Source organism: Trichosurus vulpecula, chromosome 8 (assembly GCF_011100635.1).
Source record: "Trichosurus vulpecula isolate mTriVul1 chromosome 8, mTriVul1.pri, whole genome shotgun sequence".
Taxonomy (NCBI): Eukaryota; Metazoa; Chordata; class Mammalia; order Diprotodontia; family Phalangeridae; genus Trichosurus; species Trichosurus vulpecula.
Window position 1 is genome coordinate 45,697,175 of NC_050580.1, and position 72,089 is coordinate 45,769,263.

A 72,089-nucleotide genomic window follows, 5' to 3' on the forward strand; every position below is an offset into this window, starting at 1 on the left:
GCTGAATATAATTCAAGCTCACTGCCATCAAGAACAGACAACCTCAACCAAAAAGAAAATGTAGAACAAATGCAAAGGATGAGATCAAGCATGACAAATGAAATTCTCATGAATCTTCTGCATTCTCCATCTCCGTCATCCCTGCTCCCTATAAGTAGCATTCATGGAATTACAGGGTGCAGGTACCGGGATGGTGGCCAGAGCACTGAAACTGGATATTGCTCAATAAGCTCTGTTGTCCTCTGCAATTTGAGATAACGAAAAACCTGTGTTGTTTCCTCGTAGGACTATAAACTCTTCATTGGCTATTTACCTCCACTCCCACTTAAAAAAAAAAACAAGTCAGGTGTTTTAAACTTGAGATTTTGACCTGATACCTGTTCTAGCTGTGGCCAGATTGCTGCAATGGAGCCCTGGGAATTCACCACTCTCACCCTGGTAGTTTGTGTCTCTTTCTTGGTCATTTTATCACTGTGGAGAAAAGATTATAAAGGAAGGAAGCTGCCTCCTGGGCCAGCCCCTCTCCCCATCATTGGGAATATGCTACAGATAGACATGAATGACCTCTCCATGTCTCTCTGCAAGGTAAGGGGACTGAATCTTGTGGATGGACTCCATCAAGTGGAATGTCCCTTACAAAACCCTCTAGTAATGACATCTCATGGCTGATCCTAGGATGATTGGGGATTAGAAACGAAGATCCCCCAAAAAGGTTTTCATGACATAATAAGAGATGGTGTTGGCATGATAGCTGAAGCACTAGAGCCAAAGTCAGGATGATGTTGCCTTAAAGACCAAGTCAGACATTTCTTAAAGAGAATGAGTTGTAGATAAAACTGAATACTGACTATATATGTATGTCTTCATGTATGTGTACATGCATGTATGTGCATGTGTGTACATGTGTATACACATGGATGTGTGTGCATGTATGTGTGTGCATAGTTATATGTATTCATGGTTACATTTAAGACTTTGCAAGCATCTACAGGCTATCTCCAGGAATGAGAGGGTATTCAATAGATAAGCTTAACTTTGAAAAATTTTGTTTCCAGACATAAAAATAGCATAGGAGACATGATGGAAATACGGATTAGCATTAGCAAGCATATTAACTTCACTGGGAAATGTTAAATATAAACGTAAATTTTATTTTTGCACTTAAGACAATAGAACTTGGCATGCTCGTTCTACTGTAGTTTCTGCTATGAGGCTGTGTTGCTATTTCTCGGTGATTGTTTTAGTTGATGGGCCAGGAGTGAAAAAGGATGACTTATGAACTATGGAAAATCTAGCCCTATTGCCTCCACTACTCATCTTAAGCCATTATATCTGAAGCTTTGACCAAAAAGTCAAGGAAATCCAGTACTCTTACCTTTGAAATCAATGAATGATGGAATCTCAGAGTTGGGGATGCTTAATCTCTGAGGCCAATCTATTGTTATCATATAGTCATTATAGTCATAGTAAGAAGGATTTTATAGACCAGGGGTCCTTAACCTGCTGTCTATGGACTTTTGTAGGTTAATTGATAGATTTCCAGGGATCCATGAAATTGAAAAGAAAAAAAAAACACATCATTTTCATAATCCTTTAATTGTAATTTGCTATTTCCATCTACTATAAATTTAAAAAATACATTATTTTGAGAAAGGGTTGGTAGGTTTCATCAGATTGTCAATGGGGTTCATGACACACAAAAAAGGTTGAATTCACCTATTAAACCTGTGTTAGCACTAGATTTGGAGTTAGAAAATTTGGATTCATATCCTAGATCTGATATTTAAAATCTGTGTGACCTAAGGCAAATAACTGAAAGTCTTTATGATTCAATTTCCTCATTTCCAGAATTAGGGTGCTGGACAAGAGGATCTCAAATTTAATTCAAGATACCAAATGAAGAGGATACTCAGTACTGCCTGGGGGATGGCACATTCTTATTTTAGACAGATCTAATTATTAAGAATTCTTTCCTATATATCCAGCTGAAAACTACTTTCAACCTCCAATCCAATGCTTTTCATTCCATTTTCTGTGGCACAGAAAAATAAATCTAATCCCTATTGCATTTGATAGCCTTTCAAATAACTGGTTATCACATTCCTCTTAAAAATTATTTCAGGCTAAAAATCCTTATTACCTTAATGTTTCAATAGCTTAGCATTTAAGTCTCCTCCTCAATTTAGCTAATTTCTCAACACATGCCAATTTATGAACATTCACCCTTAATTATGATACTCAGAACTGAACACAATAATCCAAATGTAGTCTTACCAGAACAGACCACAGCAGGATAGTCACCTTCTTTATGCAGGATATTTCACTTCTATAAGGTAATCTAATGGTCAATTATGATTGAAGGTTCCTAGCATTGTTCCAGGAGTCAGAAAGACCTGAATTCAAATCCCACCTCTGATACTTATTGGCCACGTGGCCCTGGACAATAACATATCTCTCAGTAAACCAGGAAACACTTTAAGATGGTAACTTGCAGAAAAGGCACCAGCCTGCAACGGTAAAGGGAGTTTCCTTACTAGGAGTTTCTGTAGCAGTGAAATCTCAAATTTTCCTTTCCTCCCTTAAAAAATAAAATAAACGGCAAGTACAGTGATGTTAATGTTTCTTCAATATACCAATGAAATTATGTTCTCAATGATGTAGGTATTTCCCTCAATAGTGTAGATTGCAACTCAGAAATGTCTTCTCATTCCATGCAAAGTTTGTCCATGTCCTCCAATTAATCAGCCATAGTCTCTCTACTGATATTGGCAGCCTGGTTTTTTAAGGGCTTTTAACCTGGGCTCGCCTGACCTCTTGATTTCAGCAGATTCAACTTGGATCAGAAAAATATTTCAGTAACTATAGTTTAATATAATTGGCTTGTTTTATAATACCACATATTTTATTTTATTAATTTTAAAACATTTACCTCAGTAAAAGGGACCATGGGCCTACTTCACCAGACTGCCAAGGTGATCCATGACACAGAGAAGGTTAAGAACTGCTGCTCTCAGATTACTTACATTTCACAGCTATTAGTGGAATACATTGGATATCTATATATTTTCATGTTCTCTTGCTACATGACTGAACTACTTTTTTCTCATCATATGTGTCCTAAATAATACTCCTTGACATTTTTATGATTAAATAATCACTGGAAATATCCTGAACCCCACTTTTGTCCAACATGCCATTTCTACTTTAACCTTTGACTCATTGACAACTTTGATTCTTCCAAGGTTGTGGTACTGAAATATTTGTATGAAAACATACATTACCCCAAGGAGAATATTTATCTTTAAACATATTTTGCCAAATACAAAATTTTATTTTTGGCAAAGCCTTGTATAACCAGGCCCCCTTCTACTTTACCAGTCTTCATATACCTAATCTCCCACCTATTTCCTCCATTAAGTACTCAGTGAGTCAGCGACGTTGATCTTCTTGCTGTTCTTTGTGTAAGACTTCCCTTTCTATACCCCAGATATCTTCACTGACTAGTCTCCATACCTAGAAAACTCTCCTTCCTCATCTCTACTTCATGGCTTTCTTGAAGAACTATCTAAAATTCCATCTTCTTTGAGAAGCATTTCCCTTAATCCTTCCACCTTAAAGCTAGTGCCATGTATTTATTTCTAATTTATCATATGTATATGTAGATGCATATATATGTGTATCTTGTTTTTTCCAATGTTGTTTTCATTTTCTGCCCCTCCCCCAATTAGTTTGTGAGTTCCTTGAAAGCAGGGACTGTCTTTTGCCTTTTTTTGTAATTTCCAGCACTTATGGCAATGGTTAGTACATAGTGACACTTAATAAAGTCTTATTGGAGGGCAATGTCAAAGACTCACTGAGTATTTAATGGAGGAAATATACATAGACTCCAGTAGTGTAACAATTATACAAATATCTCACATTGAGGACCAATAAAAATTTAATATTTGTGGATGGTCATTATTATTTTTAGCATCCTTTCCCCCATTTTCCATTACGACCCTTACCATTACTAGTGAAACAAAAGTAGGCTATGTGTGACTGAAGTCCATTTTGATGCCTTTCTTCTTAAAGGATATCAAAGTCAAAGAATTTATTTCCAAGTACTCAACTTCCCGGTAATGAACTTCTCTGTGCTTAACTGAGTTGGTCCATTAACATCGAAATCAATCTGTTGCTGTACAGATACACAGGGCTTGTTCTGAATATCAGAACCTTTAAAGCTTACACTCCATGCAAGTCTGTGAGATCCCAGGATTACCTCCACATCACCATGAGATACCAGAATAGGACTCAGTGGAACATCTGCCTATAATGGTCAGATAAGAATTTTTGAGGTTAAATGTATTACACTTCATAAATATTAGTTTCTATTTTCTGATTTCACCCATTTCTGAGCGAGACATGATTTTTGTGGAGCTAAACTAAACAGAGCATCTGATGTAAAATAAAGAGTTTAGCTAGAAATTTCCATGGAGTATATATGTTATCCCTATTATAATATCCTAAATGTCTTCAGAGCAAGAACTAAGTAATCCAATATTTCAAGAGATCTGTGATCTCATTGTGGGGGATTGCCTCTACCCATACAGATTACCATTCATCAAGGCCTTAAAAAATACTTTAGTGTGCTGTTGCACGCTTAACAATTATTTACCTAGTTTCCAATCTTTTGGAGGTGAGTTTCTCTGAATTCACCTAAACTGATCTTGAGTGAAGGGATAAATGAATGAATGAGTGAAAAGAGGAAAACACATTAAGGACTTATTATGTTCCCAGAACTGTGCTAAGAGTTGGGAATTCAAACAAAAACAAGTAAGATAGTCCCTGCCATCGATGAGTTTACATTCATATGTGGGGAGGAGAAAACTCAAAAGGCAATTTAGTGAAGCAGAGGGGAGAAATTCTATGGCATAGTTTTGAGATTATAGAAAAGTGACATGGAAGCCTGTTTCCAAATAAGATAAGTTGAAAGGTCATCTGTCAATGCCCAGAGACCCATGGGCAGAGTTCAGGGAGGATGATAAGGAGGATGATCAAAGTTCATGGGGCACAATTTGGAAAGTGAAATGTAGACTTAGTTCCAGGAATAAGAGAGAATACTCACCTTTCAGAGCCAAAATGGTCCCATATTTTGGTTCAATTTAACAATTATTAAGTTTCTATGGTGTACATATGGTAAGGTAAGATAAGAGAGACAAATAAAAAAGACAACTATCCTTCTCCTCAAGGAGTTTGAATCCTAAGGAATGAGGGGCGTGTAACACAGTCATGTAAAAACAAAATATGCATAAATTAATTAGAGATGGAAGAGAGAGAGATAATGGGGGAGGAAGAGGAGAGAGAGAGAAAAGTAAAAATATCATTTTGGCACCTATATGGAAGATGGATTGGAAAAGGAGAGATTTGAGACAGGGAGACTAATCAAAAGACTATTACAATAGTACAGGGAAGTGGTTATGAGGATAACTGAAGAGAGTCAAGAGTGATTCCAATGCTGTGAACCTAGTTGACTGGGAGAATGGTGATACTAACCACAGAAAAGAAGTTGGAGGAGGGCTATGTTTAGGGTTAGATAACCACTTTTAGGAAATGTCACAGTAGGAATCCCTTTAGCATGTAGTTTGGATCGGGTAGACAATGAGCTAGTTTCCAACTCTCAAATTTTCTGATTCTTGGGGAAAATGTTAATCTCATTTAGCCATGTTAAATTTGAGATGACTATAAGATATCCTGGTACAAGTGTCTGCCAGGCAGTTAGCAATATAACATTGAAGTTCAGGAGATAGGTTTATGATGGATATGTATCTATTTTTGAGTTATATACTTGGAGACAATAACTAAATCCTTGGAAGCTGGTAAGATTGCTCAGACAAAGAGCACAGAGAGCAGGGTAGAAAGCCCAGCATGGCAAAGGGAGAGAACCAGATTAACTCAGAGAGTGTCAAGGAAGCCAAAAGAGGAGTGTGTGTTTTGAAGAGGGAGTGTCTCATTGTTTCAAAAACTTCTAGACCAGAAACTGAGCAGGATTAAGCCTGAGAAAATTCTATAGAAGCAATCTCAGCTTGAGGTAACTAGTGATACAGTGAATAGAGTACTGAGCCAGAAGTAAGGAAGACTTGAGTCAAATACTGACAGCCATTTACTAACAGCTGAACCCTGGTTAAGTCACTTAATCTGTGTTTATCTCAGTTTTCTCAACTGTAAAATGGGAATTATAACCATAGCACCTACCTTGCAGGGTTCTTGTGAGGATTTCCTTTCCAGTTGTGAGAAAACATTTGTAAAAAGCACGTGATATAGTGCCTTACATGAGCAGGTACTATATAAATATTTTTTCCCTTCACACCCTTCAAAGGTTTACACTCTAGAGGCATAACTTTCAATACACCAGGATCAGCATCATGACTTAATAACTCATCTCTGTAGGGTGTTAATGTAGGTCTTTTATACAGGAAGTGCTACACAAAAATATTTTCACTAGAATTGAATCTACTCTAATGCCTTCATTTTACAGAGGAGGAAAGGTCACATGAATTCAACCAAACCACATGGCTGTTTAGCAACAGAGCTTGGACTACAACAAGGGTCCCATGCCTCCTAAGCCAGTGCTCTTTCTACTTGATGTAATTTCCTAAATGAAAAAAACACATTTATTTAACACTTATTATGTTCCAAGGACAGTTAAATATATGGAAATAAGAACAGAGGATCAGGAAATTTCTTTCAAAGAGATCACTTTATATTTGGAATAGTCAATGCATATAGGAAGGTTCAATTGTAGGGCAAACATAGCCATGTCTCTTGCATTAATTAGCACTTGTACAAGCCCAGATATACCCATTTTCAAGTTGAGCACTGTTCCATGAGTTGATTCTTGTATCTCTTTTCCCAGCTCTCTGAAAAGTATGGTCCAGTGTTCACTGTGTATTTTGGGTCTCAGCCAGTGGTGATTCTACATGGCTACAAGGCACTGAAGGAAGCTCTGATTGATCAGGGAGACATTTTTGGAGGCAGGGGGAAAATGCCAATATTTGATGACATTTACAAAGGACATGGTAAGTTTCAGATTCTTCCAGGTAAAGTAGTAGAGGTGGAAAGGTAAAAGGAAATGGAAGGACAACTTACAATGATATTTAAACTACCTAGAAATGGAAGCTAGTGAAAAAATAAAAATTCTACTTTAAGCAAAATAGAACTGTTACCCTTATGCTTGCTTCATTCTTTTCCCAGGAATCATTTTCAGTCATGGAGAAAAGTGGAAACAAATCCGTCGATTTTCTCTGGTGACTCTGAGAAACTTTGGGATGGGGAAGAGGAGCATTGAGGAGCGTGTCCAGGAAGAAGCTCAGTTCCTTTTGGAGGAACTAAGGAAAACAAATAGTTGGTTATCATTGAATATTTCTTGGATACATGGGTCCTGTAAAATAATATATCACCAGTTCTAAATCTCTCTGGGTTGGGAGTTACTTTATTTACCACTGTTCAAATCTGTGACTAGGTGGAACCGTTATGGACAGAAGTGTGGCAGCAAATAAGATTTCTCCCTATTCTTCTCATGTTTCACAAACTGTTTCTGTCCTAAATATAGAGAAGAGAAATAGTCCAGCAGAGATGCTGTAGATCAGCATTGAGGGAACTCAACTCCATGTTCAGATTAGAAGCCTTTTCCTTGCTATCCTAATGCTGGATGATTCAAAATATTAGCATTAAACTTGTTCTTCACTTTATTAGATTTCTTTATCATCAGGTCAACCCTTTGACCCAACCTTCATCCTTGGATGTGCCCCTTGTAATATTATTAGTTCCATCATCTTCCATCAGCGTTTTAATTATGACAATGAGAAATTCCTTTCTATGATGAGGTTATTAAGTGAAAACGTGATTCTACTGAACTCACCAGTGATTCAGGTAAGGCCAGAGTCATCCTGTGGTTTTATGCATGGTCATCACGTTTTTGCAACACAAAGGTGAAGAAGGCTCTTCAATAATGCCTATTATCAGAAAACATTCACACAAGCATAATAAGGTCATGGTGTGAGATCATTGTCTCTTCCACAAAGTCTTATGCGGGATTTTATTAGTGGGCTCTAGAAATAGTCATATTGTCCACAAAATTATAAGCATTAGTGGTAAAGGCAGCTTTCAGTAAAGAAGCTGAAATTGCAGTGGTGGTGGTGGTGGTGGTAGCGGGAATCGGATCTCATGTTTATATAGTAGTTTAAGGGTTATAAAGCAAATTAAATAAAACCATGTTTTAGCCAATGGAAGCATAATTATATGTGCAGTATTCTTTGTCACATGTGAGATAATCCCCATGAAAAATTATGCTAGATTTAGGACCATATATTCTCTGCTTTTACATCTCCTTAAAAGTCCTAGCTTACAAGTCTTGAATGACATATTTCATTTTACTAGTTGTCCTGAGAACACAATATAAAACAAAATATTTAATGACATAAAAGGTGATAAATCTAGCAGAAGAATATTCATTGCTTATACCCGAGGCACACTAAAAACATCTATCATTGGTGGAAAGAATAATTAATAACAATGATGCATAAGAAGCAGAAATGTAAGGAATGTTTATGACCAGAAAACAATTGGAGGAAGTTCACATGTAGGGAATATGGGCAGCCAGGGAACATGTAAGTAACAAGCCTTTAATATTTCAAAATTATTTATGTCTCCTGGAAATGCCATCTCAGTATTCTTATTGGGCATGCTACTCAATGGGCCCTGTTTACTGAACACATTTTTCCACCAGTCTCATTGTTGAGTCTGGGTACACAGTACCTGGTACATGGCACACGGTTGCTGATTGATTTTTTTGTATAATATTTTCTGGGCATTGCTCTGATAGCTCAGTCACTTGGTGGCTATTTCAGTTTCTGTCTGCCAAGGTGTAGTGACTAGAAAGCCTCTCCTTGAAATGGGCAACAGGCAGCATTTTATTTCATAGGCAAAATTAGAAGCCACCACCCCACTAAGGGCTACAAAAAATTCTAGGTAGAGTGTCTCCAACCTAAAATTTGTATTGCTTATGCCAGAGTCAGAATCATAATTCAATGTTTCTTTATAGTTTTCTCACTTAGGGTTAGAAATTACTGAGACTCTTGAATTTGAGCAATAACAGAAGTTAAACAAAAGTCATTGTATTCCATCTACCAATCCTTTATTGTGTGTGTTTTAATATGTGTGTGTGCATGTGTGTGTGTGTATGAAAATCTGGCTGCCTCTTCATATAACCATTTTGCTGATAAAGAAATTGAGACTGATACAGGTAATAGAAGAGAAGTTTGCCCGAGGACAAACAAATATCAGAGACAGGGTTGCCTAGAGGGCTCTAGATTTCCAGTCTCAATGATTTTTCTATTATACCACATTGCATCGCAATGTCCCATCATGTTTATGGCTTTGACAAATTTATCTCAAAGTAGGATACCATTCCAGCAATTCTATTTACAGAGAAGCAGCCGCTAATAGGAAACAAATATTTATTTTATTTTAAAATTGTCTAGTTCATAAGAGAGGTCAGGAAGAGGCCCCTTCTAAGGGGACAAACCTTTCCTTCCCCAAAGGATAAACTTTGCCCATTTTATGTAACCTTAGGCAGTCAGGGCCAGAAATCGATTTGTTGTCCTGATAAGCTGAGATTGAATCTTGCCACTCAATATCTGTGTGACCCTGAACAAAGCACTTGGCATCGCTTTCTCTGTTTCTTCATCTGTAAAATGAAGATAATAATAGCACCCACCTCACAGGTTTATTGTCAACATCAAATGGAAAAATATCCATCAAGTGCTTTGAAAACCTTAAAATGTTCCATATATGTTAACTATAAGGTTAGCTGATGCTAACCCAGATCTGTAATTTCATTGGTTTAGGGAAATCTGAAAGAATAAACAACCATCTCAGCAACTCCTCTACATTTTATAGTCTTAGAGAACTATGTGGAGTCACTGAGAAGTTAAGGAACATGGCCAGGGTCACACCTCCAACACAGTCCAATGCAGAAACTGGAATTTAACCCAGATGTTCCTGATTATCAGAATGGCTGTCTACCAATTATGTTTTACTTTGTTATAATTGTAATTTACTATTCTTATAATCTATCACCTAAATATGTTCTGTTTTTTTGTTTCATTTTGTTTTTCTAGCTAATTTGAGCTTGTAAAACCTAGCTGTCCCTTCAGCCCCTTCAAAGCCAGAATTCTGTTAATATATAGGAAGCCCGTTTGGTGAGACAAAGTCTGAGCCTATAGGAAAGAGTAGATGACAGTGAACCTATCCCTCCACATGCAGCCAAATTCACCAGGAAGAGGCTGCAGTGAATTTCTTCCATCCATGCTCAACCTGTGGCAAAATACTACTCACCCATCCTGGAAGCATAATATCAGGGATATAGAGCAGGATAGGGAAAATTACAGAATCTATGATTTCACTATGATTCACCTCTAAATGAGGAAATTCATCCTACCAAAGCAGGTCAGAAACTGTTTAGCAAATGATAATCTTAAAGAGATACCTAGAACAGTGGTGTCAAACTCAAATAGCAATGGGCAACCACTAATTAATACATAAAGATCCCTGCTGGCTGCACATTCAGTTAGAAATCCATATACACATTCAATCATATTTTATTAATTTTATTAAATATTTCCCAATTGCATTTTAATCTGGATGAGCCACTGGACATTTTTTACCCTTCTGACCTAGAACACTGGGAGATTAAGTGACTTGATCAGTTTCACTAAGCTAGTATGTATCAACGGTAACTCTTGAACCCAGGTTTCCTGGCTTTGAGGTCAGCTATAAAGACACTACTCTGACATGCTATTTTTAAAATCATTATATAGATTTTAATTACTTTTTTCTTTATATGTAAAACGATGCTGAGCAGAAGACTGGATAACATCTTGTACATTTCTACACCACTGCTTAAAATGTCTGGTGTCACTTCCCTAAATCATAATAAATGCTTCCTTTTTCCCAATCTCCATGGGAAGCATTCCTCTCTAAATATTTCTAGCTACAAGACTCAATAGCTTTCTAAGCAATTATTGTTCACTAAACTACAGTGTCATTAAAGGGGACAAGCCTTTTTACTTTCCAAAGAAACAAATATAATTTTAAACAATGGTAAAATTATGACTACGTAGGAGGTTTTTCCTCAACATTAGCAAACTCACATATGACACTTTCATCTCTCCCTCCCTTTTTATAGCTTTATAATAATATCCCTTGGCTTTTCTACTACTTTCCTGGACCTCACAAGAAATATTTTTCAAATATCAAGACACTTAAAGAGTTTATTTTGGATGGTACAAAGAAACACCAAGAGACCCTGGATCCTAACCATCTTAAAAATTACATTGACTGCTTTCTCTACAAAATGAAGCAGGTAATGTATGTACATGTGGGAAATGGCTCGTGGGAAATGGTTATTTCTGCTCTTTTACCAATATATATTATTGAAAATCTTTGTTTTCTCATCACAGTTATTCTAGAAATTCTTTTCCCTCCCTAGTTAAGCTTTTACGTGGAAAAAGGAAAAAGTGTCAACCAAATTAAGTGATCCTGTCTGACAAAACATTCTACCCTTTGTCTCCAATAAGTGGGGTGGAAAATGGTTCATTAGCAATACTTAGAATGATTGGTAACTTTGTAGTTGTGTATCATTCAGCCTCTTTTTAGTGATCTTTTCATTTAATTTACTGTAGTAATTGTCTCTTGTTATTCATTCTCTATAAGATCATACAAATCTTCTCAATGTTCCTTTACTACCCTATTATATTTTACTATATTTGGACAACAAAATTTATTAATTTATTCTATCATTTCTCAATTGATGGAATTCATCTTTCTACTTCTCTGCTCTCACAACAAAATGCTCTAATGACTAGAGAGATAATAGATAAATCATATACACATATGTATAGATTCTATACAAATACACATATCTAATATTCAAATATATGTGGATACATGTGTCTATATGTACATGCATGCATACATACTTACTTACATAGTCTTTTATGTCTTTGAAATATATTCACGACAGTGGAATTCCTGTAATAAAGGAAATGAACAGTTTAGCAACTTGTATAATTACAAATTGAATTTCAGGATGATTACAACAATACACCATCTACCAAAAGGATATTAATGTTCATGTCTTTGAGGTGAGTTAAGGGACTGACAAGAGTGGTGGTAGTATGAGGGTAGAGAAGTAGGAATATTCAAGATATTTTATTAAGATAAAATTGACAGACTTTGGCAAGAGATTATACATGGGGATGGGATTATGGAGAGTGAGAAATTGAGGATAATTTGGAGGATAGTGGTACCATTCACAGGAATAGAGAAGTTTGTAAAGGTCCTCCCTTGGCAGGGAGGGGAGGAAAGATAATGAGTTCAGTTTTGGATATATTTGGTTTACGTCTACAGGACATATAATACAAAATGTTCAAAAGGCAGTTGGAGATGTGAAAATGGAAATCCAAGGGAGATTTAAGGGCTGAGATAAGTAGATCTGATCATCAGCAAAGACATGACGAATGAAGTTGTGAGAGCTTATGAAATCACCAAATGAAATAATATACAGAAAAAAGAGAAGAAAAGGGAGTTGGAGAACAGAGGAGAGAGAAAGGGAGGGGAGGGAAGGGGAGGAGAGGTAGCAGGACAGAGCTCTGTGTAATCAAGATTACTCCACATAAGGGAGATGAAGACGCAGCAAAGGAGTCTGAGAGGTGGTCAGATAAGTAGAGGAGAATCCAAGGAGAGTGCTTATTAAAACCTAGAGAAAAAAAGAGTATCAAGGAGAAGATGGCAAAGAACAATACCAAAGGCTGCAGAGAGGTTAGGAAAGATGAATTTTGAGAAAAAGCCGTTAGACTGTGTGATCACCAGTAACTTTGGGAATGCAGTAGCTTCTGTGGGAAGAGTTTCAGTTCATAAAGGTCAGAAGCCATAGGATTAGCCATTCACTGGTCACATGTCTTTTCTACTCATTGTTATTTAGCTGTTTTTCAGTTATGTCTGACTCTTTGTGACCATTTTGGAGAGTGCTTCTCAAAGAGAGTGGAATGGTTTGTTGTTTCCTTTTCTAGTTCATTTTGCAAATGAGGAGATTGGAGCAAACAGGGTTGGGGGACTTGCCCAGGGTCACACAGCTGATAAGTGTCTGAGGCCAAATTTAAAATCAGGTAGGTGATTCATTCTGACTCCAGGCTGGGCACTCTATCTTCTGCACCACCTAGAGGCCCTTCATTGCAGTACACTATAGATAAATGGTGTCAAACTAAAATAGAAATGGGAGCTGTTAAACCATACATAAAGATCCCAGCAATAATATGTGGACTTAGAAAACTATATATCAACATAATGTATATTCTACTTTATTTTTATTTATTTTGTTAAATATATCCCACTTACATTTTAATCTTGTGTGGATCTGCACTAGGAAGTGTTATGACTGCACACAGTCTGTGGGCTGCATGTTTAAACCTCTGCTATAAATCGCCAGAAAAGAAACAACTTTCTCTTAATTTATTAATGAACCACGTAATTGCTAAATCTAAGGGTCTTTTCTCAAACTTCATCTTTCTTCACCTCTCTGCAACCTTTGACGCAGTTTACCCTCTTTTACTTGATACTATCTTCTCTCTTGGTTTATGACATTACTTTCCCCAGTAATTCTCCTCCCCATTACCATGACTCAGTTTTCTTTGCTGGATCTTAATCCAGGTCATGCAGACTAACCTAGGGTATTCCTCAGGGCTCTGTCTTGGGCTTTCTTCTCTTTTCTCTCTATACTGTTTTATTTGGTGATCTCATCACCGGTCATGGATTCAATCATCTCTCTGCTGATGACTTTCATATTTATCTCACCTTAACTTCTGAGATGATCTGCAGCATCACATCTCCGACTTCCTACTGGACATTTTGAAATGGATGTCACATAAGCATCTTAAATTCAACACATCCAATCCTGAAATCATTATTTAAAAAATCTTCCCTTATTAGTAATCTCCAAGTTACTATCAAGAGTACTATCATCTTCCCAGACATGCATGCTTACAATTTGATGTCATCCTCAAGTACTCACCCTCACCCCTCATACCTATTCAGTTGTTAAGTCCTATCAATTTTACATTCATAGCACACCCCAGATATATCCCCTTCTCTCTTCTGATGATGCCATCAATCTTCTGCAGGCCCTCAACAACTCATAGCTGCACTATTAGAGTAGCCTATTGGATAGTCTCCCTGCCTCAAGTCTCTTCCCCCTCCAATCCACCTGTTTCACAAATAACACACAGGAAGCATTGGAGTTTTTGGACTCTAGCCTCTAACCAGTTCACTTTTGATCTGGTCAGAGAGGAAGGACAGGAAGACAGCTTCAGAGGGACTAAATAATAAGCTTTATCTTATTCTAGTCTAGTCTTCTCAAAGGGAGTTGGTAATAATGGGAGCACCAACTCCTACAGCATTGACTAAGAACCGCTCTATCAGGGGCCAGTGTGAAAGGGGCCAACTACCCCTATGTCTTGATGGGGTCGATTGAGACAGGCACAGCTTTCTAGCTTGTGTATTCGCCTAAATCCACTCAAACCTCAATGGGGGCCGGTTGAGGCAGGTACATGCATTCCTCTATGCATTACCCAAATCCCAAATGAATTCCCCCATGGGTTCCCCACTCACTGACCAGTGCCCACCTGTTTTATATGACAACAGACAAAGAAGGCACATTGCCAGCAATAGCCTCACAGGTTAATTTTAGCAATACTGTCATTCAGCGCAAGCATAGTAAATATCACATTCTGTGATCCTTTATGTCACTGAGCAGTCTCGGTGAGACTGTCTATCACTATGATTCTAGGAGTTACTATCTAGAATCCTTGAGGTTACTCTGGGAGTTATTATCTAACACCTGGAAACTAGAGATTGCCATGGCCATGGATCCTGGGAAACTAAACTCTAAGAAGGACAACAAAATCCTCCTTACTTACACCATCTTCCACTCAGCTGTCAAAATGAACTTCCTAAAGTTCAGGTCAGACCATGTCACTCTTCTATTCAATAAACCCCAATAGCTCTTCATTTCTTCCAAAATCAATTATAAAGTCTTTTATTGGACACTCAAAGGCCTTTATAGCCTGCCTCTCCTCCAAGATTTCATGTTTTCTTGAACCCCCAAAATACCCAAATCTATACACAGTGTGATCCAGTGACATTGGGGTTCTTGATCTTTCTCAAACATACAAATAGCAGAAACATCACCTCCAACTATAGATTCAGTTCATTTTCATTGGTTGTCCTTTATGCCTAGAGTATTCTCCCTCATTATCTCTTCTTCCTGGCTTCCCTGGCTTCCATCAAGTTCTAGATAGAATTCCACATTCTACAGGATGTTCTTTCACCCCCCAATATCTCTGAATTCTATGGCCTTCCCTCGGTTGATTGTTTCACATATATACACATATGTATATACACATACATGTATGTACATACACACATATATGTATATGTATATATGTACACATATACATGTATATAATTTGCTTGCACAGAATTTTTTCATGTTATCTCTCCCATTAGAATGTGAACTTCTTGAAAACAAGGATTGTCTTTTAGACAATATTTGATCTCCCTAGTGTTTAGCACAGTGTCTGACACATTTATAGCCACTTAATAAATGTATATTGGATTACTTACAAGCTAGATGGGGAGCTCATGGAGCAGATTGCAGACCTGGCATAAAATTTATAAATTTAATGAACTATATGCTTGCTAAAAATAAGATTTGTATGGCACCTAAAGAGTTGATGGTATCTTAAGTTGCATGAAGAGAGACATAACATTACAGACTAAAAAGCTAATGATTCAGAGCAAAAAGCATTTATTATGTGCTTCTTAGGAACTCAAAATGGAGGCTCCAAGAGGCACTCACCAATCAGAAGATGGGACTCTGCGACCTGGGTTGCCTTCCAGGGTGAGAAGAATATAGAGGACAAGGGACCTGTAAGAGTGGGAAGGCTGCTAGGGCATGGAGGAGGACAGTCGGGAGTAGATCTAGGTAGAGTACAGAGAGAGTGTGTATGGGGACAATCTGATCACTTCCTCAAAATGATGACTTAAGAAAAAAATAACTAATCAGAAGTTAGGAATGCAGAGGAAGAGATATCTTCCAGGATCTAAGAAGACAACAGAGGTAGTGGCATCTCCTAGAGTGAGAAGGCTGGTTCTACATAGTAGAATGTCCAGAGATTCAAGATTAGAGCCTGAGAAAGGATTGAGGGGGTGACATGTGGTTGTCCTGTTGTAGTGTGCTCTTTCCCGCTCATAACATATCTACATTATTGTGTTCATTTGGCAGCAAATTTGAGGAAGGATACTAACTAGCTATGGAGTGTTCAGAAGAGGGTATCCAGGATGGTAAAGGGCTGGCATTATGTCATACGGGAATTGGTTGAAGGAATTAATAACGTTTCACCTGGAGAAAGAAAATTTAAATGGAAGAGGTGGTAACTTCAAGTATTTGAAAGGATAACAAGTAGAAGAAAAATTAGGCTTCCTCTTCTTATCCTCATAGACAGAATTAGGAGTAATGGTCAAAAGTTGCAGACAGAATGACAGACTTGGTAAAATGAAAAACCTTTTAAGAACTAGAGTCGACCAAAAGGAGACTAGAATGTCTCAGGAAGTAATAGGTTTTCTCTTCGTTAAAGATCTATAAACAAAGGCTCATTAACCATTTTTCAGGGATGAGATAGAGAGGAGTCCCCTTGACTCTGGAATTGCTACTCTAGACTAACATGTCTTCATTAATGAATAAGTAAACACAATCTCAACTAACCTAATATTTTTAGACACCTCCAGCTGCTTCACATCCAATTCAGTCATCTTTTGGACCATCTTGTCATCTGTGCTGCTACGTCATAAACACTCCCACTGTATTGGGAATCAAGAGGAGCTCTTAGCACTTATTCAACCAAGTGCCCTTGAAGAGTTTGGCCTTTGTTTCCTTGATTAAATTAGGAGTCCTTGATGACCTCCTTGCCTCAAGGGAAAGCCCAGTTTATATGGATTTGAGTGAAATGTTTGTGACATCAGAGGCTTCTAGACCACGTGAGTTTAAGTAGCATTTTTGTGACGATTTTAGGTCACATGGGTGAGTCACATGTGTGACTCACCTTTGACCCTGAACGAGATATATAAACCCAGAGGTGTCTCTTTTGGAACTCTGAGCCACAGCAGGAATAGGAAAGCCATTGTTACGAGCTCCCCAGCTTTGAAGAAAATCCAGATGTTGATGCTTCTCTAGTAACTGTATATTGTGATTTTGTCAGATAGAAATCTATCTGTTGATTCATGTTTATTTGCTCTGTTTGTATTTGCTCTGAAGTTCAGGGTGCTGGCTTTCCCCCCTGAGATGAGTGAATGATATTTGTATGTTGGATTAAAGTAAGACTGTTAACCCCTTAATGTTGCTTACCTAAGTAAAGCAGATCAAAAGAACCTGGGCTTGCAGCATTCTTGTCATTGGGCTCATGCTGGTTTTTCACCCCCACAGCAGCTTCTAGCCAAATTGTTGAAACACCCACCCAACCTTCCTCCTCTTGCTTTACTAGGTTCCAGATATAGGCTCTCTGACAGCGCTGTAAGATGATACTTAATATATACTGGGTGAGCTTCAAGAAAATATTGACAGACCAAGGCAGTTCCTAGGCCAAAGTCCCACAAACCCACCTAAAATACCAAAAAAAGATTCTGTTCCCATTTCTCCACAGGTATCTTAGTAGGCATTATTGTGCCAGATCCTTTCCAACATCACAGTAAAGTAAGAGCAGGTTTGGGTGTAGAAGATAGAGAAATAAGTCTAAAAACTGTTTGACAAGAGCAGAATTCTGTCCTGACTAGCAAGAAGCATTAGTTAGGCTCTCATCCTCTAGAAAAGAGAAAATGCCTTAAGTAGCTGGGCAAGGGAGAAGGGAATCAAAGGCAAGCTTTCTTCCTCCCAACTGTTGTCTATGACTGGCTTTATGGCCATTACTTCTGTGAACATGGGCTCTGTAATTACTATACTGTATGTTAGAACTTCCCTTCTTCACAGGGAAGCAGAACAGTTGCAGTTATGCAACAACCAGGAAATAGGAAGATTTATGAGGCTCAGAGATGCTGACGTACCAGTGATCCTTTGCAAGTGAACCCTAGCCAAACTTGGAGATACCTATAGCTGCTAGAACCCAAATAGCTCAAAGACAACTTTGAGCCACAGCTGGACACTCAAGACCTTGTTCAGGATTTTATAAACATTCTGGCTTATTGTGTCTACAGACATTCCCCACCTTTAACCCCACCTACTCCATGCCCCCAAACCTCTAGAAACCATAAATGTCTCTTTTCCCACTCCCCCCCTTTGAGCAACTGAGAACTAACTCTCTGTCTCTGTCTCTGCATGTGTCTCAATCTCTCTGTGTCTCTCTGTGCCTCAGTCTCTTCATCTCTGTCTGTGTCTCTGTGTCTCTGGGTCTGTCTCTATGTGTATCTGTGTGTCTCTCTCTCTGCCTCTCTGTGTGTCTGTCTCTGTGTCTCTGTCTCTCCTCTTTCTTTATTCTCTCTCTCTCTCTCTCTCTCTCTCTCTCTCTCTCTCTCTCTCTCTCTCTCTCTCTCTCTCTCTGTCTCTCTCTCTCTTTCCCTCCTTCCTTCCCTCTCCCTCCTCCCCTCCCCTGCAAAGTTTCTTCTTACAAGTTCATCTTCTCAGACAATAAATGATTTGTTATTTGACTCTGTTTAATTTAGAGTCCCTCTTTTTGGGCCCAGAGGTCTTTTTTAACACTTCTTATTGTAATTCTTCTTTTGTTTATTCATTCATTCCTTTATGTATGTTTTCATTCATTAATTTGTTCATTTGTTTATTTCTGCCTGAACAATCTGTAGGACCAAAAAAATCCAGACTCTGTGTTTGACCTGGAAAATCTGGCAACAGCAGGAATGGATTTATTTGATGCTGGAACGGAAACAACCAGTACCACTTTAAGATATGGCCTACTTCTCCTCCTGAAGCACCCAGAAGTACAAGGTAATGAGAAAATCCTCAATGCTCTGACAGGAAAACCTAAGATTCCAGCCTAAATTGCCTTACCCAGATTTACACAGAAACTGGACCAACACTTTAGCATTGTGGTAGAATGACTCAAACGAGACTGCAGCTTAGAGGACAGAGTCCTGTAATAGTGGAAAACAGAAAAAAGAATGAGTTGAGTAGATGAGGAAAGGACAAATAAGAAAGGATGGGCACAGGACTTAGGGCACAGCAGCTGACCCTTTCACTTACTACAACCACCACATTTTCCACCAAAGCAAATATTCTAATTCTCCAGGACCACACAAAATGTTGGATTGTTCCTGGAGCAGATGTTTCTACTAACCTCCTGCCACTTACACTGCAATTGGGCCCTTTTAAATGTTGTCCATTCAAAACTGAAAAAGTAGAACAGAACATGCCTGGAATGTGTTTCATCCAGAGGAATTAAGGACAGTGAATGCTTTCTTTTTGTACCCAATCAGTTCCTCAATGAGCACTTAATACCATGTGTCAGGCATTGTGCTAGGTTCTGGAGATATGAAAACAAAGAATGAAATAATCTCTTCTTTCAGAGATCTTACATAGTAATGAGGGTGTCAAGTGAACATATGAGTATATTTGGCTTTGTTGTTTAGTCCTTTTCAGTCACGTCCAGCTCTTCATGACCCTTTCTGGATTTTCTTAGCAAAGATGCTAAGGTGGTTTGCCATTTCCTTCTCCAGCTCATTTTAACAATGAGGAAACTGAATCAAACAGGGTTAGGTGACTGGCTCAGGGTCACAAACCTATTAATTGTCTATGGATAGATTTAAACTCAGGCCTTTCTGATTCTAGGTCTCACAGTCCATCCCCTCCACCACATGGGTGCCCCATATTAGTATGCAGAGAGTAATTTTAAAGGGTAATAGCTACTGTCCTTAATCTCTCCTCCCTTTTCTGGCTAAGCTCTTTGAAAAGGCCAACTACCAAAGGTCCCCCTACCTTCTTTCTGTTTTTTTGCTCTTCTTAATTCTTTGCAGGCTATCTTCTGAAATATTCATCCAATCAAAACTACTCACCGCAAATCTAATTGCTTTTTTCAATCCTCATTCTTATTGAGAAGAAAAAAGGCCATTCAATTTTGCAATTAAGAGAATTTATTTGTTTGCATCATCTGACACCACCAATTTACCTTCTCCTCGATACTCTCTTTTCTCTATATTTTTTCCCGACATTGCTGACTGCTAGTTCTCCAACTGTCAGACTTTGTTGGAACTCCATCAGGGTCTCACGCACTATCCATGAGCACCAACCAGAGCAAAGCTCTGTCCTGAGCCTTTTTCTCTTTTCCCTCTTTAGGGTTGCATTTGGTAATCTCATCAGTTCCCATGGTTTCAATTATCATCTTTATGCAGATGACTCTAATATGTACTTGTCCAAACCTAACCTTTCTATCTCCAGTCTTACAACTCCAATTGCCTATTAAACATTTCAAACTGTATGACCCATAGACATCTTAAACTCAACATGTCCAAAAACTAAAATCATCATCTTTCTCCAACAAATCCTCCCCTTCATAACTTCTCTATAACTGTCAAGAGTACTACTATCCTCCCAGTCACCCTGGCTCACAATGTGAGTGTTATCTGCAATTCTGTGCTCTCTCTTACCCCTGTATCTAATCAATTGTCAAGTACTATTATTTTATCTTTGTAAAATCTCTCATATACACCCCTTCCCTCCGCTGATACCGACATTGTTTTATTTCAGGGTTTCATCACTTTAAGATGCCACTATTTCAATATTCTGTAATTTGCTTCCCTGACTCAAGTCTCCATACCAATCCACCCACTCTTCTGTTGTCCAACTGATCTTTTGACAGTACAAGTCTGACCATGTCACCTCCTTATACAACAAACTCCATCAGCTCCCTTTTTCCTCCGAGATCAAATATAAAAATCATGTTGGGCTTTTTAAAGCTACTCATGAACTTAAAACTTACTAGTCTTTTTTCACTTTACTTCCCTCCTATGATCCAATGACACTGGCCTCTTTGTTATTCCATGAACAAGAAAATTCATCTATTGATTCTAGGCTTTTTCATGGGATTTCCCCTCATTCCTGAAACCCTCTTCCTCTTCATTTCTGCTTCCTAGTTTTCCTGGCATACTTCAAATCAGCTAAAATCTCATCTTCTATAAGAAGGTTTTCCCAGCTCTCCTTAATCTTAGTGCCATCCCTCTGAGGATATGTGAGCCCCTGCATTTATCCTGTATATATCTTGCTCATACAGAGTTGTTTGCATGTTGCTGCCACCATTATGCCATGAGCTCCTTGAGAGCAGAGATTGTATTTGACATTTCTTTGTCACCCTAGCACTTACCACAGTGCCTGGGACATAGTATTTACTTAATAAATGCTAGTTGACTCACTGGCTAACTGCCTAAGTGTAAATAGAAAGCAGAAATTGGGAAGTTCAGGAAAGGCATCATGTAAAATTTGAACTCATCTTGAAAGAAGACATATTTTATGAAGCAGAGGAAAACAGAGAATACATTACAAGTATGGGGATGGTAAAAAATAAGGCAAAGTGATAAGAGATGGAGCACCATTCAAAAAAAAAAGAGAACACCAATTTAGTTGGATTTCAGAATTACGGAATGAGGCTGAAGAGATAAGAGGTTTTTTGTGAAGGGCTTTAAAAGCTGAACAGAGGAGTTTCTATTTTATCCTTTCTAGTGCAGACCCATAATTCCTCACAGGATGGACCATTTAAGGACATTTCAGAGAGCAGAATAGTGAGGAATAAAGGATACTCTCATCCTTCCTGGAATTGCTGATCCCAACATGCTGTTAGTTTACAAGGAATCATGCAGATGATAGAAAAGCTGTAGCCTTTAACTCAGATGGCTCATTGATTATAAGTCTGTAATGTGATACATTCATAAGACAGAAAAAAACTTAGAGACTTCACAATCACAGAACCAAGTAAGACATGTAATTGGCCTGTACTATGACTAACTAAAAGTTAACCTTGCCAATGACATAGTCACTATTGGATGAATTGTTCTTTCTAAGGGTGGGAAAGTCAGTCCCTTACCTTTTTGGGGGGGTGTTTGGAGGGGTTCTCTTGTATGATGTGATGAAAAAGACCTGGATTTGGAGTCTGAAGGCCTGAGTTTCAGTCATTTTTATCTTTTCTTGTCTTTAATTTCCCTATTTCACAGAAAGAATTTAGACAAATGACATCTAAGTCTTCTCTCCAGCTGTAAATTATACAATTCACTGAGTATGAGGAAGATCTTTCTCCTGGTCTTCTAGGAATTTTGTTTAGTTTACTTTCTGTTAACTGTATCGCTTTTACCTCGTTCAGTGTTCCCAGTTTTTTAGTCAACACAACATTGGTCATTGTTTATGTCAACACAGATAAAATTCATGAAGAAATTGATCGAGTAATTGGACAACATAGAATTCCTTCCATTAAAGACAAACTGGAGATGCCCTATACAGAGGCTGTGGTATATGAGATACAAAGATATATTGATCTTGTCCCTTTAAGTTTGCCCCATGAAGCAACTTGTGACACCCAACTCTATCAATACTTCATACCTAAGGTAAGAAGGCAGAACATAACAGAAATGTTCTAGTTGAGTCAGAATCCACAACCAACTCAATGCAAAATTTTAGGAAGGGTCATAAAAGAGTGAACCCAGCATATATGCTCTAGGGAGTCTGTGATCTGTTGTTAATGATTTGGGGCACTCAGAAATTAAGCAACATCTCCTGGGTTACACAGCTAACATACGCCAGAGAGAAACTTTAACTCAATTTCAATTTCTTAGCCACTGCATCATTTTGCTCTTTGTTGGTTGGAATACATGAGGAAAATAGTTATATAAACTTAATAGCTATAACAGAAAATTTCTCCAACTGAAATGGACTTTTCATTTGAGACAGAATCTATTTGGAGCTCATCCCTGGCTAAATCTTGTCCATGACCTTCTCATTTATATATCTACCCTATCACCAAACTGAGTAATATTTTTCAGTAAATGTGAAATAAATATACATTCCTTTAGAGCTCCTTGTATTTCAAACTATCGATGAAGAAATAATGAAATCCATTATTTTCTCTATACTCTTTAACACCTACAGAGAGGTGGATAATAGGGCATAGTAGATGGACAGTCTACCTTGGAGTCAGCAATATCTTTATTCAAGTCTGCCACTGATTCATAAAGGTTGTGTGGCCATTGGAAAATCAATTAACTCATCTCCCAGGCAATCCTCTGGTCTTACAAAGTACAGCTGATTTGATGATGACTATTAGTAAATGGAGTTTCTGCAACAAGGGCTCCCTACACAGATGAAATCACAGATCAGGACTCCTACCCCCATCACCAAAAAACAAATCTCTTGTACTCTACCAATCATTTAACTTTGAAACAGCAATTTGCCACTCTCGCTGTCTTCTCCAGCTGTAACTAGCTATACTCTTCATTTTTGGCACAGGTCTGCCAAAAATTATTTTTATCAATTGAAATTAAGTATTTTACATAGAGGCAAAAGATGGAAAAGTTAACCCAGGTCCCTACAAATTGCTCTTTCACAAGCCACTTGATTGCTACACTTGGAGAATTTCCTCTTAGAAAAATAAAACAATCAGTGCTGTGTAAGGATCCACAGTTTAAGAAACAGTTGAGTTAGCAGTTTGCTTCATCAAATATAATTGTCATTTAACTTTCAGCAGACCTTCCAAGAACTATTTTTTCCTAACACCATTCAATAACACTGACCAGTGCCTCCACAAAATTTCATTTCTAGCCAGTCAAAATGAACTTCAAGAAATACTTCTCCTAACTGAAATCCTCAGAATTCTTCCTTTTTGTACTCTGATAATTACTCTAATCAAGTCAGTGCATGGGGGTAGGGAGTGGGTAAATAATGTACTCTGGAGTACATTATTTTTTGTCCTATGTCTGGCTACTGCCTTCAATCCATTTTCTGAGACTTTACTTCTAATTCTTATCCTACTGCACACTTTCCTAAAAGAACCAAAAAGTAACTAGGCAATGCTAAATGTTGATGATGGGGTGCATGGAGGGGAGAGGAATGGTGGTGTTAGGGGGATGATACTCTTCTTACATACACTGAAGGGGGCTCTCACTGAAAAGTTTCATGACTAAATGCATAGTACTAAATTTCAAGTAAAGATTGGCAATTGGTTTTTATTGTAATAAGGGCTGAATTGGATATAACCTGCCAATGTAGTGGCATTATATGTTCAACATGTTTTATGGGCAATAGAGGAGGGGAATGTATATGTCATGTATGGTAATTTCCATTAATTAGATACCTTGATGTTCACCTTGGTGAAGGTTACAGTGATTTACAACATGGTCATGACCGCCCACACCAGATTGTGTAGCTAAAGATATGGGTTCCACTACCCGTTTTACCATTGGCTCAAGGAAGTTTTGAAGCTTTGAACCAATCCTGCCTGCATAGAGAATGACTGTGAATCACCTATAATAAGCTCATCTTTGGTATGGAATTCTATTAGTTAACAGAGAGGGGGAATGTGACCCTTCAGGAATCCATCTTAGCTCCACTGAAGGCACCCTACTACTGAGGAGTTTATTTGGTTTGGACTTTTGCTGGAGAATATTTTTGGGGGCAAGAATGATTCCACCATGTGATATGAAAAGGTAGTAACCACTACCAAAAATCAAATAGTCCATGGCTAAGAACACCATTCATGATGACTTTAGTATTTGGAACAAAATAAAATTTTGGATATTATGGAAAACTTAACATTTTGGCCCAGATGGCAGCAGATATATGGAATACATGTCAAGTAACATCTGATTTTAGTGTGTTCATTGAAATATTTTCAATAGAAAAATGTGAACTTAAGATATTTACTTAGAAAACATAAACAGTAATAACAAGACTTTTGAGCTGCTGTGCATATATTTCTTGTCCCTGAAAGGAAATCTGAAGAATACCAACAACAGTATACTGATGATATAACATGGTCAGTATATACAGGCTTATGAGCCAACAACTGAAGGGCCTTCAATTAACCAAGATGTAATGGGAGATATATTTCTTACTATATAGCCTTCATTTTAGTATTCACGTGGACCAAGATTTTGAGTGCAAGTTACCCAAGTTGGTGCTTAACCAAGCAAGAGTCCAGATAAATAATACTGTCACATTTTCCTCAAGGACACTTCAAAGCATAGGTGTTTTGGACTTTATCCTTCACCTTCAGTGCACAAAGTATGCAAAGTCCTGAGCAGAAACCTTGACTGAGCCAGCTTATGCCCTTTCTAGCGGAGAGACATAATTCTTAACAGGATGGAGTCAAAAGATTTACTCCACATGTGTCAAGTTTTGTATGAGAGTTATGACTAGGTATTTATCTATGTATTGGAGTTTTGTGAATGGAAAAGATACATTAACTTAAAGTCACTTCTTAAGGGATCAGATGTCGAAAGAGAAATCTAACACGTCATTATGGCCTTTGCTTAGAAGAGCACAGAGAACAACAGTTAACAGTTAACACTTGTGTTTGTGGTCAGAAAATTCAGTCGGTTGGTAATGTCCTCTTATGCTAAGAAAATACAACAAATTAGACTGCTGGGGAAAAACAGTATTCCTCACTGTGGTAAGACTAGATAATCAGCTAATCTAAGATATCTAATATCTGATCGGAAAAACAACTGACCTGGAAAATATATCCAGGAGAGATAATCTAAGAATTATTGGTCTACCAGAAAGTCATGATAAAAAAGAGCTTGGACAGTATCTTCCAAGGAATCATCAAGGAAAACTGCCCAAAGGTCCTAGAAACAGAGGGTAAAATAATCATCAAAAGAATCCATCAATCACCTCCAGAAAGAGATTCCAAATTGAAAACTCCAAGGAATACTATAGCCAAATTCCAGAATTATCAGGTCAAGGAGAAAATATTGCAAGCAGACAGAAAGAAACAATTCAAATATCATGGAAATATAGTCAGGATCACACTGGACCTTGAAGCTTCTACATTAAAAGATCAGAGGGATTGGAATACGATATTCTGAAAGGAAATGGAGTAAAGAATTTATGCTCAGAAAAGAGATAAATAGAATCAGAAGATAAAATGCAGAAAAATTGAAAAGGTTATTTACTAATTTTCGTCTCTATTTTAATGACTCCTAGATTTATATAGCCAGTCCTCATGTATTTCCTGAGCTCCATCACACATCTCCAACTGCCAATTGTCTATTTCAAACTGAATATTCCATAAACATCTCAAATACACTAACACCAAAACTGAGGTCATGTCTACTATATAATGAAAATAGACAAAATGGTAGAAGAGTTTGTAAAATTGGGCCACTGAGCTCTACCTTTCATCTTTAATGGCATTTATTCTTCCTGGATGGAAAACCTCATTGCATGATCTCCCTTTTGGACCTCCTAGACAACTAGGATGAGTGTGGCAGATGTGCCCTCACATGATGTGCAATGCTATGTTTATTGTACAATATTAAAATCTGTGGTGAGGTATTAAAATTTTCTATCTCTTCAATGAATGTTTAAAAACTTTGGTTAGTCAATATTCAGTCACTAAGCATTTAATCAGCATCTACTACATGTAAAGCACTGTGCTTAGCATTAGACCAAGATATTAATCCACTAACTATTGTTATTTCTTTATTCTAGGGCACAACTGTGTTCCCATTACTTTCTTCTGTCTTGTTTGACCCAAAAGAATTTCCCAACCCACATCAGTTTGACCCAGGGCACTTCCTGAATGAGGATGGCAGTTTTAAGAAGAGTGACTACTTCATGGCTTTTTCTATAGGTAAATTTTCTTTCTTACCTCTTTTCTTACCTCTAAATTTGAAAAGAATCTGTCTCTACAACAACTTCTCCATTTGCCTGCTCCTCAATGTATTCTGAATAGACATTTTGGCTTTCTTTCTATATCTGTCACTGATGCTCACAAGATATTTTTTATTTCTGTGATGAATATAAATGGGTATTACCTCAGAACACTTCAGCAAGCTAGTTTAGCCCTGAAGAGTACTTACTGCTTCCTTTCTTTTGCCTTTATATATAGCTTAGTTCTTAGAACAGGGATACCACAGAATAGGTACTGAATAAATGCTTATTGAGGAACTAATTGTCTCACACCACACTGTGGGAATTGGAGCACAGGGGTAGAAAATAGGGAGAGTAGTATAACAATATATAATATTTACTCCTACACTTAATGATCATAATTGAGTTGAGTTTATGTGAGATACGTTTCTTTATATTTTCTCTCATTACACCCATCTTAACATGCTTATCAGGTGCTCATCCTAGATCATTCTCCTGTTCATTCATTCATTCAAATAACAAAAATATTACAAAGCACTTCATATAATATACGCAAGATCCATGTGGAGAGGGCTTATGATGGAAGGAAAGAGAGCTTTAATGACAATGTGCCTCTGATACATCCCGATTGTGTGACTCTGGCTAAGTCATTTAGACTTTAAGTCCTGATGTTTAAAACTATAAGGTGCAAAACAGTTACTTATTTGTACTAGTAGAAGAAATTTCCTTATTGGGGAAATCCTCATACTAATAAAATCATGAATGAGGACCAAAAAATTAAAAGTACAAGGCATTGTGCTTGACAAAGAAAGATATTCAAAGACTAATGAGACATAGTCTATAACTGCTAAGAAGCGATAAAGTAAGTAGAGGAAAGAGCACGTGAGAATAAAAAATACTAAAAAAAGAACATCATGGATGCATTAAGACTGTACTAATAATAGCTAATAATGTGATGATTATATAGTGCTTTAAAGCTGGAAAATGCTCTATCTCATTTGACCTTCACAACAACCCTGGAAAGATAGATGCTATAATTATCCCCATTTTACAGATGGGAAAACTGAGGCTGAAAGTGGTTAAGTGACTATGTGCAGAATCACACAGTTAGTATGTGTTGAAGGTCAGATTTGAAATCAGTTTTTCCAGGTTCCAAGTCCAGCACACTAGTTCACTGTGCCACCTAGCTTCCTAAATAGGTACTAACAAGGTACAGTTCTACTGGGGGGAAGGGGAGGTGCCTCAGATAAGATTTTCTGGGAATGGTGGTATCAAAATGGATTTTGACATAAAGGACACTGAAGAGAATCTTGTCTTCTTTCAGGAAAACGAGCCTGTTTAGGAGAGGGCCTGGCTAAGATGGAATTGTTTTTATTCCTGGTCACCATTCTGCAAAACTTTACCCTCAAGAGTACCATTGATCCAAAGGAAATCAACATCAAGCCACATTCTAGTGGACTTCTCACAATTCCTCCAAAGTTCCAGCTCTGCGTTATTCCCCGCTAAGGATGAAAAAGTCACCCTTCAAATCCACCTTATTCTTTTCTCACCAAGATCCTAAATTTTATCTCTTGAAATTAACCAACCAAATCGAGGGGAAATATAATAGTTATCATTGTCTTTTAATAGGTTCCAATTCTTATACACATGTACAAGGAAACTTCTTGTATACCTTCATGTCTGGGGATAGCATTATAGAATGGCATAAAGGCACCTAATCAGCTTCAGGCTTTAAATCATGCTGCATATTTAGTTCAATAAAGGCTGGTCCACTTGTTCACATTGGAGCTCACTGTGTGCCATGATTCATTTTTTTTCCTTAAGAATGCTACCTTGATGATAAAAAGAGAAGATAGTTTGAGGCTGAAGAGATATGTCATGAAAAATTCTTAGATAAGTATCAGTTATTGTTCAGGAGGAAGTTAGTTTTTCAAAACGATAATAGTAATAACTACACGTCACTTGACTCAATATAAAGACTATGCAAAGAGGATTATCATGCCAAAAAATAGTCCAAGCAATAGTCCTGAGGGTAGGAAGTATAAAATTGAATTTTTACAAGAAAACTGTTGAGTAAAATCTTATCTCCTTTTAGCAAAATAGGCCTTTGTGAGGGAGAGCTTGGCTAAAGTGGAAATGTTTTTATCCCCAGTCACCATTCTGCAAAACTTTCCCCTCAAGTCTATTTTTGACCTAAAGAAAATCAATACTGAGCTCTACTGGGATTATCAATGTTCCCAGACTACAAGGGAATTTAGAAAGTATAACATTGGATTCCATCGAAACCCTCACATGTCAAGAGTGAGTCTTGCCACCCAGAACTTATGCCTACTCAGCCATCGTGGTCTTTGGAATTGTCTTTGCACCTTGTATAGCTGAGAAGAGCAAAGTCTGCCAGGGTTAGTCATCACAGAATCCATATATCTGTGGTTGTGTATAATGTTCTCCTGGTTCTGCTCTGCTTGCTCACAACTAAATTGTGTAGATTTTTCCAGGTTATTATGAAGTCCGTATCATCCCCATTGCTTGTAGCACAATAGTATTCCATTGCCTTCATACACCACAACTTGTTCAGCCATTCCCCATTTGATGGGCATCCCCTTGATTCCCAATTCTTTGCTACTACAAAAAGAGCCACTATAAATATTTTTGTATATATGGGTCCTTTTCAAACTTGTGTGATCTCTTTGGGAGACAACCCTAGAAGTGGTATTGCTGGATCAAAGACTATGAACATTTTTATAGCCTTTGGGCATAGTTCCAAATTGCTCTCCAGAATGGCTGGATCGGTTCACAACTCCACCAGCAAGGTAACAATGTTCTGATTTTCCAATATCCTCTCATTTCCCATATCCTCAGCATTTATCATTTTCTTGTTTTGTTATTTTAGCCAATCTGACAGCAGAGATGTGGTACCTAAGAGTTGTTTTGATTTGCATTTCTCTAATCAGCAGTGATTTAGAACATTTTTTCATACACCTATGGATATCTTTTATTTCTTCCTCTGAAAACTGCCTGTTCATATCCTTTGACCATTTCGCAATTGGGAAATGACTTGTATTCCTATAAATTTGGTTCAGTTCCCTGTATATTGTAGAGATGAGGCCTTTGTCAGAGACACTGGTTATAAAGATTTTCTCCCAATTTTCTGCTTCCCTCCTAATCTTTGTTGCATTGGCTTTTTTTTATACAAGAACATTTCAATTTAACATAATCAAAATTATCTATTTTGTATTTTGTAATGCTCTCTATCTCTTGTTGTGTCATGAATTCTTTCTTTTACACAAATCTGATAGGCAAACTATTCCTTGCTCTCCCAAATTGCTTATAGTATCAGCCTTCATTCCTAAATCATGAACCCATTTTGACTTTATTTTGGTATACAGTGTAAGATATTGGTCTATGCCCAGTTTCTGCCCTACCATTTTCCAATTTTCCCAGCAGTTTTTGTGAAATAGTGAATTCTTAGCCCAGAAGCTGGATTCTTTGGGTTTATCAAAGAGTAGATTGCTATAGTTGTTGACTTCTGCATCTTGTTTTATTTAAAGTATATTTCAACCTGTAGAGTGATCACAAGAAAAGGAAGAAATGGTTCAAATGGTGAGCACCTTAAAGATTTGATTTAATAAATTAAAGAGTTTTACGTGTGTTTGAATTAGCCAGATATTATTGTTGTTTTTAATTATAAAGTTAGTAACCACCAACAAAAATAAGTATTCACATACACAAATTTTTTTAAAAGTTATTATACATAGTAAGGTAGAGAGGCAATTTGGAAAACTGGTTTTATAGTCACAGTGACCTGGGTTCAAGTTCATTTGACCTTGGCCAAGAGCATCATGTTCCAAAAAATTCTTACTGTTCGATGCATATTTGTTTGTTTTCTGTGCACTTCTTTACATATGTCTATCTAATCCAGTTTCTTCAGCAGTCTCTTCAACTCCACAACCTTGTTCTTCTTTTGTTCAAATAACTAAAGTTCCTTAGTTGCAATGTCCCAATCATTACTTTCTATACTATTTTTCAAAATCAGTAACTATTCCCTCATAAATTTAAGCACTACATAATTAGTTGTGCACATGTTTAAAACTATTTATGAAATAAATACCCGACCTGAAAGTCAGCATTTTTAAATGACAATGAATAGTCTCAGAGTTGTTCTTACTGTATTTATTAAAACTTCTAACAACATGAAAAAAAGAATGGTTGGACCTATTCTTAATTTATCTTGTAATATTATTTGCTACTTGATTCCTTTCTTATATTACTTGAGCGTATATTATCCTTCCTACTGCATTTGGAGGAAATTCTGTCTTTGTTTCTGATGGTACTGTTTTCATTATCCTAGCCATTGTTCTAGTTTTCTTGATTTCTGCCTCCAGGTCTATTAATGTGTACCATTTTTTCATTGTGTAGGTTCTCTGGTTTACTTCTGTTTATTATTTAACTGTCAATTTCTAGTAGTCTCACTTCTTTTTAACCTCTCCATTGGTTTTTGAAATGGACCTTGAGATGGTCCATGGCATCCTTTACCTCTGCCACCTCCAATTCATTACTTTTTTGTAAATTCAGGTAGACAAAAGGAAAATTTAGTAGTTAAATAAAATACCTAAAATCTGTATATCCATTAAACAAGACTGTCTTGTTTGGTTTTGTTTTGTTTTTAAGATGTGGCTATGGAAATTGCAGAGGGATAATACTGCACCCTCAGAAGTATAATCCAAGAAGAGAGATTATATACTCTGTCCATGCATATATTTCACCCTGTTGAATAAATTCTCACTTCAATCTGTAGCAGTAATATAAGGGTTTTCTCCTCTGAAAATTGTTCCCCAAAGTGACCTCAGTCAACTATCATTTAAATGTATCCTAAATTTTGTAAAGACCAAAAACATTATAAGAAATTATGATTCTTCGCATTATAGAATAACCAATGGGGATACTGTTTTCTCTGTTCAATTACAAATTCAGTGGAGTCAAGCTGATGAAATCTTATTTTGTCTTTGCAGCAGGGTTGTATAGTATCAGGTCATGGAATGTGACAGCTTGCCAAGAACTGAAAAGGAGTATTGCTGAGGTACTAACAAGATGCTGTCTATTGGGATGGAGGGGAGGTATCTCAGATAAGATTTCCTACAAATTATGGTATTGAAATGGATTTTTACATGAAGGCTACTGAAGTGAATTTTATTTTCTTTCAGGAAAATGGGCCTGATTAGGAGAGGGCCTGGCTAAGGTGGAATTGTTTATATTCCTGGTTGCCATTCTGCAAAACATTACCATCAAGAGTACCATTGATCTAAAGGAAATCAACATCAACCACCCTTTGTGCTCTAGGATACATGTCTGACTAGATTATGTATCCTAGAGCACACATTAACCAGAGTGTAACCAGAATGGCCTTTGTTTTCTTTGGGTGGCTCAGTTTAACTCATTGGGCCTTGCTGGGCTTGCTGCTCCTCTTCTGGGGCAGGAAGCCCACAGACCATGCCAGGAAGCAGAGAACTTCCTGTGTGATGAGTCATGAGGCTGGCTGAGGGGAGGTGTTAACTCCAGAGCCATGCCCTATTGGGTGCTAACCTAGTCTACGCTAGGGGGAGGGACCAACTCAAGAACCAATTGGCCCTGGTCATTCAGGTAGTGCTTCATGATGTCAAAAACTCTATAAGAGGGGAGAGGACAGCTTGAAGAGTTCTCTTTCCTTTTCCGGTGGGCCCGGCAGCGGTGGGGAATGTGACTCTGGGCCAGCCCTTGCTCTTGGGCCGAGCCCAGATGTTGGTAACTATGAATTGTATTGGGTCTGTCTGTTGACATTTGTAATTTGTTTTTATTTTGGTTTTGAGGTTCGGGATGCTGGTTCTTTTTCCCTGAACTAAATGAATGTTCTGAACCTCAGGGTGCTGTTTTTTTCCCTTGAAGTATGTCTCTTGATGCTTGTGTTTATGCTCCCCTGAACTAACTGAATGCTAACTGAATGCTGGCGTTTTTCCCCTGAACTAAATGAATGTTGTCTGTATGCTAACTGAATGCTGGATTAAAGTAAGCTGGTCAACCCCTTCACCATGCTTTCCTTGTTTAAGCAGATAAAAAGACCCTGTGCTTTCCCGGCATCCCGGCAGCCTCCTGGGAGCCGGCAGCCTCCTGGGTGCTGGCTGTGGGAGGAGGGATCTTATGCCCCCACAGAAGCTGCTAGCTGGGTCGTTAAAACAACGACTAAGCATGAAGTCAGAAACTATGGTGCAACATATAAACTTATAAAAATAGAGGCAAGAGAGATTACATGTGAAAGCCAGGAAGATAGAATATAGCATACTTGCCTATCACCAAATGAATACGAATAGCAAAAAGGAATGAAAGTCAAGTATGACTCCACGTCTGTAGTTCAACGTTAATGGAAGCGCCCTCAAAAGAAGGCCACCACTTTGTGGACCTCTACAGAAATAGGCAAGTTTGGAGGAAAGCAGCACTTTTAGACTGAAAATAAATTAGTTCTATTGTGGACATTTTAAGTTTGCAGTGCCAAAAGAATATCAAGGTAAACAAATCCATTTCTAAGAAGTTGGCAATATGGGCCTGGAGTTCAAAACTGATAGGGGCTGGCTATATTGATGTAGGAATCTTGTGCTTACAGATGATCATTGAAACCATGAGTACCAAGATCACCTAGCTAAAGACTGTAATGGCAGCCCAGGAGATCTCCAAGGTAGTGGAGAGAAAAGAGGGCCCAAGAAAGAGCCTTGAGGAATACCAACATTTACTGGGCAGAAGATATGTAAAATATATAATGATTCAGTAAGGCAGGTTGAGAAAAAAGAGCCATATATGTAGGAGGAGAATCAGAAGAGATTATTGGCATAGAAACCAAGAGAAAGGTCTTTAGATATTTTTTGATCTCCTATTTTTCTAGTGTTTCCCCTCTCCCATGATTTTTAGAATTTTGACTCTAGTGTAGTCCTTTGGCCAGTTCTGATTTTTAAAAGGTTATTTCATGACATAATATTTCTACCTCTTTTTACAATATATTTATTCCCTTTTCCTCTTATTTCTCCAATAGTTCTCATTTTGTTCAGGTTTTTTTTTGTATCATTTCTTAGCTCCTTTTTTAAAAGTCTTGTCTTAACTTTTCTAAAAAGTCCTGTTAGGCTTGCATGCAAGCTATGTGGTGTTGTTTTTTCTTTCAGTCTTTCCTTGTAGATGTTTTCAAGTCATCAACTTCTTCTCTATTTGTGTTTTATGATTCCCTGTCACCACATTAGTTCTTTATCTTTGGGTTCCTTTTGGATCCTTTTGGGTTCTGTTTGCTCATTCTTCAAGCGACTTCTTGGTTATAGACTTTATAAGAGTGCTAGGCTGTGCTCACTGCTGGGAGGAGGGAGAATTCTGCTCTGAGTTTCTATTCTTTTCTGTTGCTGCTTTCACAGCTCAGTCTGAAGGCCTAAAAATTTCCAGTGCTCCCAAAGTGGTATGATCCAGAGAGACATCTGTTCACTACCCTCCTTTTCTGACCTCTACAAATTATCATCTCAGGACTTGGTCAGTTGATTTGTGTGTGCTTGAGAGTTTCAGTAGGCTGCTGCTTGAATTAGTCACTATTAGCCCACTGGCTGGTTGTCCAGCTTTGAGGTGAATGAACTGATGGTTCCCCACAGGTTTAGGACACATGCTCTGGCCATACCATTGAAATTCCAAAGCTAGACTTAAGGCCAGAACAAAATTCCTGCTCTGCTCCTGGGAGCACAGTCATGTAGCTTTGTTTCCAGAGCTTGTTCTTGCTCAATACACAGATAAGGCCCATGCTCATAATCACTCTCTCCACTCAGGATCTTTTACCTGAAACTGGGTAGTGGGAGACAGAGCTGCTAGATGGCATGTGTTCCTGCACCTTGTGCTAATTCGGGCATGCCCTGGAATATCTTTCTCTCCTGCTGCTTCCTGCCCTGGTGCCCTATCTTGGCCATCCTTCCATACTTGGCTTCTGGGAAACAGATCACAAGCCTGTCACAGAGGCATAATATGATAACCAAAGGGAACTTTCATTTTCCAGACATCTTCTGGAGAACTCTCTGCAAAAAGCAAAAGAACTTGACTTGTCCTAGTGGTAATTTCATTTTCCCAGAGGTGGAAGGATCAACGATAAAATTTTGTATTGTAATATGCTTCTTCTTAACAAGAAGAAAATGACAGCTGAGGTAGAATTGACAGGGAGCCTGAGGTGAAGTGACTACTTCTCTGTTAAAGAGGAAAAGGGAAGCCAGATAGACTGCCATGTACACCAGACTTTGGGAAAACAGATCTCAAAGGGTCCAGAGTGAAGAAAGTATGGGTTCCACAGACCAATATTCTACAGAGGATGTAAGCCCAGGAGGGATGGGAGATATTCACAAAGAAAAGTGAAGAAACAATATTCCATTGAGAAGCAAAGTTGGGACTTGTCTGAAGAGACCAGTGTTGATGCACAGGGAACTCAACCACTAAAACAGATTTTAGAAAGAAACACCCAGAAAATTCTATGATTTTATCAATCAAGGAACTCCCACAAACAGTGGAAAGGGTAAGCCGGTCATACCTTTGCAGGACAGTAAGCTCTTGGGTAAGTAGTTCTGAGAAAATAGTTGAACCTGGTAAGTCTCCACAGAGGCTCTCCAAAGAAAGAATCATTTAAATGAAACCTACTTAAGGTCAGTGAATTCCTCTCCAAACAAACAATAAGGAGTGCAGTGATAGAAACAAACAAGAAAGTTTCAAAAGGGGAAGATTTGGGAGTAAAGATATTGAGTTCAAACTTGGACATGTTGATATTGAGGGGTCATTCAATCTGCAATGTACATGAGGCAATCAGTGTTGTGGGACAGAATCCTCAAAATAGAGACAAGGGCTGGATAGATACAACTAAAAAAATGCATATATGTACATGTGTGAATATATGTACATACATGTAAATATTTGTATGTGTGTCTCATCTGCATAAAAATGATTGTTAACCTCTGAGAGCTGATGAAGTTGCTAAGACAGAGGCAGTATAGAGGGAGAAGTGAAGAAAATCTTGGGAAACAACACAGTTAGGGGGTGTGATGTCAGTTGTAAACCAGTAAGGGAGACAAAGGATCAGTCAGATGGGTAAAGAACTAAGACAGGGTAGTGTCACCCAGAGAAGACAGAGTATACAGGAGATGAGCATCATCCTCAGTAGTGAAAGCAGCAGATAGATAAAGAATTAGGACTATTAAAAGATCATCAAATTAGTTTAACACAATTAGTGACTTTTGAGAGACCAATTTGAGCTGACTGATGGGATCAAAAGCTAGATTCCAAAGGATTGAGGAGTGAAAGAAGTGGAAGCATTGACTTTTGGAAGATTTTTCATCTGATTGCTATTAAACACCATGAGAAGTGTCTCAGTTCTTGAGGAAAGTTGTGTGATGCAGTCACTGGGTCCAGTGTCACAAGGTCTGGGTTGATATCCCACCTCTGCACCTTACTACTCATGGGATTTTGGACCCATCTCTTTACTTCTTTTAGTCCTAGTTTCTTTTTATTATTGTTGTTTTAATTTTTCATTTTTTTTATTTTTAACATTAAAAAGTTGCTCCAAATTCTCTCCCTACTTTCAGCCCCTTTCCCTATCCATTGAGAAAGCAAGAAATATAGTATCAGTTATGCCTATGAAATCATTCAAAACATATTTCAATATTTTGATATGTAATAAAAGCAAGAAGAATAAAGAAAATGAAAACATTATACTTCAATTTGCACTCAGAGCTTATCAGTTCCCTCTCAAGGTAGATAGGATTTTTCATTATGAATCCTTCAGAATTTTCTTAGATCATCGTATTCATCAGAGTAGCTAAGTCTTTCACGGTTGATGATCATTACAATATTGCTGTGACTACGTACAATGATATCCTGTTTCCGCTTATTTCACTTTGCATGAATTAATATGTCTTCCCCTGTTGTTTTTTGCTGTTGTTGTGACTTCTGTTGTTGTTCATCCTTCATTCTATAACAGGACTAATGAATGACTTCATGAATTGATATCTTGACTTGCACATGAATTGGATTTGAGGCATGGGTATGCAAAGTCAACAGGCTCACTCCTCCAATCAGTCCTATGGCAAGAAAAATGTCAAGAAAATAGTCAAATAGCTCCATTTAAAAGACAATGGGCTTTTAAAAATTCTGTTTTTTCAGAGGTATGTTTCAAGAAATCAAAACTGAAAACTGCACAGCACTAAAGTAAATTGTCCCAGATGTTTGAGAAAAAAAATATGAAGAGAAAAAGAAGCAGGAGGAAGAGGAGAAGAAGGAGGAGGAGGAGGAGGAGGAGGATGAGGAGGAGGAGAAGAAGAAGAAGAAGAAGAAGAAGAAGAAGAAGAAGAAGAAGAAGAAGAAGAAGAAGAAGAAGAAGAAGAAGAAGAAGAAGAAGGAATGCATGAGCCAATCTTAGCAAGAAATATGAATCTATAACATCTCTAAGTCTTTTAACAGATATTGTGGATTTCAATACCATGGTGAGCCCAAGCCTCTTCACTCTTGGCAAGGAGAGTGTGTGCTGGTGAATTCATGAAAGAATGCCCTTAATTGTCTTCTTCAGTTTTCTTAGAGCTAGGGAATATCCTGCTATCCACTTACTTCTCCATCCCATTGATCTTATCAATGCCATTTGGAAAATGGAAGTGCGTTAGAAGTGTGAAGAAAGGAAGTGTGGTTGCAGAGATAAACAAGCTAGGCTTTGCTGAGAAGTAGAATACAGAGAACTGAGGACTTGAAAATGACCACTCAGGCTGGATATCACCCTCTGTCTGAGACCATGACCCATCACCATCTAGACCTGGCGTCAGCCAAGTTCTGGATACTGAAGAAAGAACCAACACCTTGAATGGGGGGACCCCATGAGGGAGGGACAACTCTACATCCAATACCAGCATGAAGTTTCAGAAGCCAAGACCTTCGTCCCTTGCCCCAAAAGATTTTGGGTCCCATTTGTTTAAGGGCAGAAATGATGGAGTGCTTTGGTGCTTGTACTCAGACCCCAACTTCAAGATTACATTTCTGCCCAGCCCAAGGACACTATGCCTAGCAATTACTCATGAGTGAGCCAAAAAGTCTGGGTAATACAACACTCTGGTGAAAGACCAAGGACTGCCAAAATTATTGCACAAGGCACCAATAACATTATTTCTCTCATATATGAAGGGAGCTACAGTTGCTGCCTTGGGACCCTCAAACTGCTGGGTCTGTAAGCAACATCCTCAGGCTCAGAAAGGATTGTCAACTGCCCAGAAAATTGGCAACAATAAGACTCTGCCTTCACCTTATTATAGCTTTATGTATGCTACCATGCCATTATTAATATAATCCATATACGACACCATAATAGATAGCTCTTATTTTCTTTCTGGAGCTCCATTTTATAATATTACATATAATCTTAGTAAACATTATAATCCCGTATTTATAAGTATATATACGCAAGCAATGATATGCCCCTTCACTTATACATGTGCTACTTTTGATAAGGTCACTGCTTTTTCAGAAATTTTAACTCATATTGCATGTAATCATTGTACTACTAATAGAGTACCTTTTAATAAGACAAGTGTTTTATGTATTTACCTAATAATTGCTCATTTTGGTTTCCCAACATTACTATTTTGTATGAAGGAGGAGTATCTATGGTTCTAAATACTTCACGTTGTGTGTATGTAAACCAATCTAGGAAAATGGACATTGAATTCAGCACCTCCATGAGACTGCTTGATGCATGCAAGATAACAGATTCCAATTATTCCCAACACAATCCTGGTGATATCAATTACATCTTCTTTGACTGGTTTCATCCCTATTGGTATATTAATTCTTATATTTTAAATTTTGGTTTATGTATTCTTAATTATATAACTTCCTTTGTTTGGATGAGCTCAGCGGAAGGTAGGGCGTAATGTGATGCATAAATTCATTTAGGACATTCTGACTGCACTCAGTATGCCTGCAATCTGACTCTAACTAATCTTATTCCTAGCTAGACATTGAAGGACAGGGAAGACTGGTCACTCCTCCTGAAATCAGACATTCCTAAACAGAAATGCTCTCAAGGATGTTTTGAGAATATCTCCTCTCCCATCAATCATGTATTTAATTGGCAAAATGCCTTCTTGGTTAGAAGGAACTAATAAAGGCAGGTAGTCCTGAACCATCTTTGGGAGTTCCCTCCCATGGTACAGACACATAGCCTGGGACCTTCCCATTGGGGCTCTGGAGGCTCCCCTGGATTACCCCAGCTGTGTGATCCAGATGTAGATAATTCCTCCATTGGTGATGATCTGTTGTGGTAAAATTGGATACCTATTGGGACTTACTGATTGTGACATGCATAGTGAGACTTACTGATTATGACATACCTATTGAGACTTACTGATTGTGACATGCATAGTGAGACTTACTGATTATGACATACCTATTGAGACTTACTGATTGTGGCATGCATAGTGAGACTTACTGATTGTGATGTACTTGTTGAGACTTACTGATCGTGACATAACTGTTGATATTTACTGATTATGACATAACTATTGGGATTTACTGATTGTGACATAAGTATTGGGACTTACTGATTGAAACCTATATTTTGTTCAATTACTGATTGAGACCTTTATCATTATTATTACTATTATTATTAATAAACACTAGTACCACATATATATATATATATATATGTTGAATTGCTTGTCTTTTTAGGTAGGGTGGGAGGGAAGGGAAGAGGGGAGAGAATTTGGAACTCAAAGTTTGAAAAACAGATGCTCAAAAACCTACTTTCATCAGGAATAGGTTTAAGAGGGAACAATACATATATATATATTTAGAAGAGTGTATGTCTCCCAAATTCAGAAGAACTAAAATGGAAGGGGTGTAGGGAGCAGGGAGAGGACAAGGTAGCAGTCTTTAGAGGAGAGGGTAGGGAATAGGCAAAAGGGGGATATAGAAGGGTGTTTAGATAATGGGAGGATAGGAGAGGGTTCTTTGGATGGGGGTAGGTAAGTAATAGGAGGGCAAGGTAGCTGGTAAAAATAAAGTAGAGAAGGCAGGAGGGATAAGAAACAAGAAATATGCACAAACATAAAAACAAAGTTCAGGAGTAGAATTTGTATAGGTAAGTGTATATCTATATATGTATGTATGTATATGTGTATGTATATATCTATAGCTATAGAGAAACAATCAAACTTATTTGTAGCCTTTGCAGGGGGGAGAACAAAATAAAAAAGTGCAAAGCAGAAAGCAAAGGAAAACTTAAAAGGAAGCAAAGAAAAGATGGACAGTTCTCAACACAAAGTGTATTATTTATCATACAGGCTTTCTTGAAATGAAAACATATATTTTGAATCCTCTCTTATGTTCTGCACATAACATGCTTTTTTTTCTTTTTTACTTTGTATTTAAGTTCCAATATTTGAGTTTATGATTTTTTTGTTTCTTTTCAATATTCTGTATGTGTTCTAGCATATGAGTCTAAAATAAAATTTTAAAAAATGAAATTAATCTATAGTCATATGAAAAATGCTCTAACTCACCATAGATTAGAGAAATGTAAATTAAAACCACTCTGAGTTCCACCTCACACCTATCAGATTGGCTAATATGACAGAAAAGGAAAATGATAAATGTTGGAGACGTGGAAAAATTGGAACACTAATGCATTCTTGGTGGAGTTGTGAATTGATCCAACCATTCTGGAGAGCATTATGGAACTATGCCTCAAGGGCTATAAAACGGTGCATACCCTTTCACCCAGCAATTCCACTGCTTGGTTTGTACCCCAAAGATATCATAACAAAGGGAAAAGACTCACAAGTACACAAATATTGAGAGCTGTTCTTTTTATGGTGATAAAGAATTGGAAGTTGAAGGGATGCCTGTCAGTTGCAGAATGGCTGAACAAATTGTTGTATATAAATGTAATGGAATACTACTGTGCTGTAAGAAATGATGAGCACTAGTATTTCAGAAATACCTGTTAAAACTTACATGAACTGATGCTGTGAAGTGAGAAGAACTGGGAAAACATCATATACAGTATCAGCAGCATTGTGCAGTGATCCACTATGATAGACTTAGCTCTTCTCAGCAATACAATGATCCAAGACAATTCTAAAAGACTCAAGATGGAAAATGATGTCCACATCAAGAGAAAGAACTATGGAGTCTGAATTCAAATCAAAACACTTTTTTCCACTTTTTTTCTTTCTTGTGTTTTTTCTCTTTTGTTATGATTCTTCTTTCACAACATGACTAATGTGGAAATATGTTTAATATGATCATACATATATAATCTGTATCAGATTGTTTGCTATCATGGGGAGGGAATAAAGGGAGGGAGAAAAATTTGGACCTCAAAATCTTATAAAAATTAATGTTGAAAATTATCTTTATGTATAATTGGAAAAAATACTCTTAAGAAAAAAAGAATTTAAACTCATAGTGTATTGGCCAAGGGTCTCTTTTGAGGCTTCAAGCTTACTTGTCGAAATTAGTCCTCGTCAGACTAATGCTTAGCAATAAAGACGATTTTTAATAAATATAATGCCTTCCTATGTTAAGCTTCCAAAGAACCCCTCCAGGGTTAAGGTATCTTACTCTTAACTTACTGGGGAGAATGTGTACTCTATATTTTCATGTTGTACTCTGAATTTGGCAATATCTACTCCTCTTGTAGATGAATGTAATTCAAGCTGGCTGCCATCAAAACAGACAACCGCAACCAAAGAGAAAATGTAGAACAAATGCAAAGGACAAGATCAAGCATGACAAATGAAATTGTCATGAATCTTCTGCATTCTCCATCTCCCTCATCCCTGCTCACTATAAGTAGCATTCATGGAATTACAGAGTGCAGGTACAGGGATGGTTGCCAGAGCACTGAAATTGGATATTGGTCAATAAGCTCTATGACCCTCTGCAATTTGAGATAATGAAAAACCTGTGATGTTTCCTTGTAGGACTATAAAATCTTTATGGGCTATTTACAGCCACTCCCACTTTAAAAAAAAAAGACAGGCATTTTAAACTTGAGATTTTTTTTAATTTTTTTTAAATTTTTTAATTAATTTATTTATTTTTAGTTTACCACACACAGTTCTAGATAATTTTGAGTTCCAGATTGTCTCCCCTCCCTCCCCCCTCCCTTCCCAAGACGGCACGTAATCTCATATAACTACCATGTATACCTTCGCATTGAATTAATTTATACACTAGTCAAGTTGTGGAGAAGAATTATGACCAATGGAATGAATCATAAGAAAGAAGAAACAGAACCAAAAAAAACAAAAACAAAAAAAAATCCCAAAAACAAAAACAAAAGAGAAGCAAAAAAAAAAGCGAGCATGTAGTGTGCCTCAATCTGTATTCAAACTTCATAGTTCTTTCTCTGGATGAAGATAGCATTCTCCATCGTGAGTCCCCTGGAGTTGTCCTTGCACCTTAGGTTGCTGAGAAGAGCGAAGTATGTCAGGGTTGGTCCTCACGGAATCCATATATCTCTGGCTGTGCACAACGTTGTCTTGGCTCTGCTCCGCTCACTCAGCATTATGTCATGTAGGTTTTTCCAGGTTGTTACGAGGTCTTCATCATCCCCATTTCTTATGGCACAATAGTATTCCATCACCTTCATATGCGACAGCTTGTTCAGCCATTACCCAATTGATGGGCATTCCTTTGATTTCCAATTCTTGGCTACCACAAAGAGAGCCGCTATAAATATTTTTGTACATATGGGTCCTTTTCCCGCTTGTGTGATTTCTTTGGGATACAACCCTAGAAGTGGTATTGCTGGGTCAAAGGGTATGATCATTTCTATAGCCCTTTGGGCATAGTTCCAAACTGCTCTCCAAAATGGCTGGACCAGCTCACAACTCCACCAGCAATGCAACAATGTTCCAATATCCCCACATCCTTTACAGCATTTATCATTTTCCTGTTTTGTAATTTTAGCCAATCTGACAGGAGAGATGTGGTATCTAAGAGCTATTTTGATTTGCATTTCTCTAATCAGTAGTGATCCAGAGCATTTTTTCATATGCCTATAGATAGCTTTAATGTCTTCCTCTGAAAACTGCCTGTTCATATCCTTTGACCATTTCTCAATTGGGGAATGGCTTGTATTCCTATATATTTGGCTCAGTTCCCTGTATATTTTAGATATGAGGCCTTTATCAGAGATACTACTTGCAAAGATTTTCTCCCAATTTCTTGCTTCCCTCCTAATTTTTTTGTATTGGCTTTTTTTGTACAAAAACATTTCAATTTGACATAATCAAAATTATCCATTTTGCATTTTGTAATGCTCTCTATCTCTTGTTGGGTCATGAATTCTTTACTTTTCCACAAATCTGATAAGTAAACTATTCCTTGCTTTCCCAAATTACTTATAGTATCAGCTTTTACTTCTAAATCATGAACCCATTTTGACTTTATTTTGTTATATGGTGTAAGATATTGGTCTATGCCCAGTTTTTGCCCTACCATTTTCCAATTTTCCCAACCATTTTTGTGAAATACTGAATTATTAGCCCAGAAGCTGGCCTCTTTGGGTTTATCAAAGAGTAGATTGCTAAACCTGTTGATTTCTCCTTCTTGTGTACCTATCCTATTCCACTGATCCACACCCCTGTTTCTTAACCAGTACCAGGCAGTTTTGATGACTGCTGCTCTGTACTACAGTTTAATATCTGGTATGGCTAAGCCACCTTCTCTAGCATGTCTTTTCATGAATACCCTAGCTATTCTAGACCTCTTGTTTTTCCAGATGAATTGTGTTATTATTTTGTCCAGCTCACTAAAATAATTTTTTGGTAGTTCAACTTGTATGGCACTGAATAGATAGATTAATTTAGGTAAAATTGTCATTTTTATTATATTAGCTCGGCCTAACCATGAGCAACTGATATTTTTCCATTTATTTAGATCTGATTTTATTCACGTGAAAAGTGTTTCATAGTTATGTTCATATAGGCCCTGGGTTTGTCTTGGCAAATAGATTCCCAAATATTTTATAGTGCCTACAGTAACTTTGAATGGAATTTCTCTTTCTATCTCTTGCTGTTGGGCTTTGTCAGTAATGTATAGGAATGCTGAGGATTTATGTGGGTTTATTTTATATCCTGCAACTTTGCTAAAGTTGTTTATCATTTCAAGTAGTTTTTTACTTGATTCTCTTGGATTCTCTAAATAAATCATCATATCATCTGCAAAAAGTGATAATTGAGTTTCTTCTTTTTCTATTCTAATTCCTTCAATTTCTTTTTCTTCTCTTATTGCTACAGCTAATGTTTCTAGTACCAAATTGAATAATAGGGGTGATAATGGACATCCTTGTTTCACCCCTGATCTTTTGGGAATGCATCTAGTTTATCCCCATTACAAATAATGCTTGTCAATGGTTTTAGGTAGATGCTATTTATAATTTGAAGGAAGGTTCCACTTATTCCTGTGCTTTCTAGTGTTTTTAATAGGAATGAGTGTTGTACTTTCTCAGAGGCTTTTTCTGCGTCTATTGAGATGATCATGTATTTTCTGCTAGTTTTGTTGTTTATATGTTCAATTATGCTAATAGTTTTCCTAATATTGAACCAGCCTTGCATTCCTGGAATAAATCCTACCTGGTCATAGTGTATTATTCTCGTGATGAGTTGCTGCAATCTTTTTGCTAATATTTTATTTAAAATTTTTGCATCAATATTCATTAGAGAAATTGGTCTATAATTTTCTTTCTCTGTTTTGACTCTACCTAGTTTGTGTATTAGTACCATATTTGTGTCATAAAAAGAATTTGGTAGGACTCCTTCTTCACCTATTTTCCCAAATAGTCTACAAAGTATTGGAATTAGTTGTTCTTTAAATGTTTGATAGAATTCACATGTAAAACCATCTGGCCCTGGAGATTTTTTCCTAGGGAGTTCTTTGATGGCATGCTCAATTTCTTTTTCTGATATGGGGTTATTAAGAAATTTCACTTCCTTCTCTGTTAGCCTGGGCAGTTTATGTTTTTGTAGATATTCATCCATATCTCTAAGGTTGTCAAATTTATGGGCATACAGTTGGGCAAAATAATTCCTAATTATTGTTTTGATTTCCTCTTCATTAGAGGTGACCTCACCCTTTTCATTTTTGATACCGGTAATTTGATTTTCTTTTTTCTTTTTTTTAATTAAATTGGCCAAAGGTTTATCAATTTTATTGGTTTTTTCAAAAAAACCAGCTCTTTGTTTTATTTATTAATTCAATAGTTTTCTTGGTTTCAATTTTATTCATTCTCTTTTGATTTTCATTATTTCTAATTTGGTATTTAATTGGGGGTTTTGAATTTGCTCTTTTTCTAGCTTTTTCAGCTGTATGCCCAGATCATTGATCTCCTTTTTCCCTATTTTATTCATGTAGGCATTTAGGGATATAAAACTTCCCCTAAGAACTGCTTTTGCTGCATCCCATAAATTTTGGTATGTTGTTTCATTATTGTCATTCTCTTGAATGAAATTATTAATTGTTTCTCTGATTTGTCATCCTCTTTTAGTCCTGGTCCAACAACTGAAACAATTACCAAGAAATAGCAACAGAGCCTCATAGCAGGAAATACAGTAGAACAGGCATGTGAAGTCCTATTGTTTTATTAAGTGCAAAAATAAAATGAATATATATATATATGCATTTGACATTTCCCATTACAGTTCATATGCTTGCTAATGCTAATCCTTATTTACATCACATCTCCTATGCTATTTTTATGTTTGGAAATAAAATTTTTCAAAGTTAAGCTTTCAAAGTTAAGTTAAATATGGAAAAAATGGAAAAAAGGGAGAAAAAATCCACTGACGAAATCAAGTCCCTAAAGAATAAGATTGGCGAAATGGCTATGGAGATTCAGAATCTAGAGAGAGAAAAGGACACCCTGAGAGGTGAAATCAACCAATTGAAAATGGAGGCTCAAAAGCAAAATGTAAACACTAACTCATTTAAAATCAGACTTGAGCAAGTGGAAGCTAATGAATCTATGAGGCATCAAGAAGTAATAAAACAAAACGTAAAGAATGAAAAAATAGAAAAAAAATGTGAAATATCTGATTGGCAAAACAACTGACCTGGAAAATAGATCCAGGAGAGACAATTTGAGAGTTATTGGTCTACCGGAAATCCACGATGAAAAAAGGAGCCTTGACAGTATCTTCGAAGAAATTATCAAAGACAACTGCCCAGAGGTCCTAGAACCAGAGGGCAAAATAGTCATTGAAAGAATTCACCGATCACCGCCTGAAAGAGATCCCAAACTGAAAACACCAAGAAATATTATAGCCAAATTTCAGAGCTATAAACTCAAGGAGAAAATACTGCAAGCAGCCAAAAAGAAGCAATTCAAATATCGTGGAACTACAGTCAGGATCATGCAGGATCTGTCAGCTTCCACATTAAAAGACAGGAGAAATTGGAATATGATATTCCGAAGGGCAAAGGAGCTGGGACTACAACCAAGGATCAACTACCCAGCAAAACTAAGCATAATTTTCCAGGCAAGGCGATGGACATTCAATGAAATAAGGGAATTCCAGACCTTCCTGATGAAAAGGCCAGAACTCAATGGAAAATTTGATCTCCAAATAAAAACCTCAAGAGAGACATAAAAAGGTAACCAGGGGGAAAAACCCCACAAACTTCATTAACCAATAAGCTTAGGTTGTTTACATCTTTATGTGGGATTATATCATCTTCTGTATGTTTTTTATGTATATATATATATATATATATATATATATATATATATATATATATACATATACATATATAAGTCATTCTTGTGAATGGTACAACTATTGTGACAAATGAAAGGGATATACATAGGTTGTGAATGCCTGTATAAATTAACTGATGTAAAGATATAAAATATAAATAAAAGATATAAAGGGAGGGCTATGAGGGAAGTGGTAAGGAGGTTGTAGAAAAGGGTAAATTACACCAAAGGAAGTGGAAAAAAAACATATTATAGTAGAGGGAAAGAAGGGAGGGAGAAGAGCAGTATTTGAGCTTTACTTTCATCTGATCTAGTTCAAGAAGGGAATAACATACTCTGATAAGTTTAGAAATCTAACTTGTCCTACGGGAAGTGGGAGGGAAAGGGGGGAAAAAGGGAGGGGGGAGGGCAGAAGGAAGGGGAGAAGTAGCAAGTGGGTAACGGCAAGATAAGGGAGGGGAATAAAGAGGGAGGGTTAACTGAGGAAAGCGGAGGTCAAAAGCAAAACTTTGTTGGGGAGGAGAAGGGGTAAGGCAGAAATAAAAGCATAAACAGGGGGAATTAGGATGGAGAAAAAGACACAGATAGAAATCATAACCCTGAACGTGCAGGGGATGAACATTTTCACAAAACAGAAGCAGATAGCAGAATGGATTAAAAACCATAATCCTACAATATGCTGTTTACAAGAAACGCATTGGAAACATGGGGATACACATAGGGTAAAGGTAAAAGGCTGGAGTAAAATATATTGTGCCTCAGCTAAAGTAAAAAAAGCAGGTGTAGCAATCCTAATCTCAGACAAAGCAAAAGTAAAGATAGATCTAATTAAAAGAGATAAGGAAGGACATTATATCCTGCTAAAAGGCACCATAAACAATGAAGCAATATCATTGCTTAACATATATGCACCAAGTGGTAAGGCATACAAATTCTTAGAGGAGAGGTTAAGGGAGTTACAGGAAGAAATAGACAGCAAAACTATAATATTGGGAGACCTCAACCTCCCCCTTTCTGAACTTCATAAATCTAACCTCAAAATAAATAAGAAAAAAGTTAAGGAGGTAAACAGAATTTTAGAAAAGGCACATATGATAGACCTCTGGAGAAAACTGAATGGGGTTAAAAAGGAATATACTTTCTTCGCAAAAGTACATGGCACATACTCAAAAATTGACTATGTACTAGGGCATAAAAACCTCACAATCCAGTGCAGAAAAGCAGAAGTAGTCAATGCATCCTTTTCAGATCATGATGCAATAAGAATCATTTTTAATAAAGTACCATGGAAAAATAAGCTAAAAACTAATTGAAAACTAAATAATCTAATTCTAAAGAATGGGTGGGTCAAAGAAGAAATCAGAGAAACAATCAATAACTTCATTCAAGAGAATGACAATAATGAAACAACATACCAAAACTTATGGGAAGCAGCAAAAGCAGTTCTTAGGGGAAGTTTTATATCTCTAAATGCCTACATGAATAAAATAGGGAAAGAGGAGATCAATGATCTGGGCATACAGCTGAAAAAGCTAGAAAAAGAGCAAATTCAAAACCCCCAATTAAATACCAAATTAGAAATAATGAAAATCAAAAGAGAATGAATAAAATTGAAACCAAGAAAACTATTGAATTAATAAATAAAACAAAGAGCTGGTTTTATGACAAAACCAATAAAATTGACAAACCTTTGGCCAATTTGATTAAACAAAAGAAAGAAGAAAATCAAATTACCAGTATAAAAAATGAAAAGGGTGAGGTCACCTCTAATGAAGAGGAAATCAAAACAATAATTAGGAATTATCTTGCCCAACTGTATGCCCATAAATTTGACAACCTTAGAGATACGGATGAATATCTAGAAAAACATAAACTGCCCAGACTAACAGAGAAGGAAGTGAAATTTCTTAATGACCCCATATCAGAAAAAGAAATTGAGCAGGCCATCAACGAACTCCCTAGGAAAAAATCTCCAGGGCCAGTTGGTTTTACATGTGAATTCTATCAAACATTTAAAGAACAACTAATTCCAATACTTTGTAGACTATTTGGGAAAATAGGTGAAGAAGGAGTCCTACCAAATTCTTTTTATGACACAAATATGGTACTAATACCCAAACCAGGTAGAGTTAAAACAGAGAAAGAAAATTATAGACCAATTTCTCTAATGAATATTGATGCAAAAATTTTAAATAAAATATTAGCAAAAAGATTGCAGCAACTCATTACGAGAATAATACACCATGACCAGGTAGGATTTATTCCAGGGATGCAAGGCTGGTTCAATATTAGGAAAACTATTAGCATAATTGACCATATCAACAACAAAACTAGCAAAAACCATATGATCATCTCAATAGATGCAGAAAAAGCCTTTGACAAAGTACAACACCCATTCCTATTAAAAACACTAGAAAGCACAGGAATAAGTGGAACCTTCCTCAAAATTATAAATAGCATCTACCTAAAACCATCAACAAGCATTATTTGTAATGGGGATAAACTAGATGCATTCCCAATAAGATCAGGGGTGAAACAAGGATGTCCATTATCACCCCTATTATTCAATTTGGTTCTAGAAACATTAGCTGTAGCAATAAGAGAAGAAAAAGAAATTGAAGGAATTAGAATAGGAAAAGAAGAAACTAAATTATCACTTTTTGCAGATGATATGATGATTTATCTAGAGAATCCTAGAGAATCAAGTAAAAAACTACTTGAAATGATAAACAACTTTAGCAAAGTTGCAGGATATAAAATAAACCCACATAAATCCTCAGCATTCCCATACATTACTGACAAAGCCCAACAGCAAGAGATAGAAAGAGAAATTCCATTCAAAGTTACTGAAGGCACTATAAAATATTTGGGAGTCTATTTGCCAAGACAAACCCAGGGCCTATATGAACATAACTATGAAACACTTTTCACGCGAATAAAATCAGATCTAAATAAATGGAGAAAGATCAGTTGCTCATGGTTAGGCCGAGCTAATATAATAAAAATGACAATTCTACCTAAATTAATCTATATTCAGTGCCATACCAATCGAACTACCAAAAAATTTTTTTACTGAGCTGGACAAAATAATAACAAAATTCATTTAGAAAAACAAGAGGTCTAGAGTATCTAGGATATTAATGAAAAGACATGCTAGAGATGGTGGTTTAGCCACACCAGATATTAAACTGTACTACACAGCAGCAGTCATCAAAACTGCCTGGTACTGGTTAAGAAACAGGGGTGTGGATCAGTGGAATAGGATAGGTACACAAGTAGGTGAAATCAACAAGTTCAGCAATCTACTCTTTGATAAACCCAAAGAAGCCAGTTTCTGGGCTAATAATTCACTATTTCACAAAAACTGTTGGGAAAATTGGAAAATGGTAGGGCAAAAACTGGGCATAGGCCAATATCTTACATCATATACCAAAATAAAGTCAATGGGTTCATGATTTAGGAGTAAAAGTTGATACTCTAAGTAATTTGGGAAAGCAAGGAATAGTTTACTTATCAGATTTGTGGAAAAGTAAAGAATTCATGACCCAACAAGAGATAGAGAGCATTACAAAATGCAAAATGGATAATTTTGATTATGTCAAATTGAAATGTTTTTGTACAAAAAAAGCCAATGCAACAAGAATTAGGAGGGAAGCAGAAAATTGGGAGAAAATCTTTGCAACTAGTATCTCTGATAAAGGCCTCATCTCTAAAATATACAGGGAGCTAAGCCAAATATATAGGAATACAAGCCATTCCCCAATTGAGAAATGGTCCAAGGATATGAACAGGCAGTTTTCAGAGGAAGAAATTAAAGCTATCTACAGGCATATGGAAAAATGCTCTGCATCGCTGCTGATTAGAGAAATGCAAATCAAAACAACTCTTAGATACCACATCTCTCCTGTCAGATTGGCTAAAATAACAAATCAGGAGAATGATAAATGCTGTAAAGGATGTGGGGATATTGGAACATTGCTGCATTGCTGGTGGAGTTGCGAGCTGATCCAGCCATTTTGGAGGGTGGTGTGGAACTATGCCCAAAGGGCTATAGAAATGTTTATACCCTTTGACCCAGTAATACCACTTCTAGGGTTGTATCCCAAAGAAATCACGCAAGCGGGAAAAGGACCCATATGTACAAGAATATTTATAGCAGCTCTCTTTGTGGTAGCCAAGAATTGGAAAGCAAAGGGATGCCCATCAATTGGGGAATGGCTGAACAAGCTGTGGTATATGAAGGTGATGGAATACTATTGTGCCATAAGAAATGGGGATGATGCAGACTTCATAACAACCTGGAAAAACCTACACGACATAATGCTGAGTGAGCGGAGCAGAGCCAGGAGAACGTTGTGCACAGCCACAGATATGTGGATTCCGTGAGGACCAACCCTGAAATACTGTGCTTCTCTCAGCAACCTAAAGGGGCAAGGACAACTCCAGGGGACTCACGATGGAGAATGCTATCTTCATTCAGAGAAAGAACTGCGATGTTTGAATACAGACTGAGGCACACCACATGCTCGCCTTTTCTGCTTCTCTTTTGTTTTTGTTTTTGGGTTTTTTTTTTGTTTGTTTGTTTTTTGGTTCTGTTTCTTCTTTCTCATGATTCATTCCATTGGTCAAAATTCTTCTCCATGACTTGACTAGAGCATAAATTAATTCAATGCGAAGTTATACATGACAGTTATATGAGACTTCATGCCGTCTTGGTGAGGGAGGGGGGAGGGAGGGGAGAAAAACTGGAACTTAAAACTATGTAGAACCGTGTGTGGTAAACTAAAAATAAATAAAGAAAAAAAAAGTTAAGCTTATCTATTTTATACCCTCTCATTCCTGGAGACAGCCTGTAGATACTTGCAAAGACTTCAGTGTAACCATGAATACATATAACTATGTATACACCTACATGCATGGACACAGCTATGTGTACCCACTTACACACATGTATATACATGCATGTACACATACATGCAGACATACATATATAGTCAGTATTCAGTTTTATCTACCACTTATTCTCTTAAAGAAATGTCTAACTTGGTCTTTAAGGCAACATCATCCTGACTTTGAGTCTAGTGCTTCAGCCATCATGCCAACACTAACTCTCATTATGTCATGAAAACCTTTTTTGGGGGATCTTTGTTTCTATTCCCCAATCATCCTAGGACCAGTCATGACATGTCTTTACTAGAGGGTTTTGTAATGGACATTCCACTTGATGGAGTCCAACCACAAGATTCAGCCCCCTTACTTTGCATAGAGACATGGAGAGGTCATTCATGTCCATTTGCAGCATATTCCCAACGATGGGAAGAGGAGCTGGCCCAGGAGGCAGGATCCTAACTTTATAGTCTTTTCTCCACATTGATAAAATGACCAAGAAAGAGACACAAACTACCAGGGTGGGAGTGGTGAATTCCCAGGACTCCATTGCAGCAATCTGGCCACAGCTAGAACAGGAATCAGGTCAAAATCTCAAGTTTAGGGGGGCAGAGCCAAGATGGCCGCATGAAGGCAGCGTCTTACTGGAGCTCTCTCACAAGATCTGTCAGATTCCTATAAAAAAGTGAATTTTAGCAGATTTGAGACAGTCAGAAACTGCGAGCAGTCTGCGTGGGGCAAATTTCCGAGCCGGGAGAGTCTGAAAGTCCAGAGGCACAAACTTGTAGGCCAGGAGAGTGCTTGGTGTGGAGCTGCTCCAGACTAAGGCAGAAGTGGCTGGCCAGGAAATCCACGTGGGACACGGGCTGGGAGAAAGCTGGGCTCCCGAAACCGGTGGAGATCCCCAGGCCTCCCAACACAGAATGGCAGTCTGTGGAAGCGACGAGAGGCAGTGCAACGCCACTGGACATGAAACACTGAATCCTGAGGCTTGCAGCCCAAACATATGGGGCTTCTTGAACTTCTGGGAGGCGTAATGGCCAGGTAATGGGCTCTAATTCCTCCCCTCCCCACCCAGAGAATTCCTCGGGCAAAAAAAGGAGAAAGCTGGAACTGAGCAGAAAGTAGTGGGGCTTCAGTGGTCAAATAGTAGAAGTTCAACAGTCCCAGAGGGGCAGAGTCGGCAGGGGTCAACGCCAGGAGCCCAGACGTAACCTTGCTCCCCAAGGGGAAGTGCCAGACATCAGGTCAAACAACAAACAGCTGAGACCATTGCTGATAAGCAAGTGCTGGAGAGCACCCATAGGGAGTGAGAAGCCAGAGAGCCAGACGCCTCCCCCACACCTCAGGAAACTGAAGGTTATAATTCTAGACTCACAACTCCCAGAATACGAAAGCTGGGACAGAAAGCCCTGAGGCCCAAAGGTAGAAATGCATTGTAAAGCCAGGAAAAGTCAATCCAACATGAAGAAGAACACAAAAAAAACCAAGGACAATAGATTCCTTTTATGGAGACAGGCAGGATCAAAATACCAACATAGAAGAGGACAGCAATGATACTATAGATACATCGGATACCTCAAAAGGTAATATGAACTGGTCTCCAGCCCCAAAAGCACTGCTGGAAGAACTAAAGGAGGATTTTAAAAACCAAATTAGGGAGCTAAATGAATATATGGAAAAAAAAGATTGGCGAAATGGCTACGGAGATTCAGAATCTAGAGAGAGAAAATGACACCCTGAGAGGCAAAATCAAGCAATTGGAAAAGGAGACTCAAAAGCAAAATGAAAACACTAACTCATTAAAAATTAGACTTGAGCAAGTGAAAGCTGATGAATCTATGAGGCACCAAGAAGTAGTAAAATAAAATGTAAAGAATGAAAAAATAGAAAAAAATGTGAAATATCTGATCGGCACAACAACTGACCTGGAAAATAGATCCAGGAGAGACAATTTAAGAGTTATTGGTCTACCGGAAATCCACGATGAAAAAAAGAGCCTTGACATTATCTTTGAAGAAATTATCAAAGACAACTGCCCAGAGGTCCTAGAACCAGAGGGCAAAATAGTCATTGAAAGAATTTAACGATCACCCCCTGAAAGAGATCTCAAAGTGAAAACACCAAGAAATATTATAGCCAAATTTCAGAACTATAAACTCAAAGAGAAAATACTGCAAGCAGCCAAAAAGAAGCAATTCAAATATCGTGGAACTACAGTCAGGATCATGCAGGATCTCTCAGCTTCCACATTAAAAGACAGGAGAAATTGGAATATGATAATCCGAAGGGCAAAGGAGCTGGGACTACAACCAAGGATCAACTACCCAGCAAAACTAAGCATAATTTTCCAGGCAAGGCGATGGACATTCAATGAAATAAGGGAATTCCAGACCTTCCTGATGAAAAGGCCAGAACTCAATGGAAAATTTGATCTCCAAATAAAAACCTCAAGAGAGACATAAAAAGGTAACCAGGGGGAAAAACCCCACAAACCTTATTAACCAATGAGGGTAGGTTGTTTACATCTTTATGTTGGATTATATCATCTTATGTATGTTATATATATATATATATGTATATTATATATATATATATATATATATATATATATATATATACACACACACACACACTTATATAAGTCAGTCTTGAGAATGGTACAGCTAGTATGACAATTGAAAGGGATGTACATAGGTTGTCAATGCCTGTATAAATTAACTGATGTAAAGATAGAAAATATAAGTAAGAGATATAAAGGGAGGGCTATAAGAGAAGCAGTAAGGAGGTAGTAGAAAAGGGAAAATTTACACCAAATGAAGTGGCACAAAATCATATTATAATAGAGGGAAAGAAGGGAGGGAGAAGAGCAGTATTTGAGCTTTACTGTCATCTGATCTAGTTCAAGAAGGGAATAACATACCCTGATAAGTTTAGAAATCTAACTTATCCTACGGGAAGTAGGAGGGGAAGGGGGGGAAAAAGGGAGGGGGGTGGTCAGAAGGGTGAGGAGAAGTAGCAAGTGGGAAATGGTAAGATAAGGGAGGAGAATAAAGAGGGAGTGTTATCTGAGGAAGGCGGTGGTCAAAAGCAAAACAGGGGGAATTAGGATGGAGAAAAAGACACAGATAGAAATCATAACCCTGAACGTGCAGGGGATGAACAATCTCACAAAACAGAAGCAGATAGCAGAATGGATTAAAAACCATAATCCTACAATATGCTGTTTACAAGAAACGCATTTGAAACATGGGGATACACATAGGGTAAAGGTAAAAGGCTGGAGTAAAATATACTGTGCCTCAGCTAAAGAAAAAAAAGCAGATGTAGCAATGCTAATATCAGACAAAGCAAAAGTAAAGATAGATTTAATTAAAAGAGATGAGGAAGGACATTATATCCTCCTAAAAGGCACCATAAACAATGAAGCAATATCATTGCTTAACATATATGCACCAAGTGGTAATGCGTACAGATTCTTAGAGGAGAGGTTAAGGGAGTTACAGGAAGGAATAGACAGCAAAACTATAATATTGGGAGACCTCAACCTCCCCCTTTCTGAACTTGATAAATCTAACCTCAAAATAAATAAGAAAAAAGTTAAGGAGGTAAACAGAATTTTAGAAAAGGCACATATGATAGACCTCTGGAGAAAACTGAATGGGGTTAAAAAGGAATATTCTTTCTTCTAAAAAGTACATGGCACATACTCAAAAACTGACCATGTACTAGGGCATAAAACCTCACAATCCAGTGCAGAAAAGCAGAAGTAGTCAATGCATTCTTTTCAGATCATGTTGCAATAAGAATGATTTTTAATAAAGTACCATGGAAACATAAGCTAAGAACTAATTGGAAACTAAATAATTTAATTTTAAAGAATGAGTAGGACAAAGAACAAATCAGAGAAACAATTAATAGCTTTTTACATGTGAATTCTATCAAACATTTAAAGAACAACTAATTCCAATTCTTTGTAGACTATTTGGGAGAATAGGTGAAGAAGGAGTCCTACCAAATTCTTTTTATGACACAAATATGGTACTAATACACAAACTAGGTAGAGTCAAAACAGAGAAAGAAAATTATAGACCAATTTCTCTAATGAATATTGATGCAAAAATTTTAAATAAAATATTAGCAAAAAGATTGAAGCAACTCATCACGAGAATAATACACTATGACCAGGTAGGATTTATTCCAGGAATGCAAGGCTGGTTCAATATTAGGAAAACTATTAGCATAATTGAACGTATCAACAACAAAACTAGCAGAAAATATATGATCATCTCAATAGACGCAGAAAAAGCCTCTGAGAAAGTACAACACTCATTCTTATTAAAAACACTAGAAAGCACAGGAATAAGTGGAACCTTCCTTCAAATTATAAATAGCATCTACCTAAAACCATTGACAAGCATTATTTGTAATGGGGATAAACTAGATGCATTCCCAAAAAGATCAGGGGTGAAACAAGGATGTCCATTATCACCCCTATTATTCAATTTGGTACTAGAAACATTAGCTGTAGCAATAAGAGAAGAAAAAGAAATTGAAGGAATTAGAATAGAAAAAGAAGAAACTCAATTATCACATTTTGCAGATGATATGATGATTTATTTAGAGAATCCAAGAGAATCAAGTAAAAAACTACTTGAAATGATAAACAACTTTAGCAAAGTTGCAGGATATAAAATAAACCCACATAAATCCTCAGCATTCCTATACATTACTGACAAAGCCCAACAGCAAGAGATAGAAAGAGAAATTCCATTCAAAGTTACTGTAGGCACTATAAAATATTTGGGAATCTATTTGCCAAGACAAACCCAGGGCCTATATGAACATAACTATGAAACACTTTTCACGCGAATAAAATCAGATCTAAATAAATGGAAAAATATCAGTTGCTCATGGGTAGGCCGAGCTAATATAATAAAAATGACAATTTTACCTAAATTAATCTATCTATTCAGTGCCATACAAGTTGAACTACCAAAAAATTATTTTAGTGCGCTGGACAAAATAATAACACAATTCATCTGGAAAAACAAGAGGTCTAGAATAGCTAGGGTATTCATGAAAAGACATGCTAGAGAAGGTGGCTTAGCCATACCAGATATTAAACTGTAGTACAGAGCAGCAGTCATCAAAACTGCCTGGTACTGGTTAAGAAATAGGGGTGTGGATCAGTGGAATAGGATAGGTACACAAGAAGGAGAAATCAACAGGTTTAGCAATCTACTCTTTGATAAACCCAAAGAGGCCAGCTTCTGGGTTAATAATTCAGTATTTCACAAAAATGGTTGGGAAAATTGGAAAATGGTAGGGCAAAAACTGGGCATAGACCAATATCTTACACCATATAACAAAATAAAGTCAAAATGGGTTCATGATTTAGAAGTAAAAGCTGATACTATAAGTAATTTGGGAAAGCAAGGAATAGTTTACTTATCAGATTTGTGGAAAAGTAAAGAATTCATGACCCAACAAGAGATAGAGAGCATTACAAAATTCAAAATGGATAATTTTGATTATGTCAAATTGAAATGTTTTTGTACAAAAAAAGCCAATACAAAAAAATTAGGAGGGAAGCAGGAAATTGGGAGAAAATCTTTGCAAGTAGTATCTCTGATAAAGGCCTCATATCTAAAATATACAGGGAACTGAGCCAAATATATAGGAATACAAGCCATTCCCCAATTGAGAAATGGTCCAAGGATATGAACAGGCAGTTTTCAGAGGAAGACATTAAAGCTATCTATAGGCATGTGAAAAAATGCTCTGGATCACTACTGATTAGAGAAATGCAAATCAAAATAGCTCTTAGATACCACATCTCTCCTGTCAGATTGGCTAAAATTACAAAACAGGAAAATGATAAATGCTGTAAAGGATGTGGGGATATTGGAACATTGTTGTATTGCTGGTGGAGTTGTGAGCTGGTCCAGCCATTTTGGAGAGCAGTTTGGAACTATGCCCAAAGGGCTATAGAAATGATCATACCCTTTGACCCAGCAATACCACTTCTAGGGTTGTATCCCAAAGAAATCACACAAGAGAGAAAGGGACCCATATGTACAAAAATATTTATAGCGGCTCTCTTTGTGGTAGCCAAGAATTGGAAATCAAAGGAATGCCCATCAATTGGGTAATGGCTGAACAAGCTGTCGCATATGAAGGTGATGGAATACTATTGTGCCATAAGAAATGGGGATGATGAAGACCTCGTAACAACCTGGAAAAACCTACATGACATAATGCTGAGTGAGCGGAGCAGAGCCAAGACAACATTGTGCACAGCCAGAGATATATGGATTCCGTGAGGACCAACCCTGACATACTTCACTCTTCTCAGCAACGTAAGGTGCAAGGACAACTCCAGGGGACTCACGATGGAGAATGCTATCTTCATCCAGAGAAAGAACTATGAAGTTTGAATACAGATTGAGGCACACTACATGCTCGCTTTTTTTTTTGCTTCTCTTTTGTTTTTGTTTTTGGGATTTTTTTTTGTTTTTGTTTTTTTTGGTTCTGTTTCTTCTTTCTTATGATTCATTCCATTGGTCATAATTCTTCTCCAGAACTTGACTAGTGTATAAATTAATTCAATGCGAAGGTATACATGGTAGTTATATGAGATTACGTGCCGTCTTGGGAAGGGAGGGGGGAGGGAGGGGAGACAATCTGGAACTCAAAATTATCTAGAACTGTGTGTGGTAAACTAAAAATAAATAAATTAATTTAAAAAATTTAAAAAAAATTAAAAAAAATCTCAAGTTTAAAATGCCTGTCTTTTTTTTTAAAGTGGGAGTGGCTGTAAATAGCCCATAAAGATTTTATAGTCCTACAAGGAAACATCACAGGTTTTTCATTTTCTCAAATTGCAGAGGGTCATAGAGCTTATTGAGCAATATCCAATTTCAGTGCTCTGGCAACCATCCCTGTACCTGCACTCTGTAATTCCATGAATGCTACTTATAGTGAGCAGGGATGAGGGAGATGGAGAATGCAGAAGATTCATGACAATTTCATTTGTCATGCTTGATCTTGTCCTTTGCATTTGTTCTACATTTTCTCTTTGGTTGCGGTTGTCTGTTTTGATGGCAGCCAGCTTGAATTACATTCATCTACAAGAGGAGTAGATATTGCCAAATTCAGAGTACAACATGAAAATATAGAGTACACATTCTCCCCAGTAAGTTAAGAGTAAGATACCTTAACCCTGGAGGGGTTCTTTGGAAGCTTAACATAGGAAGGCATTATATTTATTAAAAATCGTCTTTATTGCTAAGCATTAGTCTGACGAGGACTAATTTCGACAAGTAAGCTTGAAGCCTCAAAAGAGACCCTTGGCCAATACACTATGAGTTTAAATTCTTTTTTTCTTAAGAGTATTTTTTCCAATTACACATAAAGATAATTTTCAACGTTAATTTTTATAAGATTTTGAGGTCCAAATTTTTCTCCCTCCCTTTATTCCCTCCCCATGATAGCAAACAATCTGATACAGATTATATATGTATGATCATATTAAACATATTTCCACATTAGTCATGTTGTGAAAGAAGAATCATAACAAAAGAGAAAAAACACAGGAAAGAAAAAAAGTGGAAAAAAGTGTTTTGATTTGAATTCAGACTCCATAGTTCTTTCTCTTGATGTGGACATCATTTTCCATCTTGAGTCTTTTAGAATTGTCTTGGATCATTGTATTGCTGAGAAGAGCTAAGTCTATCATAGTGGATCACTGCACAATGCTGCTGATACTGTATATGATGTTTTCCCAGTTCTTCTCACTTCACAGCATCAGTTCATGTAAGTTTTAACAGGTATTTCTGAAATACTAGTGCTCATCATTTCTTACAGCACAGTAGTATTCCATTACATTTATATACAACAATTTGTTCAGCCATTCTGCAACTGACAGGCATCCCTTCAACTTCCAATTCTTTATCACCATAAAAAGAACAGCTCTCAATATTTGTGTACTTGTGAGTCTTTTCCCTTTGTTATGATATCTTTGGGGTACAAACCAAGCAGTGGAATTGCTGGGTGAAAGGGTATGCACCGTTTTATAGCCCTTGAGGCATAGTTCCATAATGCTCTCCAGAATGGTTGGATCAATTCACAACTCCACCAAGAATGCATTAGTGTTCCAATTTTTCCACGTCTCCAACATTTATCATTTTCCTTTTCTGTCATATTAGCCAATCTGATAGGTGTGAGGTGGAACTCAGAGTGGTTTTAATTTACATTTCTCTAATCTATGGTGAGTTAGAACATTTTTCATATGACTATAGATTAATTTCATTTTTTAAAATTTTATTTTAGACTCATATGCTAGAACACATACAGAATATTGAAAAGAAACAAAAAAATCATAAACTCAAATATTGGAACTTAAATACAAAGTAAAAAAGAAAAAAAAGCATGTTATGTGCAGAACATAAGAGAGGATTCAAAATATATGTTTTCATTTCAAGAAAGCCTGTATGATAAATAATACACTTTGTGTTGAGAACTGTCCATCTTTTCTTTGCTTCCTTTTAAGTTTTCCTTTGCTTTCTGCTTTGCACTTTTTTATTTTGTTCTCCCCCCTGCAAAGGCTACAAATAAGTTTGATTGTTTCTCTATAGCTATAAATATATACATACACATATACATACATACATATATAGATATACACTTACCTATACAAATTCTACTCCTGAACTTTGTTTTTATGTTTGTGCATATTTCTTGTTTCTTATCCCTCCTGCCTTCTCTACTTTATTTTTACCAGCTACCTTGCCCTCCTATTACTTACCTACCCCCATCCAAAGAACCCTCTCCTGTCCTCCCATTATCTAAACACCCTTCTATAGCCCCCTTTTGCCTATTCCCTACCCTCTCCTCTAAAGACTGCTACCTTGTCCTCTCCCTGCTCCCTACACCCCTTCCATTTTAGTTCTTCTGAATTTGGGAGACATACACTCTTCTAAATATATATATGTATTGTTCCCTCTTAAACCTATTCCTGATGAAAGTAGGTTTTTGAGCATCTGTTTTTCAAACTTTGAGTTCCAAATTCTCTCCCCTCTTCCCTTCCCTCCCACCCTACCTAAAAAGACAAGCAATTCAACATATATATATATATATATATATATATATATATATATATATATATATATATATATGTGGTACTAGTGTTTATTAATAATAATAGTAATAATAATGATAAAGGTCTCAATCAGTAATTGAACAAAATATAGGTTTCAATCAGTAAGTCCCAATACTTATGTCACAATCAGTAAATCCCAATAGTTAGGTCATAATCAGTAAATATCAACAGTTATGTCACGATCAGTAAGTCTCAACAAGTACATCACAATCAGTAAGTCTCACTATGCATGCCACAATCAGTAAGTCTCAATAGGTATGTCATAATCAGTAAGTCTCACTATGCATGTCACAATCAGTAAGTCCCAATAGGTATCCAATTTTACCACAACAGATCATCACCAATGGAGGAATTATCTACATCTGGATCACACAGCTGGGGTAATCCAGGGGAGCCTCCAGAGCCCCAGTGGGAAGGTCCCAGGCTATGCGTCTGTACCATGGGAGGGAACTCCCAAAGATGGTTCAGGACTACCTGCCTTTCTTAGTTCCTTCTAACCAAGAAGGCATTTTGCCAATTAAATACATGATTGATGGGAGAGGAGATATTCTCAAAACATCCTTGAGAGCATTTCTGTTTAGGAATGTCTGATTTCAGGAGGAGTGACCAGTCTTCCCTGTCCTTCAATGTCTAGCTAGGAATAAGATTAGTTAGAGTCAGATTGCAGGCATACTGAGTGCAGTCAGAATGTCTTAAATGAATTTATGCATCACATTATGCCCTACCTTCCGCTGAGCTCATCCAAACAAAGGAAGTTATATAATTAAGAATACATAAACCAAAATTTAAAATATAAGAATTAATATACCAATAGGGATGAAACCAGTCAAAGAAGATGTAATTGATATCACCAGGATTGTGTTGGGAATAATTGGAATCTGTTATCTTGCATGCATCAAGCAGTCTCATGGAGGTGCTGAATTCAATGTCCATTTTCCTAGATTGGTTTACATACACACAACGTGAAGTATTTAGAACCATAGATACTCCTCCTTCATACAAAATAGTAATGTTGGGAAACCAAAATGAGCAATTATTAGGTAAATACATAAAACACTTGTCTTATTAAAAGTTACTCTATTAGTAGTACAATGATTACATGCAATATGAGTTAAAATTTCTGAAAAAGCAGTGACCTTATCAAAAGTAGCACATGTATAAGTGAAGGGGCATATCATTGCTTGCGTATATATACTTATAAATACGGGATTATAATGTTTACTAAGATTATATGTAATATTATAAAATGGAGCTCCAGAAAGAAAATAAGAGCTATCTCTTATGGTGTCGTATATGGATTATATTAATAATGGCATGGTAGCATACATAAAGCTATAATAAGGTGAAGGCAGAGTCTTATTGTTGCCAATTTTCTGGGCAGTTGACAATCCTTTCTGAGCCTGAGGATGTTGCTTACAGACCCAGCAGTTTGAGGGTCCCAAGGCAGCAACTGTAGCTCCCTTCATATATGAGAGAAATAATGTTATTGGTGCCTTGTGCAATAATTTTGGCATCCTTGGTCTTTCACCAGAGTGTTGTATTACCCAGACTTTTTGGCTCACTCATGAGTAATTGCTAGGCATAGTGTCCTTGGGCTGGGCAGAAATGTAATCTTGAAGTTGGGGTCTGAGTACAAGCACCAAAGCACTCCATCATTTCTGCCCTTAAACAAATGGGACCCAAAATCTTTTGGGGCAAGGGATGAAGGTCTTGGCTTCTGAAACTTCATGCTGGTATTGGATGTAGAGTTGTCCCTCCCTCATGGGGTCCCCCCATTCAAGGTGTTGGTTCTTTACTCAGTATCCAGAACTTGGCTGACACCAGGTCTAGATGGTGATGGGTCATGGTCTCAGACAGAGGGTGATATCCAGCCTGAGTGGTCATTTTCAAGTCCTCAGTTCTCTGTGTTCTACTTCTGAGAAAAGCCTAGCTTGTTTATCTCTGCAACCACACTTCCTTTCTTCATACTTCTAACGCACTTCCATTTTCCAAATGGCATTGATAAGATCAATGGGATGGAGAAGTAAGTGGATAGCAGGATAGTCCCTAGCTCTAAGAAAACTGAAGAAGACAATTAAGGGCATTCTTTCATGAATTCACCAGCACACACTCTCCTTGCCAAGAGTGAAGAGGCTCTGGCTCACCATGGTATTGAAATCCACAATATCTGTTAAAAGACTTAGAGATGTTATAGATTCATATTTCTTGCTAAGATTGGCTCATGCATTCCTTCTTCTTCTTCTTCTTCTTCTTCTTCTTCTTCTTCTTCTTCTTTTTCTTCTTCTTCTTCTTCTTTTTCTTCTTCTTCTTCTTCTTCTTTTTCTTCTTCTTCTTCTTCTTCTTCTTCTTCTTCTTCTTCTTCTTCTTCTTCTTCTTCTTCTTCTTTTTCTTCTTCTTCTTCTTCTTCTCCTCCTCCTCCTTCTTCTTCTCCTCCTCCTCCTGCTTCTTTTTCTCTTCATATTTTTTTTCTCAAACATCTGGGACAATTTACTTTAGTGCTGTGCAGTTTTCAGTTTTGATTTCTTGAAACATACCTCTGAAAAAACAGAATTTTTAAAAGCCCATTGTCTTTTAAATGGAGCTATTTGAGTATTTTCTTGACATTTTTCTTGCCACAGGACTGATTGGAGGAGTGAGCCTGTTGACTTTGCATACCCATGCCTCAAATCCAATTCATGTGCAAGTTAAGATATCAATTCATGAAGTCATTCATTAGTCCTGTTATAGAATGAAGGATGAACAACAACAGAAGTCACAACAACAGCAAAAAACAACAGGGGAAGACATATTAATTCATGCAAAGTGAAATAAGCAGAAACAGGATATCATTGTACGTAGTCACAGCAATATTGTAATGATCATCAACCGTGAAAGACTTAGCTACTCTGATGAATACGATGATCTAAGAAAATTCTGAAGGATTCATAATGAAAAATCCTATCTACCTTGAGAGGGAACTGATAAGCTCTGAGTGCAAATTGAAGTATAATGTTTTCATTTTCTTTATTCTTCTTGCTTTTATTACATATCAAAATATTGAAATATGTTTTGAATGATTTCATAGGCATAACTGATACTATATTTCTTGCTTTCTCAATGGATAGGGAAAGGGGCTGAAAGTAGGGAGAGAATTTGGAGCAACTTTTTAATGTTAAAAATAAAAATAAAATGAAAAATTAAAACAACAACAATAAAAAGAAACTAGGACTAAAAGAAGTAAATAGATGGGTCCAAAATCCCATGAGTAGTAAGGTGCAGAGGTGGGATATCAACCCAGACCTTGTGACACTGGACCCAGTGACTGCATCACACAACTTTCCTCAAGAACTGAGACACTTCTCATGGTGTTTAATAGCAATCAGATGAAAAATCTTCCAAAAGTCAATGCTTCCACTTCTTTCACTCCTCAATCCTTTGGAATCTAGCTTTTGATCCCATCAGTCAGCTCAAATTGGTCTCTCAAAAGTCACTAATTGTGTTAAACTAATTTGATGATCTTTTAATAGTCCTAATTCTTTATCTATCTGCTGCTTTCACTACTGAGGATGATGCTCATCTCCTGTATACTCTGTCTTCTCTGGGTGACACTACCCTGTCTTAGTTCTTTACCCATCTGACTGATCCTTTGTCTCCCTTACTGGTTTACAACTGACATCACACCCCCTAACTGTGTTGTTTCCCAAGATTTTCTTCACTTCTCCCTCTATACTGCCTCTGTCTTAGCAACTTCATCAACTCTCAGAGGTTAACAATCATTTTTATGCAGATGAGACACACATACAAATATTTACATGTATGTACATATATTCACACATGTACATATATGCATTTTTTTAGTTGTATCTATCCAGCCCTTGTCTCTATTTTGAGGACTCTGTCCCACAACACTGATTGCCTCATGTACATTGCAAATTGAATGACCCCTCAATATCAACATGTCCAAGTTTGAACTCAATATCTTTACTCCCAAATCTTCCCCTTTTGAAACTTTCTTGTTTGTTTCTATCACTGCACTCTTTATTGTTTGTTTGGAAAGGAATTCACTGACCTTAAGTAGGTTTCATTTAAATGATTCTTTCTTTGGAGAGCCTCTGTGGAGACTTACCAGGTTCAACTATTTTCTCAGAACTACTTACCCAAGAGCTTACTGTCCTGCAAAGGTATGACCGGCTTACCCTTTCCACTGTTTGTGGGAGTTCCTTGATTGATAAAATCATAGAATTGTCTGGGTGTTTCTTTCTAAAATCTGTTTTAATGGTTGAGTTCCCTGTGCATCAACACTGGTCTCTTCAGACAAGTCCCAACTTTGCTTCTCAATGGAATATTGTTTCTTCACTTTTCTTTGTGAACATCTCCCATCGCTCCTGGGCTTACATCCTCTGTAGAATATTGGTCTGTGGAACCCATACTTTCTTCACTCTGGACCCTTTGAGATCTGTTTTCCCAAAGTCTGGTGTACATGGCAGTCTATCTGGCTTCCCTTTTCCTCTTTAACAGAGAAGTAGTCACTTCACCTCAGGCTCCCTGTCAATTCTACCTCAGCTGTCATTTTCTTCTTCTTAAGAAGAAGCATATTATGATACAAAATTTTATCGTTGATCCTTCCACCTCTGGGAAAATGAAATTACCACTAGGACAAGTCAAGTTCTTTTGCTTTTTTCATAGAGTTCTCCAGAAGATGTCTGGAAAATGAAAGTTCCCTTTGGTTATCATATTATGCCTCTGTGACAGGCTTGTGATCTGTTTCCCAGAAGCCAAGTATGGAAGGATGGTCAAGATAGGGCACCAGGGCAGGAAGCAGCAGGAGAGAAAGATATTCCAGGGCATGCCCGAATTAGCACAAGGTGCAGGAACACATGCCATCTAGCAGCTCTGTCTCCCACTACCCAGTTTCAGGTAAAAGATCCTGAGTGGAGAGAGTGATTATGAGCATGGGCCTTATCTGTGTATTGAGCAAGAACAAGCTCTGGAAACAAAGCTACATGACTGTGCTCCCAGGAGCAGAGCAGGAATTTTGTTCTGGCCTTAAGTCTAGCTTTGGAATTTCAATGGTATGGCCAGAGCATGTCTCCTAAACCTGTGGGGAACCACCAGTTCATTCACCTCAAAGCTGGACAACCAGCCAGTGGGCTAATAGTGACTAATTCAAGCAGCAGCCTACTGAAACTCTCAAGCACACACAAATCAACTGACCAAGTCCTGAGATGATAATTTGTAGAGGTCAGAAAAGGAGGGTAGTGAACAGATATCTCTCTGGATCATACCACTTTGGGAGCACTGGAAATTTTTAGGCCTTCAGGTTGAGCTGTGAAAGCAGCAACAGAAAAGAAAAAAGCTCAGAGCAGAATTCTCCCTCCTCCCAGCAGTGAGCACAGCCTAGCACTCTTATAAAGTCTATAACCAAGAAGTTGCTTGAAGAATGAGCAAACAGAACCCAAAAGGATCCAAAAGGAACCCAAAGATAAAGAACTAATGTGGTGACAGGGAATCATAAAACACAAATAGAGAAGAAGTTGATGACTTGAAAACATCTACAAGGAAAGACTGAAAAAAAAAACAACACCACATAGCTTGCATGCAAGCCTCACAGGACTTTTTAGAAAAGTTAAGACAAGACTTTTAAAAAAGGAGCTAAGAAATGATACAAAAAAAACCTGAACAAAATGAGAACTATTGGAGAAATAAGAGGAAAAAGGAATAAATATATTGTAAAAAGAGGTAGAAATATTATGTCATGAAATAACCTTTTGAAAATCAGAACTGGCCAAAGGACTACACTAGAGTCAAAATTCTAAAAATCATGGGAGAGGGGAAACACTAGAAAAATAGGAGATCAAAAAATATCTAAAGACCTTTCTCTTGGTTTCTATGCCAATAATCTCTTCTGATTCTCCTCCTACATATATGGCTCTTTTTTCTCAATCTGCCTTACTGAATCATTATATATTTTACATATCTTCTGCCCAGTAAATGTTGGTATTCCTCAAGGCTCTTTCTTGGGCCCTCTTTTCTCTCCACTACCTTGGAGATCTCCTGGGCTGCCATTACAGTCTTTAGCTAGGTGATCTTGGTACTCATGGTTTCAATGATCATCTGTAAGCAGAAGATTCCTACATCAATATAGCCAACCCCTATCAGTTTTGAACTCCAGGCCCATATTGCCAACTTCTTAGAAATGGATTTGTTTACCTTGATATTCTTTTGGCACTGCAAACTTAAAATGTCCACAATAGAACTAATTTATTTTCAGTCTAAAAGTGCTGCTTTCCTCCAAACTTGCCTATTTCTGTAGAGGTCCACAAAGTGGTGGCCTTCTCTTGAGGGCGCTTCCATTAACGTTGAACTACAGATGTGGAGTCATACTTGACTTTCATTCCTTTTTGCTATTCGTATTCATTTGGTGATAGGTAAGTATGCTATATTCTATCTTCCTGGCTTTCACATGTAATCTCTCTTGCCTCTATTTTTATAAGTTTATATGTTGCACCATAGTTTCTGACTTCATGCTTAGTCATTGTTTTAACAACCCAGCTAGCAGCTTCTGTGGGGGCATAAGATCCCTCCTCCCAAGGCCAGCACCCAGGAGGCTGCCGGCTCCCAGGAGGCTGCCGGGATGCCGGGAAAGCACAGGGTCTTTTTATCTGCTTAAACAAGGAAAGCACAGTGATTTTTAATATCATTATGCTTCCAAAAACATCTTTAGTATATTTTATATCATTTGACATACATTTAATAGAGGGGAGGAGGAAATCTGCGGTCTTCAACCCACATGTGACATTCTAGATCATCAAGAATGACCCTTTGACTAACATGGAACTTCACAGAACAAATAACCTTAATAAAAATATTTGTTCTGTAAAACTTGGGAATGAAAATAGGACAACCTGGGCCTTTTCAGAAAATGGAATGCCCAGGAAAAACTCACCAATGAGAAAAGGGCCTTTCAGAGTAATATTCCATGGTGAGCTGGTGTCAAGAGGGATAGGAAGATCCAGCAAGGCAAATGCCATAGGGCCAGCAACATGACTGGGAAAGGAATGAACACAGGCAGGTCTAGGGCCCTTCACAAAATGTTTGCTTTAGGAGGAACTTACCCGGTCATACATCCCATTCCTCTGACTCCAGATTTACCATACTACAGTGTTTTTCTCCTAGTTACCAAATTTCTGACGATGCATCAAATTTTAACAATTATACCCTTGGATGTAAATGTATTGAGTCCCTCTCTGTGGTACAGTGGAAACATTGCTATACTTGGAGCTGGAATACCTAGATCCAAACCCCAATGCAACTGCTTCATATGTGTGTGATTTGGCAAAGTTACTTAATAGCTATTGGCCTAAATTTCCTCATGTACAAAATGATGAGAATGGTATTGATGACTAAAAGGGGCTCTTTTCATTTTTAAAGGTATTATAAGAAAGATAGATATATAGATATATAGATACAGATATAGAAAACTTCCAATGCCAAAAAAAATAAATTTAGATTTAAGATCTCAAGATAGTTTAATGTTTCCCATAATTTGTACTTTTAATACTCCAGTGAATCTGTCATCTCATAGTATGGGTACTCTATGATGCAGATCACTACATGACCACACCTAATCACATACAACTTCTCTTCATGTTCCTCAAACTTGCCCATGTTCAATTAAAATGCCAAAGAGCTTTCTATAGATTGATATTTATGTGAGTACTAATTTAACAAATGATCACTTGTTATTACTTGAGATAAACACAACAGATCACTTTCTTTAGTGGCCATGCCTATTTTTGATGATATCTTTCCCTCCACCTTTTGTATGCATGCCCATTATGCCAACCATGCATCTCTTGATTTTGATTTCCTCAGAGAGTGTAGTATATGCCATAAATTTCATCACAGGATGAATATTGATGTCAGAAATTTTTTTCAGGGAGAGATCATTGAAAGTGCTATACAATTTTCTAAATACAATCCAATTTATATTGTCCTGGTCATTCAATTCTATTCCCTATTCATTGTCCATAAGCTTCTGGTTATGTCTTAGTATATAGTCATGGAAAAGTTCAGGAGGAGGTAGATTTGTGAATATGCCCTTGAGTTTCAGTATATAGGTGAGGAACCACAGGGGAACATCACAACAGTTACGATCCAAAGGATACAATGTACAACATGCAGCAGTGATGTAGAAGTATGAATGACCACAGTGTGTTTGGGGTAGGTAAATGAGTAAACTGGGCTGGCTGGACTACAGATTTTATATAGGAAAATAAAGAGCAAGAATGTGTAATTTGTGTACTAAAGACCAGCTCTGAAAGCATAAAATAATGTTTCTCATTGCAGGTTGTCTAGGAAACATTGGAATGACTGTCAGGCTACTCTATCAGTGGTGAAACATAAGCAGCTGTCAGGAGGCAAAGAGGTTGTAACTGCATCACTCTTTCTCAGGGGTCATTTAGGAACTTTTGGCATGTAAAGCCTTCAGGAGAGTGAAGTTTATGGCATGGGGCCCAGCACAAATTCAGCTTCCTTTAATTATTCCTTTAGGGCCCACTTACAGGAAGAAATATTGGACAGTTCTCCCAAGTGTCTTCACTGAGGGTGGAGAAATCTGTCACAGGTGAATCATAGATTCAGGGGGAGAGATGCTTAAATATCAGTTGACAGCCTCCTTTATGTCCTATTTATGGACTTTCCTCAAAGTAGAGATGTCACGGCATTGCCTTCAACTTACAGCTATATCTACTTTGATAGTTAACTAAGAAAGGTCCTCAAGAATCCAGAAATACGGAGGACACTTATTCAGAGGTATGTGTTAGTTTACCTGTCTGGGGTCATTCTATTGGAAGTATATGTGAGGGAAAAAAATTTACCATCCCAGCACATTTAATTTCTGTCATATAAATCAACCTTATGTCTCAGAAAGCATTTAGTTCTACTAGTCTGACTAATGTACACACATTTTAGTGACTTTAAGAACCATATTGAAATGAAAGCAAAATATCTATGTTTAAATGCAAATAACAGATCTAATCAGGAAAACTCAAGAGAATTTAGGGTTCTGGGTTTTCATTGCAGACTTCAATGGCAATGAATACTTGGCAAGCACATTTTTTGCTATTTTCTTGTTTCATCTTGGACAGCCTTTGCTCCTGGGCTCAGTGTAATCCATGAACGCATTGTGCAATGAAATGAAGAGATCTGGCCTGGGTATCAGAATACCTGAGATCTAATGTTAGCTCTCAGAATATTTAGCTTGTAACCTTGGACATTTACTCTCTTTGGACCACACTTTCTAAAGTCCATTCCAGCTCTGAAGATCTATTGCTAAGTCACAAAATATTTTGATCCTATTTCGTATTTCTGAAATAACTTACAATAATAGTATCCTTCTCATGCCAATAAAAATAGGTTAACAGATAAATCAGAAGGTATCTGTGGAAGAACTCTAAACTCCTTAAAGACAAAGGTGAGCATTTGTCATTGTCATAGAATCACAGAATTAGCAAAGACAGGGAAAAGGTCACCAGAGGTCATCCAGTCCCATCACAGTTAAATCAGGAAGACCTCTCTGCCCCATGCCAGAGAGATTCTGATCATCCACCTTCCACTTGAAGATCCCCACTGATGAGGAGCTCACTATCTCCAGAGCAGTCCATGCCATTGTTGGGAAGATTTAATTACTAATAGGTTTTACTTCATATAAGTAATGGCACAAAGATATTTTTGACAATGAATGGATGAAATGAATTGCTGGTACAATAAACTATCGTTAAAATTAATTTCTTTCTTAAATGATATTAAAAATAAACTCTCCAGGGAAGCTACCTTCCAAAATAGATTCCTTGTTTTAGAACATTGGGAATATAACTTCTGCAAATGGAATGATGATACAAAAAAAGATGGATATTATTGCATTTGTAATAAATATTTTCACTGACTGAACCCCATGCCTAAAACCCTCATTGTCCTCATCTCCATCTCTCCATTTCCCACAGCCTTAGAGCTTCAGGTCTCAGCTAAAGTCCCACCTTCTGCAAAAAGCTTTTCTCAGTCCTGCTTAATCTTAGTGCCCTCCTTCTGAAACTGTCCTTCAGTTTCTACTGTTGATATCGGGTTCCTACATAGTTATTTGTGCGCTGTCTCCCCTATTAGATTGTGAGATTATGGCAATCAGGGGCTTTTTGCTATTCTCCTAGCATTCAGTACAGTGCCTTGCATAAAGTAGGTGTTTAATAAATGCTAATGACTGACAGATCTGAAGAAATGTGGAAAACACATTTTATTTCTGCCTTGTCATCTCTCCTTGAATTTTTGATAGTTCTATTTGTTATTCATTTCTTCAGTATTTCTATGTATAATGTAATTATATATTATTAAACTACAAAGGTGAAATGTGAAATATATCTTGCTTACCATTATATTTACCAATTCTCGTTAACAGTGTTGGGGAAATATAATGCATTATAGAGTGAAAGAGGTTAATTTGAGTGTGCCTTAGAAAAACAATTTTGAGTCAAAACAAAATGTATGAATGTGCTAAAAATTCTTAGTATTTAGATAGTACCTTTCAAAAAAGAAAAATGAAATTGTAATTTAAAATGCCTTTTTTCAGTAGCAGTATAACAGTGTATCGGTACCTGGCAAGAATTAATGCCAATTTCCTTCATATCTCTATGGAGAAAAATATGTGTTATTTTCTGAAGAAGAAATGGCTGGTCAAGAACAGCAGAGTTTCTGTGGTCTTTCCAGGAGAAAGAATGTTAGAATTTATTCTTTAATCTCTTTCTTAATCAGGATGATCCAAGGCAATTTGAACCTTTCCATGCTATCACAGTGAATTAGTAATTCTTCAAACTAATTGTTCCCTGGGTAGGGGCACCTCCCAGTCAATTTGTTCATTAATGGTTTCCTTTGTTCCACACTTGTAAGTCCCTTTTGATAATATTCCTTATATTTAGTTCATAGATATAAAAGAGATTCACATCTGTAGCTGAGCTTAAAGAAAAGGTGTCTTTTGAAGGATTGCTCATAACAAAAACAATTGTTTTATTGAAATTATATTGTATTTAGTATATGTACATATATTTATATATTTTATATGTGTGTATATAAATACATATAGGTATGAAACATATGTGTGATATATGAATTATATATATATATATATATGTGAGAGGTGAGAAAGGGAAGAAGGGGGAAGGAAAAGAAGGAATAGGGGTCAGAGAAGAAGGGAAGGAAGGAGAAGGAGAAGGAAAGACAGTAAGATGGGGGAAAGGAGAAACAGATAAAGATGGAGAGAGGAAGAAAGAGACAGATAAGAGGAGGGAGAGAGA

The 72,089-nt window shown here is 37.3% G+C and overlaps 1 protein-coding gene across 1 annotated transcript; it reads left to right on the forward strand.

The window, feature by feature from the left end:
- The first annotated feature begins 372 nt into the window (after nucleotides 1–372).
- On the forward strand, nucleotides 373–28,734 carry LOC118828118 (cytochrome P450 2C44-like). The gene is made up of 9 exons (XM_036734529.1): nucleotides 373–585; nucleotides 6,893–7,055; nucleotides 7,231–7,380; nucleotides 7,748–7,908; nucleotides 11,225–11,401; nucleotides 18,943–19,084; nucleotides 22,496–22,683; nucleotides 26,786–26,927; nucleotides 28,272–28,734. Exons 1-9 carry the CDS (start codon nucleotides 406–408, stop codon nucleotides 28,451–28,453), a joined length of 1,485 nt encoding a protein of 494 aa, XP_036590424.1. The 5' UTR covers nucleotides 373–405; the 3' UTR covers nucleotides 28,454–28,734.
- Nucleotides 28,735–72,089: the final 43,355 nt, after the last annotated feature.

Coding starts and splice junctions, on each gene's coding strand:
- LOC118828118 (XM_036734529.1), top strand. CDS start 406: ATGGAGCCCTGGGAATTCACCACTCTCACCCTGGTAGTTTGTGTCTCT. Junction 7,381..7,747: donor GGAACTAAGGAAAACAAATA/GTTGGTTATCAT, acceptor CTTTATCATCAG/GTCAACCCTTTGACCCAACC. Junction 22,684..26,785: donor ATCAATACTTCATACCTAAG/GTAAGAAGGCAG, acceptor TCTTTATTCTAG/GGCACAACTGTGTTCCCATT.